The 72,089-nt window shown below is 42.0% G+C and overlaps 2 protein-coding genes across 2 annotated transcripts; one reads left to right on the top strand and one right to left on the bottom strand.

Moving 5' to 3' along the window:
• Positions 1 to 32,963: 32,963 nt before the first annotated feature.
• Positions 32,964 to 71,379, bottom strand: nectin1b (nectin cell adhesion molecule 1b; the record flags this gene model as incomplete). Its single annotated transcript, XM_083773263.1, has 6 exons — positions 32,964 to 33,104; positions 39,642 to 39,743; positions 49,452 to 49,542; positions 61,022 to 61,117; positions 65,902 to 66,052; positions 71,337 to 71,379. The coding sequence occupies 6 exons, from the start codon at positions 71,377 to 71,379 to the stop codon at positions 32,976 to 32,978; spliced, it is 612 nt and encodes a 203-aa protein (XP_083629389.1). The 3' UTR covers positions 32,964 to 32,975.
• LOC310864124 (catechol O-methyltransferase domain-containing protein 1-like) lies at positions 44,493 to 45,272 on the top strand (the record flags this gene model as incomplete). Its single annotated transcript, XM_083772697.1, has 1 exon — positions 44,493 to 45,272. One exon carries the CDS (start codon positions 44,493 to 44,495, stop codon positions 45,270 to 45,272), a length of 780 nt encoding a protein of 259 aa, XP_083628823.1.
• Positions 71,380 to 72,089: the final 710 nt, after the last annotated feature.

Below are 72,089 nucleotides of genomic sequence, written 5' to 3'. Positions count from 1 at the left end.
GGTCTTCAACCAGCCAAAATTCTCACATGTCTCCCCCCTGCTCCGCTCCCTCCACTGGCTCCCGGTTGCTGCCCACACAGAATACAAAACTCTGATGCTGGCATTCAAAGCAACCAAAGGTTTGGCTCCCCCTTATCTTGCAAGTATGATTGAACCCTACAAACCCTCCCGCGCACTCAGATCAGCCAACGCAGGGAAGCTGGAAGTACCCTCACTAAAAACGCCGGGACAACGCTCCACACGTCCCAAACTCTTCTCCCTTCTGGCTCCAAAACTGTGGAATGCACTTCCCATTGCAGTCAGAACTGCAGCATCACTCCCAATCTTCCGCCGTAGTCTGAAAACCCACCTTTTCAGACTCCATCATGGCCCATAGCACTTATCCTACCCCCTTAGATAGCATTTCTGTAGACTTAGATAGCATTTGATACAGACTTATAGCATGTTATGTAGACAGCACTATAATTGCATTGTATATAGTCATAGCACGCCATAGTACATATGTATAGCATAGTAGTATAGATATATAGTTTATATGTATAGTCTCATAATATAGATATTCCACTGTTACTTTCTTAGCTTACGCATGTTTCATGATAAATGCTTTTTTGTGATGTATTCCCATGCTTTTTGTTCTTGCTTAATGTAAATCGCTCTGGATTAAGAGCGTCTGCTAAATGCCTAAATTGTAAATTGTCTCACTGGCATTGGAATGTCTCGGGATCCTCACTAATGTTGCTCTGGAGAGGGAAGTCTGGAGCTCTCTGGTGGAGCTGTTGCCCCCGTGACCCGACAACGGATAAGCGGTTGCAGATGGATGGATGGTCTGAGAAATATATTTTAAGATACAAATGACAAAAATACAAAAAAAGTATTTAAAATAGCCTAATAATAGGGGCCTACTGCCCATCCAAGATTTGATACAACATGAAGTGACAGATTGTAAGCTTGTACCACCGGGATATTTTACAATTAGATTATTTATTTCTTTTTTCTTTCTTTCTTTCTTTCTTTGGAAAAGTTTACCAGTTTTCTTTCATTATTAAGTTTCCCCCTAATGAATTGAAATCGCAAGGGATTAATTTAGCAAAGTGTCTGAAAATCTTTTCAATTGGTAATTCATGCAGTCTTTTATTAATTTATTTTCTCTTTTTGTTTAGTGAAACCCTTTGTGAGAATGGGAGATAGCAATGCAGGCACAGGGGAATGCCATGATGATCTACAAGAGGATGTGGGTTTAGTGTCCACTAGTGTGACGATGGGCTGGGATTCGTCAATCTGCCCCATGTTTATAATGGGGGGAAGCAAGAGGGCCGCTTTGAGCCAGGGGCTTTGTGACTCCCTGCCTCATTGCTGGGCCAAACAAGGTCAAGTCGTTCCCTGATCCTCAGAGGAACTTTACTGGGCTGCTGATGAGTCCTGCCACAGTAAATAGAGTGGAGACGCTAAACGGTTCCACTTCACCACCTCTCCTCCTTCTCTGGCCCAAGAATCTTATCTTCTGTTCATTATTTAGCCTGTCATAAAAATGGTAGGAAAAATGAAAAATGGTATGAAAAATCTCGAAAATAATAAGAATCCAGTTATCCCTGTCACAAAGAAATTCAGTCACAGTATCAATAACCTTTGCTTGTTATTCAGCAGCATGCATAAATGGTCCTCTTAACAACATACAGTATTGGGGGGGGGGGGACTTGGTACTGTATTAAGGAAATGTAATGATGCCCATAGCAGAAATTGTATAGGTCATGGCTGGTGTGAGGGAGAAGCACCACCCCCTGCAAATGTCACTGGGAATTTATTTCTATTTGTGCAAGGCAGCGAATCAGTCAATTTCATCTCAATGTCCCCCCTCTCGTATGCATCCCAATGAGCTTAACACAATATTCAAATACGGCAGAGAGCTGATGAGGATAAATGAGCATAATGCTCATCCCGACTATAGAGCTGCTTCCACTGTCTGTGCTCTGCAGGGTCCAAAACGGGCACATTCCCATCATGAAAGCTATATGGAAAGTGTCAAGAAATCAAATAAATACCCCACATAAACTTGCCCAGCCATTATGATCTCTCTCTCTCTCTCTCTCTCTCTCTCTCTCTCTCTCTCTCTCTCTCTCTCTCTCTCTCTCTCTCTCTCTCTCTCTCTCTCTCTCTCTCTCTCTCTCTCTCTCTCTCTCTCTCTCTCTCTCTCTCTCTCGCTCCATATCTATATCTGAAAGGTCAAGTGTTTAAAGGAAATTGCTTTGTCCATGTTATTGCGAAACGTTAACGAGAGTGAATTGTTTATGCATCTACGAAGCACGCAATTGATGCGTTCTCCCTGAGCACCCTCCTTCTCATACTAACGGCCAGGGCTGGACAGTATAGTGAAGTAGGCCTACAGTACATTTACTCAAGTACTGTATACTTACGTAACACACGTTTTTCACAACTTAATGCCATTCTCAAAACTGCACACAAAACTGAAAACCTCACACACAAAATGCTAAACCCTGACACCATCAAATATCTTAACTGTTCCCAAAATGGAACTCGTGTTTTCATTTGGTACACACAGCCATATTTTCAGCCCCTGGAGCAGGGCTTCTGCATTCAGGATTTTTGCCACCGTTATCATGTATGAGTGCTTCTCGATGCTTTCTTGTCTTTCTGACTGGGGAAGGATGGAGGTTTATCTGCTGGAGGACAGAGGAACTTGCAGTTGAGCAGGAGTTTCTATACGTTGACTCAAGTAGGGGGGTCCTTTGAGCAGCGCACTTTCTAATTATATTGCTACTATCTGTAACAGAGCAAAGCCTAACTGAATCAGATAAATCCCTTTGCTTTCAAGTTAATATGATTCTGGCCACGTTGCTCGTTTGATCCCTGTATAAGTCATGGATCCTGTTAAAACACAAGCACATTACAGCTCACCTGGAGTGTACTGTAGCTAAACACAAAGTACAAGATTCCACTAAATTGCTTTGTCCCCAAAGAATTGGTTGTTGCTAGACAAATAAAAAGACACAACACACTAACATTCTTACTGCGAAAAAATCAGCATAATCACTACATAATGACTGAATACAGTTAGACAGTTGCTAAGAAGATATAGACATTCTCCCAACCCATCATAACAGGAGAAAGTCATGTGTTTTATGGGAACGTCACGTGTGTGGTGTTCTGCAACACAGATGGAATGATAAAGCAAATGTGGGAAAGATGGAAAAAGAGAAAGTATCATCCAAGTGACACAGAGGATTTGTTCCACAAGGCTTCACACAATCCAATCAAAAGGCTTTTCCAGTTGAGTTCCCAAGCGATTCCTGCTTCTCTCCAAAGCAAGTGCTCAATTTAAGGCCCTTAAAAGATAGGGGTGGTTTTTACTGTGATTAATTTTCCCAGTTTGTGTCTACACATATCCACAGAATTATCCAAAAATTGGGGTGGCATTGGATCAGGTGGAAGAGGGGCCTGTTGGAATCAGAAGGATATGGGTTTGATTTCCGGCTACCCCTGGGTTGGTGTCGAAGTGTCCTTGAGCACGACACCGGCCCCCTGACTGCTCCTGATGATCAAGTTGGTGTCTTGGTTTCCTCCACCGTAGGTGTGTGAATGGCTGAATCTAATCCTGCACATCATCATAAAGCGCTTTGGTGAAAGGCACAGTATAAATACTCCATTTGCTCCATTAGAACTCAACAACGTTGAGTTAATTAGAACTCAACAACGTTGAGTTCTAAATTATGATGATACCTTTATTCAGTTTGAGAGGGATCGAAATCAGTCTCCGTACAGCAGTTCCAATACAGATTCCATGGTTATAGTACAGCAGATAATAGGAACGATCTTTCACTTGGTGATACAAGCATGAAATTTGGCATGAACATGCCTCTGGGTCATCTCTTTAACTTTTTAAACCGAGCCAACAAAAAAATCCAATATGGCGGACATTTTTCAAGATGGCCGCCAAATGAAAAAGGCCTTTTGTGGCGGTACTGGACAACCATGGGTCCGGCCGACTCGAGACCGGGCACTGCACTCCCTGTGGGTGTGTGGAATGTGTGTGTCGAATTTGAAGTCGGTTGGGGCGAACGGTTCTTGAGTTACGTGGATTGCAGATGCAGACACACACAAAATTCGTGCAATTAGCAGATCATTGGAACGGTTGTTCGCTTGGTGATACAAGCGTGACATTTGCCATGAACATTCCTTTGGGTCAACTCTTTAACTTTTTAAACTGAGCCATCTTGAAAAATCACCGCCATATTGGATTTTTGGATGGCTTGGTTTAAAAAGTTAAAGAGTTGAACCAAAGGAATGTTCACGGCATCATACATCTGTAATCCACGTAACTCGAGAACCGTTCGCCCCACCGACTTCAAATTCGACACGCGTTCCACACACCCACAAGGAGTGCAGTGCCTGGTCTCGAGTCGGCCGGACCCATGGTTGTCCAGAACCGCCACAAACCTTTTTCATTTGGCGGCCATCTTGAAAAATTAGATTTTTCGTTGGCTCGGTTTAAAAAGTTAAAGAGTTGACCTAAAGGAATGTTCATGGCAAATGTCACGCTTGTATCACCAAGCGAACATCCGTTCCAATGATCTGCTAATTGCACGAATTTTGTGAAGAAATGTATTGTAGATCAAAAACAGGAGGGGACCTAGTAGAGGTCATCCTTGGGGTACTACAGTCATCCTGGTATTATATATCTGTATATAGCTTGCTAAGTTGCTGCATACTAGTGCATAGCCGAAATGGAAGTTTAAAAATGTAATTCAAACATATTTTAAAATAATATTCTGTGAATGGAATTGACAAACCGATGACTAGCTTCCATTCAGGGGATTACAGACTCTGGTTAGCATTCAGAGATTGCTGAATAATTGTCTGGCTTGTGAGAGACTAAAGCAGTGTTTAAGTGGTTACATAATTTGTCTTTGAACTGAATGGAAATTCAGTGTCAGATGAGACATTTGGCATTGTTGGTTTGTTTGGTCTGTTAGATCACACTCAAACCAGAGGTGTTAAAATGTATTTAGCACTGCAGAAGCCTTGGTCTCCAGTGACTTAGTGAGTGTGAATAATAAAGAATATTCAGAATCAGAATGTTGAAGGATTTTGATCTAATGGTGTAAAGATGAAATGCAGGTAAATGCATTGTGTTATTTATTCCTTTTCCCCACACAAATGTCATCCAACCCTCCTGCTGTGTCCCCTGACAGATGCGTTCCAGTCAGAGAGGCTACGGCAGCACTTCCGTCTGATTGCTTCTTCCACTGATGGAGGACAAGTGGTTTAGCAGTGTCCTTCACTGAGATCTTTAGTCCTTGAACATGGCATATAGAACCCCCCCCCAACCCCCCCCCCCCCAAAAAAAAAACAATCATCCAGCCAGGACACTTCACTCATATGGATATGAAGAATCAACTGACTGAGAGAAAACACGATTGTTGGACCACAAAACGTATATGAAACAATTTTAAGATGAGCCCATGTTATTCTCCATAGATAATTTACTTCCGTGAACCAGGGGAATTGAGGGGACGAGCGAATGACGTCAGGACTTTGGTGCTCTATTGGTGGCCACGTGTCCAGGGTTCCCACTTCTGTCAGACTATTTGGGTGACGTACTGTACTGTACTGTACTGTACTGTACTGTACTGTACTGTACTGTACTGTACTGTACTGTACTGTACTGTACTGTACTGTACTGTAATGCACGTAACTCGAGAACCATTAGCCCCACTAACATCTGTTGTCCAGAACCGCCACAAAAGGCCTGCCCGGGATCTGGACAGGGCCCCCCATGCTCCATATATGGAGTTGGCCTGTTCTGACATCACAACACTCCATATTTGGTCATGCAAGAAGGGACACAGAGAGGCACAGAGACACAGAGAGATGGATACAGAAATCTCCATATATGGGCATAAAAGGGACACAGACAGATGGGTGGAAGGGGTACTCTGATACGGGTATGGCATAGCCGGGTGGGGCATGGATCTCCAACTTCCATCGCTACCGACTCAGTGCTTTACAGCCGGGCACTGGTCTAGTTTGAAAAAAGTGGTTAATTCATAGTATATGTCAAATGTAAGTTTGGGTCAACATCACAAGCTTGCAAAAAAATAAATGCTCCACCAAATGTACTTGAGTAAATTGATTTGAGTTACTATCAGTATCCACCATGCACTGACTATAGCTCACAGTAATAAATAGTTTTCTGTTCTATCCCTATTGCAGTTGCACGGCTGAAGAGTCCCCTGAGAAGAGAGAGTGGTTTTAAACATACGAGAGCATGGCGCTACGGATCTCTCTTGATGACGGGGGCCCTGTGGGAGCTGTACTGTGCAGAGCCCTTTCCATCTCTCTTTCAGCAAGGAAGCCGTATATCCACCGCCTGCCATTGAGATCTCCTCACAGAGGTCGCCACTAGCAGCAAAATACATGTTTTATTGATCAAAAAGCTGTGGCTGCTGGTAGCCTACATCACGACCATCCTTCAGCTTTCACACTACGGTTTCTGAATATTTCTTTTTTTTTTTTAATTAAAAAGAGACATCATTTATGAATGGCATGTCTTCCCTGTGCAACTGCAAATAAAAGGCGTTCAAGCAGTTCGCTAATTTAATTAGCATTTATCTAGCTATCTGGCTTTATTGTTTTGTCACAGACAGAAATGAGCGGTCAAATATAGGCCTACACAGAGACCAATCTCTAAATGTGTATGACTCCTAATGTGCCATATTTCTATTCCAATACGCTGCACATTTTTCAATTATAGTACTCCTGCATTAATTAGACTGGCAACTCAGCCACGTCTGGCTGTGTAAGGCAGATGGTCCAAGTCTATTCTGTGTTTGCGATTCAAATATCTGGTTCTTTTCAGTACAGTCAGTGCTTTCTTCGCACATTACATGAACAAAATAACAGCATTATGAAAAATGCTGTGGGGAATCTGGGGATGTACAGATGTTCTGGGATGTAAAGGTTAAAGGAGCATTCAGTGATTTGGGTAATTTGGAAAACCCCCCGGTCCGCCCCGGTAACAAGTTGTGCACATGCAAGCACTACAGTGGGGTGACACGCGACAGGCCAACATCACACACACCAAGGCTCCATCATCATTAGAGGAAGGCCCCTCTCTATCCCCATTGGATGAAGGCTTTTCCACCTTGCCAAAAACGAAACCTACGGGTTTTTTTTACCCCCACGGGTTAACTGGGGACAGGGAGGAACTCCTTATATGGTCAGCACTCTCTATAGTAGGGAGGATTATCACAACAAAACAAAGAAATAAGTGATATTTAAATTAAGTGAAATCAATGAATATACATTTAAAATATAATGTTGATAGCATATACAGTAGCATATTTAAAGAGATGCACCATGGTATCCCATAGTTTCAATGTGCATTATTTTTATAGAATATTGTTTAGACTGATGATAGGTTCTTTGTTTACCTGTGATGCTAGTTCTCCTGAGGCACTGACTAAATTGGATCTCTGCATTTGATGACATGTGTTGCTCTGGAAAAAAAAGCGCCCTAAATTCCTGACATTGTACAGATTTTCTATGTTTGTGAGACAGACATACTGTATGTTTTACTTTTGTGGGGACATAAAAAACACCCCAGTTTTAGATGGCTCACCTCTTCAGCATCTCTCTAAAATAGGTCCTGCAAAAGTACTCGCCATTTCCAATTCCATTATATCCGAAAATCAACATTTAGGTTTAGGGTATTGGGCGGGAACCCCTTTTGGTGTTAGCATTATGTTATGCTTTAGCTATTGAAAAATAGCAGATCTACAAGCTCATAACACGCCACCGAGTGGTGCGCTACAAGCTTGTAGGTCTGCTATTTTTGAAACGTAGCTTTTTCAGAAAACTGTCAGGATGTAGAAGACAGAATCTGATCTCAGGTCAAAAGTGTTGAATTGAGAACTGCATTTCTTTACTTCACAAATATTATTTATCAGTAGAATGTTCCCGGTCTGGTCTGATCCTTTTCTGACCAGTTGTATGTTTGTCGGGTGGAAACAAATTTCAATTCAATTCAAAGGAGCTTTATTGGCATGAGAAAACAAATGTTTACATTATTGCCAAAGCAATTAAGTGTCACAAATACAATACAATAAAATCAGTTGAAAATGGGGAAAGTATATACAGTTGGAGGGGGTACAGCATTTTGTAAACAGAGCTATGTCACATTGCAAACTTTGTTAACGGGGTATAAAGCTTCCATAGCAGCAATTCTTTGCAGTCACTTTGGGACAAAAATGGCAGCATTTTATTCTCAGGACTATTTAAACAGTATACAGGAAACACTCAGATTTAAGATCTGTTTAAAGGTAGCAGTTCTGTTTACATGCATGTGCAAGGTCCAGCGGTCTACTTGGTACAGATAGTAGTCCTTAGGGTGGTTGTATTCCATTGACTATTTGTCACAACAGTTCAAAAAATGTTGCTGCTGTGTTTGCACATTGTTGTATTTCTCCCAATAGGTATTAAGATTGGGCGATATGCCAATTTTTTTCAATCGCCAATCGTCTGACCAAAAATCGGCGATTGACGATGTATTCGTGTCATAAAAAACAGCTCACTGCAGGTCGCAAAAAAGCCAGATCTACAAGCTCTCAAGGCGCCGCGTCCTGCCTGTTTTTGCAGCTCCGTTCGCTAGGCATTGAGAGCTTGTAGATCAGTCTGTTTCTGCTGCGCAGCCAGGGTAACTTTCTCCCTTGCCTCCCCGCACCTTGTCCGTCGGAGGCTCGGAGCGGAGCAGCGGAGCCCACAAGCTGCTGCGGCCGGGCTGATCCACAGGCTCTCAAGGCATTGCGTCCTGCCTGTTTTTGCAGTGCCGTTCGCTACGCGTTGAGAGCTTGTAGATCTGTCTATTTTGCAGCGCTGGTGTCGGGGTTCGTTCACGTTGTCAATAAAAATAACTTAGATTACAGGCGGAGATGAAGTTCAATCAGTGGGTTGCACCAGTAGGGGCTACACGCTAAGCTAAGCGCTAAGCTAACGAATGATCCCCGAGCCTATACAGTGGAGAAGTCTTGCCTCCCCGCACCGGCGTCGGAGGCTCAGAGGGGCGCCCACATGCTGCTGCTGATCCACAGGCTCTCAAGGCGCAGCGTCCTGCCTGTTTCTGCAGCACCGTTCGCTACACGTTGAGAGCTTGTAGGATGTAGATCTGTCTATTTTTGCAGCGCTGGTGTCGGGGTTCGTTCACGTTGTCAATAAAAAAATAACTTGGATTACAGGTGGAGATGAAGTGTGTTAAATCAGTAGCTACACGCTAAGCTAACGCTAAACTATAAGCCAACACTAGCAGCCTGTTTTTTATTCCCCCCCCCCCGACTTCACGGGTGGCGCATTGGGATTGTGATGAGACACGAGACAGCAGTGTGCATTCTGTTGTGACTGTATATTATTAAACTGCATGGGTCTGGAGTCTGGACTCCGGAGCTCCCAGCCTTTACTCTGGCAGGCGGCTGCCGTAAGTGCCGTTCCCCGATGCTGCTGACTGCTGAGTGCAGGGACTGTGGGAGCATACCGTTATAACGGGAGGAGGGGATTTCCACCCGGCCGCTTGCTGGCCCAAATTGATTCACATGTTGCTCACACTTTACAGGTTAATTGGGCTAAATCGTCCCGAGAAATCGCCTAATAAAAATATTCTGTGATTGGATTCGTATATTCGCGATTGACGATGTATTCGTATCGTCACCCAACCCTAATAGGTAGGCTATAGGAGTTTGTCGTCATTGGTCATAGTTTTAAACTCACGTGTGTGTAATCTGTGGGAAGTACTGTATGTGTCTCTGATGTCTTGGAATAGTGGGCAGGTGGTTAGAAAGTGTAGCTCTGTTTCCGCCACATATTGTGTGCAGTGGGTGCATAGTCTGTCTTCCCTTGGGAGTGGGGTCTGTCTGTGGCGGCTTTTCTCTATTGCAAGGCTGTGTTCACTGAGTCTGTACCTAGTCACACTATTGTACGATGGATATAGGGCATTCATTTAGGAAAATAAATAAATAATAATAAATAAATGAAGTTGATACATATAGATAAGAGGTTTCAGGTTTCAGGACAGCACATATGCCTTTTTACTATGTGAAGGTGTACACACAAAATCTCACTGATAGAGGCTGCTCTGTAATTAAGAAGCAGGGTGCTTGATAAGATTAGTTCATTCCTGGTCTGTTCCGCACCAGTTACTTGTAGCGTTAATCAAGGATCCATAGGCCATTACTCTTGTATGTGCTCTCTAGTTTAGTGCTGCATTATTCATGCCCCGGCGTGGCTATTTACCTGTGTGTGTGTGTGTGTGTGTGTGTGTGTGTGTGTGTGTGTGTGTGTGTGCGTGCGCGTGCGTGCGTGTGTGCGTGCGTGCGTGCGACAAAAAGTCTCTGTGGTGCTGGAGATATGGCGGTTGTCCTAGAAAAACAAGGTCCCTTGTTCGAGTCCACCTTTTGGATCATCTTCACTCATTCAAAGTAATTACTTGTCGCAAGAAGAAGAATGTGCTTATAGCATGGGAGAACTGTCAGTGCTTTGATGATTCGTGTTTCAAATCGAATGATGCTTTCCACGTTTGTATATCTCGCTCTGGGGTCCAAGTTTCACAAGCATAGAGAAGGATTGACATGACAAGTGAACGCAGTAGTCTCACCTTTGATGCCAGACTGATGTTTTTGTCTTTCCATATGGGCTTGAGTTTTGCCAGGGCAGCAGTTGTCCAGTGTCCAGTGCCTGTCCGTTGACTTGGATGACTGATATGCCACTGTTGTTGTTGGTCATCATTTTGGTTTTGTCTGCATGTATTTCCATTCCATAGGCTCGGGAAGTGATGTCAAGCCTTTCCACTAGGCTGGCAAGTTATTTTTCTTCACCATACTAGCCCATCAATGTCGTCCGCAAAACAGAGGTTGGTGATTGGTCTGCCTCCTATGCTGACAGTTCCATCATGGTCTGCCAGGCATCCGTCATGATACGCTCCAGAAAAATATTAAAGAGAATGGGTGAGAGAAGGCATCCTTGGTGCACTCCAATTGTGGTCCTGAACCAGTCTCCGATAGCTCCGTTGTAGATAACTGCGCTGGTAGCTTTGTTGTACAGATGTTGAATGACAGTGACAAGGTTAGGTCTGATGTTATACTTCATCATGGTCGCCCACAGCGCAGCATGCCATACCCGGTAAAGGCTTTATTGAAGTCTATGAACACGTGGTAGAGGTGTTGTTGATGCTGCAGATATCTTTCGCAGATAATCCTCAAGTTGAAGATCTGTTCTGTTCTGTAAATCCAGCCTGTTCTTCAGCTATGATCAGTTCAGCTTGAGGTTTTAACCTATTCAGTATTATTTTCAGAAGGACTTTGCTGGGATGGCTGATGAGACTGATGGTGCGGTAGTTTTCACACAGTTGAAGATTGCCTTTTTTCGGAAGTGTGATGATGAGTGACTGTGTCCATGATGTAGGCCATTCACCACTCTGCCAGATTTTGTTGCACAGGATGGTGATGGTGTCGATCATGGATTCTCCTCCTGCTTGTACAAGCTCTGCTGTGATGTTATCCACTCCGGCTGTTTTTCCTTTTTTCAGTGCTCGGACTGCTGCCTCAACTTCTTCACGGAGGATGGGGAACTTGTCTTCTTCCTCCGTGGATTCAGGACTGTTGGATCTCCAGTTGCCGTGTGGTTGTAGAGGTCAGAGCAGTATTCTGTCCACCTTTCCAAGATGTCCTGTTCTTCCGTTAGACATTCACTGGTCTTGCTCTGGATTGCAGAGACTGGTCTGGTCTGTTTTGGTCTTGTTAGCTCCTTAACAATTCCATACGCCTTCTTGGTGTTGTTGTTGGCATTCAGGCTGTCCTCAATTTCTTGGCACTTTCCCTCAATCCACACCACACGGCACTATACAGCACACCACACCGCTTCAAAATATCTACCGTTTACATTCAAATAAAGTATACCACCCACAGTACCCCAGATCACTCTAAGTATAATACAATATAAAGTATTATAATGTATTACTTAATAATGTAATGCAGTGTTTGCCCCCCGCTTAGCCCAGCTCAGACCCACCCTAGAGATGGTACTTTTTAGGCACTCATTTAATTTAGTACCACTTTGACACTTTAGCCAAATTCCTTGTAGTACTGGAAACAGAGATACGTAGGCGGTGTGTGGTGGAAACCTGGCTTAAGTGTGAACCACGGTGGTAAGGTTCATGGCTCACACACACAACATTACATTAAGCACAGTCTAATGAATTAGGATTCATTTATAAAAATAGGAGATCTACAAGCTTGTGTTGTTATTTCCTAGATCTCTAAATCCTACGGAGCTAAGTATTTAATTGTCACAAATGTCTTTGATGCCTCTGTGGTGCAGGATATGGAACCACTGTTTGTGAACCAAAGTTTTGGAACTTTTTCACTCAGAGTGGAAATGGTTTAAAGTTGGTGTTTTTGTAGTTTTGTAGCTGGTTGAAGACAGCTCAACTTGTATCAGCTATACGTTATAAGGGCATCGCTTTGTATCTCATGTCATTGGCTTCCATTGAAAATGAATAGTAGACTGTAGCTTTGTATCTACCAGTATGAACACAGAATCAGAGTAAAATTCTGATGTTACTGTGTGTGACAACAGGCTAGGAACTCAAGGCGAAGTTAACTGTTTGTGACACGTGCCGTGGGTACAGAATAACAACAAAGTTTAAACGGGTATATGTTTGTGACGTTTAATGTTAAACAGCTTGACATGTTTTGACTTGTTTTTTTCTTTTTCACACATCAGATACATCATTAATATGTACATCAAACATAACCGAGTAAAAAATACATGTTGAAATGCTTCACAGACGCTTTCCCTACTGCAGCAAGTGGCAACACACTGTTGTTCACTGTACTAGATAAACACTTTGTTCTTCCCACAAATATATAATACATCTTCAAAAAAAGAAAAGAATACACTGCATATATTAGAAAAAAGAAGAAAAAAAAAGAAATAAAAGTAAAGGATCAAGGGTAAAATCGATTAGACAAAAATAGACAATAGACAGCAAAATAGTAGGCTACTAATACTGAGGACTTTACCGTGCATGTGAGAGTAGTAAGCAGCAATTATTATCACTGTTACATAATAATAATAATAATAATATAAAAGGAGTGGGATCATTAATAATAAATGTGTCACAAAAGGACAGTTGTGTTCCAGTGCTTTTTGTCTCTTTCTTACAGCAGGTACAGCGATAATAAAACACTTGTTAAGCAGTTCAAACCAGCGACCAGACCACTGGTACGGTAATAACCTACAGTAATACTAGCACACTATACATTATGGAGCCATTAGCCTACAGTAATTACTATCACACATACAGTATGGAGCCATCGCAAGAAAACACACCGAGCACAGGATACAAGTTTCATGCCCTTTTTAAGCCACACCTCATGCTTTGCCGCACGACAAGTGTCACGTGACACCAACCCTACAAGCTCACAAGCTTGGGTGAGCTCATAGAGGTCGGCTGTTTTCACTGACAGAGTATGAATTAGGCTTTTTTTTTTACACAGTAACATCTTCAGTGCTAAAGGAAAACCTTGCAATTATTTTTATCCAAATCCTGGTTGTGATGAGGAGATCGATGAGGTTTTCTAAATATGTCAAACATGCGGTTTCACATTATCATGCATATGCAAACCTGATTATGTGAAACAACGCATTTAATGTCATTATTTCGCAATGTCAACATTATATAGAGAAGTACACTGAATGGGATTTTGGTTTAAAATGGCGAGAGGTTTCCTTTAATTTAACTCTGAGAATGTACAATTGTAACCTACATTTGTACACTCTCAGAGATACAAATGGATGAAGTAACACTGAAGTTGTATACCAATAACCACCATTAAGATTAGACACAACTTCACCAACTTTTTCTTTCACAATAAGCACAAACACAAATGTTTTTTGTTTTTTTTGTAGTTTAGTTATTTTTTCCTGAACACGGAGAGGATATGTGAACTCTCGGTTTATGCTGAGTCGCTGTGTTGTTGGCGGAGTGGTTTGCGTGTCGGTGGCAGTGCTATCCTCAAATTGGCTCGTCAAAACACATTTAGCTTATGTTCGGTTTTACCCATGAACAGTCACAGTGTACAGTTGCTTTTAAAATAAGTGGAGCACTATAACAGTAGGCTATATAATATAACTGACCATTCTCTACAAAAATACATTAACAAGCTATTATCTGCGAAAGTTGTTGGCTTGCCGTTCTTTCGGCTCACAGTACGCATCCATTTTTCAGAGTTAAAATCAACTCAGGATTTTAGCATTGAAGCGCTACACACATCGCTTTGACTCTACAAATCAGACTAAAAAATATTTAAATATGTTAAAGGTACGGGGCTGGCTGTCCCTGAAACGTCTAAAAAGTATACTCTGTAGTTGGCTTCAGAAGACATCAAAGGCATCCTTCTATCTCTTCCTAGAAAAATGCTAGTAAGTGATTGTCATATTTGTGTTGTTACCGTTTAAGTAACGGTAACTCAGTTACACTCAAGTAGGCCTCTGGGGTGGGAGGGTTGAAGTTTCCACATGCGGATATAGAGCAACATATGTAAACGGTATATTTAGCATGTTGCTAATTGCCTATACAGTATGAATTTATAAACAATAATATGGTTGATGAATGAATGAAACCCAGGAAATGAAAATTACCCTCAGGTCTAAATTACCAGTTTAGACCTGATGCTCTACACAGTAAAATCATCAGTGTTCTTTTAAATATGTGTTCCTATATAGTAAGTGATTCTATTGTTTTTTTTCTTTTTTCTTTTTTCCCCGCTAAAATAAGTGTTAAATAATTAGATATTCTGATAGTGATCATTGCTTTCAAATGTTAGTTCAGTCCCTTCTCTCCAACTTTTTGGTACAGTAAAAAAAAACATTTGCAAGTCTACAAATTTGATCCAATGAGGAAAGAGAACGCATACAGGATACAGGATGAACAAGTGATGGAAGTGATGAAAAAAAAAAAAAGAGCAGACACAATTGGAACTGGAACAAAACATGAGACTGATAAATCGTTTCTCTCCGGATTGGATGAAATTGGTGACCCACCTGAAAATATGTTCTGTTTACCAAAGAGCTAGAGAGATGAGGAGACCCCTGTTACTGAACAAACACTCATTGGAATATCACTTACAGGACATAGGCTGTAATACTGAGGGTGTACAAATATAACCAAACAAACCCGTGGGGCCTTTTGGTTACATGTTACAGTCTCAGAGTTACAATACAAACGGATGTATTAACACTGAGGATTAGACATGTACACACTAGTCTAGTTTTTATAGTGTAGAAACCTAGCAGTATACTTCCAAGTTGAGAAGAACTAAAATGTATGCTTTATTTCTTTGGTACTGTAACTCCCAGTTATTAATAGTAATAGTAATGATGACATTAATACTGTACGTATGGTGAAAACGAAGACATTTGGTACCATTGGATTCTTGAGCCCCTTTTTTTCCTTTCCCCCTTCTTCCTTTTCCTGATTTGAATCATCCAAAATGCAATAAAACCCCATTAGTGATTGTGGGATCTAGTGATCCAGTGGAGAGATTTTGAACAGCAATGCCATTAAATTGGTAGGTTGAGACATTATACAATAATAATCATTGAAATCAACATTTCTTTTTTTAAACATTACAAACCTAATAACACATACAGTATACATTACCGTTTTCTCAAAGAGGCAAGCATACGATCGATAAACGTGACACCAACAAAAGAAGCTATTGAAAAAGTCAATATCAACGTGGAAAATGTAAAAAACTAACAAACATGGCAGACGTACAGTAAATGAAACATAACTGTACACAGTTAGACACTTGGCAAAATGAAAAGATACTCAAATAGGTGAAGAAGCACTCGAACAAAACCCAACAGGGGTTGAGGAGCAGAGGCCGGGTGACTATAGCTCTGGTCCATAGCCTTAAGGACTTTTCCTTAAGGCTATGGGACTCTCCATTTCCTGCCGCCACATGACATGCAGAACAGTCTCTCGACTTCTGCAAACATAACAAGAACGATTTCCCTACTCACCAATACATAGACTGTTTTGTGATGAAAAAAAAGCCTACTTTCCCTAGTGGACGGAGCCCCCCACCACACGTATAAAATGCACATTTTGGCCAGAAAATGATTATGTTTTCACCTGAAGGAAAAATCTGGTCAATGTGATTTTATCTCTCTATCTGTAAAGGGTGCAGTGGAGTAACTAAACTAAACGTTTTCTTCCAGTGATTTTTTTTGCTGCCCAAAAAGTGCATTTTATATGTGTGGTGGGGGGCTCAGAGTGTGTCCAGTAGGGAAAGTAGGCTTTTTTCATCGCTAAACCGTCTTTGTATTGGTGAGTAGGGAAATCGTTCTTTTTATGTTTGCAGAAGTCGAGAGGCTGTGCTGCATGTCATGTGACGGCAGGACATGGAGAGTCCCATAGTCCTTAAGGCCAGAGCTAGTGGGTGACTACAGTATTTTAGCAGCACAATGTGGCTCCTACTGATGGCTACCAATGGTGGAAAATAACCAAGTACATTTACTCAAGTATTGTGCTTAAATACAATTATATTATGTGAGTTTTTTTTTTACTTGAGTGTTTACATTTTTCATTACTTTATACTTCTTACTCAGAAATGGTTTTTTTTAATACTCGACTATTTGAAAAAAATGGTAGGGTATAGTTACTACGTAGAAAGTCGTATATTAAGATTATTACAAACATACTGATCAACCAAATAAGGCCTCTATTACAGTTTGTATATTAAAAACGTTTGACAGATGTGGGTACTTAATTGTTTGTATATTTATACTCTTTTACTCAAGTAAAATTCCAATATTGTGGTATTGCTACTTTTACTTGAGTAAAATTTTAAACTGAGTACTTCTTCCACCACTGATATGATGTATAGCTTCAGGCGGTGAGGGGGAGGGGGGTCCTACAGTACAAACGACCTCTGTGGAACAAGCAGTGCACAATAACAGGATTTCAGGTCCACAAGTCTGACATTTTCATCATGGCAGGGGGGGGGGGGGGGTACGCCTAGTCATGTATTATACATAAGCTTATTGAATAATAAACAGAAGCAAAGGTGTAGGCGTGTGGGGAAAAGTTTACGGACGAATGCACATCCTCTAAGAGGAGCTTTTAACTTTTCTAGAAGCATGGTGGCACATGGCCATGTCATGTGGCGCCGATAGGCTAATAGGCTCTCACAGGGATCATGCATATTCACAAGAGATGTGGCCTCTTCTTACTTCCTTAACAGGTGTTACCAATTATACTAATTAAGGCTCCATTTAGTGTACAGCAGTCTTTCCAGTGAGCCAACATACACAATATCAGCACCCTGACACTGTCTGACCAGAATGGAACATAGCCATAATTTGTAATTTGTAATTGTAACACCTGCAAAGGAAGTAAGAAGCGGCAGAATTTCATGCCAATATGGTTGCCGTGTATCGAGCCTACTCAGGCTAAGCCGAACGTCTGTTTCGTACCGACAAAAAAAGGACATAAGGTTTTCGACTGAAAGAAGCGCCGATGCATTTTGCAGTCGCAAAACATGCCGTTTTCTTTGTCATATGACACCCCGTCGGACGAAGTACAGACGAGCCTTTCGAGGCTGACACAACGACACATCACACAGATTGTTCCTTGGGGAACAAAAACGACCCTTGGGGACCGGGCGGAGCGGTGTAGCCGGAGTTGGAGTACACAGGCTCGTTGGGCGGCTGCTGGGCGTAGGACTGTTGAGGCAGGAAAGTAACAGGATGTAGGGCTTGAGCGGATTGAGCGTCATCTGGGCACTGGTCCACGTAGCTCACATATTCAGGCTGGGCGGAATACTCGTCTGGACTTCTCCCACAGTTCTGTGAGGAACAAACAAAGAGCGATGGATAGGAGAGAAGATAAAACGGGCCATTCCACAAATAAATGTTCAGCCCAATACTGATACATACTGAATTAATAACTTCCAACAATAGTGAAAATAGTCGATCGAAAACCAACGCAATTTGTTTTTAATTAACTGTCAATTTTTTTTCTTTTCTGAAATATTGTTTAGATAGATAGATAGATAGATAGATCTATCTATCTATCTCCGGGGGACCTCCGCCAGTGCCTCACGCACCGTGGGTCCTCGAGTACCCACCCTTAAGAACAGTCTTTGCCCCAATCCACTGCTCAATGTCAAAACTGACATATTTTAGCCCTAATGACAAAAACATTGCCATCTAAATCAGTCAGTATCATGGTCAGTATATGTGACCAGATTTGACTGAGAGACTGCCATCGCGCAAATTCCAGCTTTTCACCAGAGGAGGAAAATCATGTCAGTATCATGTCAGTATCATGGTCAGTATCATGTCAGTATCATGGTCAGTATCATGGCAGTATCATGGTCAGTATCATGTCAGTATCATGGTCAGTATCATGGCAGTATCATGGTCAGTATCATGTCAGTAACAACAACACAAATGCTCTCTTGTGGGGTCTCTACAAAAGCTTTTTTTGTTTTAGATGGGGGTGCGTGGCCTAATGCATACCAAACTTGTTGACTACTGTGCTATAGCGGTCCAGAGCTCTAAAATGTTTGAGAAACACTGCAGTCTGATGTCAGCGTAATTGCAGATTGATTGAATGCACATGAAGAAGTGCCTGTTGGAATGCAGTGTAGACTCTTAGCTCAGGCTGAATATATAAACGAGAATAAAACATTTTCTTCCAATACCGATTTTCTTTTCACTTCAGCAGTTATTTTTTTCACAGAAGTACAAAAAAAGAATTCCAATGAATGCAAACTGGTGTTCAAACTAATGATAGGTGTCAGTCAACTCACGGTTCTGACAAATTATGTCGGAATGAGAGATGGAAGACGTGCAATAAATAATTCACTCAATATAAAAAAAGTGGGGGAAAGAAGAAAGAAAATGTGACAGTGAAAATGGAACTAAGGAAGCAAGCATGTTGAGAACCATGTCTGAAGATATTTTAGTGTGTGTGTATAAATAGTAAAAAATACAAACCAAATCTTAATCAAATGGTTGATCAGTCCTTTGATGAAAACAATGATAACAGGAGAGGAAGTTGGCATTGTGTAAATAAATAAATTATATGATTGAGATATTTTGTATTATATGATGAGATATTTTGACATTTCCGCCACCCATATGAAAAAAGTAGTACAGTACTTTTTTTACAATAGTAAAAGTACAATATTTGTTTTTGTAATGTAGTAGAGTGAAAGTTTACTCATGTACTTTGTTACTGCATGTACGTACACACCACTGACAAGTTGACAATAATGTGACCTTTCCAGGTCTTGTTGGTATTAATTTAATCAATTATCCTGCACTGTGGCTATGAGATGTCTTTTTTATACTGACAACACATAGGAAGCTTTGACTTACAGTACATGTTCGGAAGCATTTGGGAGTCGGTAGGCTACAATAATTTTGAAAGTGTACAAAAGGAACCAAATGGACCCGTTAGGGTCCATAACAGGTCCATTTGGTTCCATTTGTACACTCTCAGAGTTACAGACCCATAAAGGTCCATTTGGTACCAAACTATCATTTAGCTGGGGACCCCCTGGAACTCCCTCAAGGACCCCTGGGGGTAAAATAGATTTCCGTTCATTTATTTCCTTCATGTATTTCCTTTTTTAGTGTAACACCAGTAGTTTTTAGCACAGTGCAGTACAGACTACGTTGCAGCACATGCGCAGGTGCATGATGAGAGGCAGTAAATGGTGCAATGGTCCCACTATTCCAATAATTTGACAACCAAGCACCACTCAGTTCAGTCTGATTTGTATTCTGCATTTGAGCCACGGACCACCATTTGATTTAGCCTCTCAGACTCAAAATGTTGTTATCGTTGATCAAAAAACAATTATTCTAGATTCTCTAATTGTGTAGACATCAATGTTAAATTAAGTAATGCAGATGTTTAAGGTTAATGTAACTTGGGGGCACGGCGGCACATTCAGTATAGCGCTTCACAGCTAGAAGGTCCTGGGTTTGATTCCCGCTTGGGACACTGTGGGCGCTGGGGGGGCGTGTTCTCTCCTCTGTCAGTTCACTGCCCCCCCCCCCAGGTTGAAAGAGGAAGTGTAGCACCTAAGATTACATTAGACAATTGACACAAAAAATGGGTTGCAAAATCTTGGGATAATTATTTATTAAAAATGTTTACGGGTCCAATTGGTTTCATTTCACAATTTCAATAGTTAAAGATCTATAAGGGTCAATTTGGAACCCCTTCAAACTGGTCAGGCTCCTACTTGGCCTCACCCCCCGAACCCACCTCACCCCTGCCCACTTTGACAGGCTGGGATGGCTTAGGGTCGACGACAGAGTACAGCATCTTGCAATGGGTCTGGTCCACAAGATTCGATACACCACCAAGATACCCATGTACCTGTCTAAATACTTCCTTAATGTAAACGAAGTCCACACCCACAACACCAGAGGGAGTGCAACAAACCATGTACAACCCAGATTCGGCACAAACAAGGGACTAAATTCTTTTCGCTCCTATGCCACCAAAATGTGGAACGCCCTACCAACAGTCATTAAGACATGTGAATCCCTTGACTCCTTCAAAACCGCTCTCAAAGGGCACCTACGGATGGCTGCAATTCGAAACTGGCCTCTGTAAAATCTGAATCCCCCCCACCCCATTTTCCCTCACTGTATATAGTATCTTTTCCCTTTTTTGCTTCCCATATGATGAATTCCTGTTCTGTTCTTTACATACAGAGAAATGTCTATTTGTATGTCTCTAAATGTTTGTATGTCTTTAAATGTTTTGATGAATTGAACAATGTGGACCCTGTTGTAAACAAGTGTAATGCTTAATTGGGTCGTCCACTCACAGTTGACAGTCTTTGTATTGAGTTTGTGCTTAAAATGTACTGTAAATTCTACAAACTGTTAATAAAGATTTCAATCAATCAATCAAAACCACTGGTTGAAAACCACTGCTATACATCACACAGCTTATCTTTGGATTAAATTGGAGAGCAGACCATGTGTTAACTTGGTGATGTACAAAAAAATATATCTGTAGTGTAAAAATTACAGGTTCATGGAATGTACATTGCTTCTTGTGTCTGGGTAGCTCAAGCGTTTCAAACTGGGTTTGAAAAGCTGGCCATTAGGCCACAGACTCCCATTTCACACCATCCTTTTATCTCTGGGACCCCCAATATAAAATCAGTGTTCATTTAACTGTGCACAAAATGGAACCAAAATGGACTCGGGTCCATTTGATACCATTTATATACTCTCAGTTGTTACAGAACTGTACCGCTCAGTATGTGATAAGAAATAAATAAATAATCATGAAAAATAAACTCAGTGCCTACAGTATAGCACAAGAGAATGAGGTTGAAAGACTATCTGTTAAATCGGCCCTGACAGCACAGTCTCAGCCAATCAATATCTCAATCTGATTTGTTTTCAACCAGAATGATCAAGGACGAACCCACAGTTGAAGTGAAGAGGAAAATGAAAAGTTAGTGAGTAGTTGGCAGAGCCGGGCACGTAATGTACACACACACACACACACACACGCACACACACACGCGCGCGCTGACACACACTGGGAGGGCATGTCATGCTGAACCTCTCATCAGTCTGTGAACATGATTTATACTTATTGGTGGACCTATGTCAGTGACAAATTGGACAATGGATTTCACAGAAGAGAAGCTTGTAGATCTTGCAGCAGATCCAAGAGGTGCTTGGACTCAAGTCATCAATTTGATGACTTTAGACACAAATTGATCAAATCAAAAAAGCCTTGGACTTTAACGCCAATGTCCCGAGACTTGAGTCGACTTGCAAAACAACAACTTTGTGCCACACCTCTGGCAGCTCCCGAATCTTTGTTTTAATTAATTAATATACTTTTGTCCCCCTTTTTAGTTGTTGATGGGCTATTTGCATTTGCACATGGCCTATATGTGAAATTAGTTTCACATGTATCCTTCCTAACTAAGTATGCAGCAGGCCCTAAGTTTAGGTTACATTACATTTTACATTATTAGGAATATATGTAGAAGCAAGTTTGCTAGACTTATACATAAATGCAATTGTACATGGAAAATGGTGCATTTATATAACTCTTTTATCCAAAACGCTTCCCCTTAGATTGTACATTACATTCACCCATTCTCGCACACACACACACACACACACACACACACACACACACACACACACACACACACACACGGTGGAGGAAACCGTGCAATGCACCAACCTGCACATCAGGAGAAATTAGGGGTTCAGAGTCAAGAACACTTTGACACTAACTCTGCATGGGGAGCCCGGCCCCTCTACCAGCCACTCGACCCCTGAGCCACTCTGCCTGATGCTTGATGTACCCTAGCTGTGATGACAGGCCTAAATGTGATTCAACTGATATTTTTGCGTGTGAGTGGTATTATCGTGGTTTTATTTAGTTGACTAGGGGTCCCCCAGCGCTCTATCTGCAGGCTCTCATTTTCTTCCCCTACACAAAATCTCTTCGCCACATTTCAGTACAAGTGACTCCCCCCGTTCACTGAGAAAGTGAGCCTGGTATCTGAGGTTATTTCTAAAGGGGTCCATTGGGACCATGGCATGGAAATAGTTACAGAACAGAATCACCCTTCCATCTTACAGCTCAGAGGGCCAGGGGCTCGCTTAGATATGAATGACTAGCGTGAGGTGGCCTTTGGCTGGGAACTAGAGAGTTGTATTAGCGCTAAGGCAAACAAATAAAAAATAAAGACAAAATGAAATGCTGTCCAAAAACCCACCTCCACAAAGCCACTTCCACTTCAGGCATGATGGAAACATTTATTTAGACTTTCTCAAGTGAAACATTCTACCAACCAAACCAAAACAATAAGTCACTGTGAAATTGGATGACTGTAGCTCTTGAAACAATGTCTCTGTGTGGCTTAGGCAGTCAGTCACTTTCACATGCATTTTCAGGATATTAAAATGGATCTTTTTAAATATTCCTTTGGTATTTATGTTTTGCCTTTCATTTTTGTCAAATATAAGATTTTGGGTTACTGTTAACACTATACAAGCTCAGCAACAATCCACATGTCAAAGGCCACATGGGAATATAACAGAAAGTAGTGTTAAGTTTAAAATAAACTCTTAGTATTGTATTAGGTGCAAGTATAGACTAAAATCCTACACTTTGAGATTAGATTGTTTTGTCTGTAAAAAAGAAGAAAAAACGTGTTTAAGCTTCTACGACTACTTCTGTTGGTCAAAGTCCCCCGGGGGTCTACACTAGCCCCCCTCTTTTATGGCTGAATATAGCTGATCTACAAGCTCACAACGCATCTACAACTGAAGACTAGCTATTTAAGCTGAATGTTCACCCCAGAAAAGGGATGGCAGGGTTCATGTGGTTAATAGTTGAACCCTAGCATCCTTATTTTAGGACGGGAGCATGAGCAGAAAATAGCAGATCTACAAGCGTACACCACGTCACTTTGCAACACGTAGTGAGCTGGTAGATCAGCTACGTTATGTTTGGTGTACAGGGAAAAAGAGCAGACCATGTACAGTAACAGAGTCAAAGGTTTACTAAATATTGAGACTGAGAGCGTAAGTGATTAATTAAATTTATAGTGTGTTGGCAGAGGCATGCACTGTAAATTATTTCCAGTTATATTGTAATGATTGCTTGTAAAAAATTGCAAACTGTTTTGAAAAAATGTATAATCCGCAGCAAAAGCAATTCCAGTATTTCTGGGGTCAGCTGAGAAAAGCTGTCGCCACTGGGCATTCCGGTATAACATAATGTGAAATATGGGGAAATTATGGTTAGATAAATAGGCTGTGAAAATTCAAATGGGATCTTTCAGAAATCCTTGGAGGTGAACATTAACGTCTGTTTTTTGTGGGATAACATATCTCTTTTTTTAAACTATGAATATAAAAGAATGACCTGAGGTCCCTCCTGCTGCATGGAGAACTGTCCCCCTAACAGTAAATCCAGAGAAGAAAGGCCCCAAAGTGGAATACATTTCCAAGCTTAAGCTCAAAAGCCTTTGTTATATTTGTATTAATTTTTTTCTAAGCTGATTTAAGCTCATTCAGGGAAGGACGCATAAGCAGAAATAATAAATAAGATAGATTAATCTATATGAAAAGCTGGCCCACTGTGACGTGCTTTATTGGGACACCTCGACATTACATAAGACGGCAAAATGCTTAGTGAATATCGACCTAAATAAACCTTCATATGACACTGCAAAGGCTCTATCCGCAGTGGTGGAACATACTGTACTTAACCCATGTGTAATTTTACATTTAACCATTGAACCATTCTTTTTTTTCAAAAATAGTGAACATTTGTGCAAATGTTTGAATATATATATTAACACTGCTTAGCTGCAATACATTAATGCATTAATAACTTCATATGATTATGAAATTCTGCATGAGTACTTCTACTTTTGGTGCGGTATCGGCTATAATTTTTGGCAATACTGCACGGCTTATTTTAATTACATTTAAAAAGTACTTTTTTTCCCCATCACTGTCCATCAGAGCATGGCTGAGATTCAAAAATGGCACATTATCTAAGTACAAAACACCAGAGTAATATACAGAGCATTTCTGTCAGAACATGGGCAGTTTGCCAAGTGCTGCAACTTGCCAACTGTCAGTAGTGAGATATTTGGGGAATGAGGAAATCAATGCCTGTCTGCTGTAGTGTATGACTTTAAAATATCACTTGATCGGCTCCAATAATTCAACTTACAAATGTAGTTGACCGCGGTTCCCCAGGGGCTGCTATCCTATCCTATCCGATATCATGACGCATTCAAAACCCGTTTTGAGCTTATAGGCCATTTTGTTTGTCTATATATATTTTTTCTGAATGTTCACATTTAAAAAAATGCCCATGTAGTATAGAGCCTCTTGATTGAAGTTTACAGTGTCAGTTGTAAAATAGTCGTATCATCAGCACAGTAGCATCCTAACAGCCTAACAGGAGCCCTCATACAAGGTTTCTTCTACTATGCATGCACCTCCTGGTACCACAGCACCTCTAAGGCCCTTAAAACAAGGCTCCAGACTTCCCAAAACAAACTGGTAAGGCTACTACTTGGCCTCACTCTCCGAACCCACCTACCCCTGCCCACTTTTACAGGCTGGAATGGCTTAGGGTTGACAGCAGAGTACAGCATCTTGGCTCTTGCAATGGGTCTGGTCCACAAGATTCTCTACAGCACCAGTCTACCCAATTGTACCTGTCTAAATACGTCCTTAATGTCAACGAAGTCCACACCCACAACACCAGTTGAGTTCAACAAACCATGTGCAACCCAGATTCAGCACAAACAAGGGACTAAACTAGATTTTTTTTTTTTTTTGCAGAGTGTGGTTGCCGCAGTGGCTTACATATTCCCCTCCCACTAATATTGCCAGCCAATTACAATTTCAAGTCAAACCTTAGATCATGTGTAAGTAATTCGGAGGGGATTCAACCCCCAAAATGCATGTTTTTGCGTCAAACGGTTACATTTCTCGCATTTGCGGCGCCCCCTATGGAGGAAAATGGAATTGCTTTTTCCCGATTTTTCCGGTCAATTTGACATATGGCTCAAATGCGTACAGTCAAAACTGGGAGGTATAATGCGTCAAACTAAAGACTAATCCAGTGGAAGTTTAATAAAAATAATAAGTGTTACAATTACTAGAGTCTGGTTGCACACTAATCATACGTAAGAAAGTGTCACAGTAACTAGAGTCTGGTTGCCACACTAATTAATTTTGCTCCTATGCCACCAAAATGTGGAATGCCCTACCAACAGTCATTAAGAGATGCAAATCCCTTGACTTCTTCAAAACTGCTCTCAAAGGGCACCTACGGACGGCTGCAATTCGAAACTGTCACGGTCCGTGACACGTTCTGTACTTAGTTAGTGCTTTTCCTTACTGTTTTCCTATGTTTTTGTTATGTGTCTTAATTCCAGTTGGAGTTTCCTTTGCACTTGTGTACTGTTATTTTGTAGTACGTTTTGTCTCTTGGTTTCCTCTGTTGCTTTTGTTGCCTGTGTTGTCTCACCATGATTAGCCTAGTGTTTCCACCTTGTCCTGTTAGTTCCCCAGCCTTTCCAAGTGTTGATTATTTGTTATGTTCACCTGTGCCCTGTTTTCCCTGTGTATTTATACTTTTTTCAGTTCTTTGTCATATCATTATTGTAGTCAGCAGTGTTCTGTATGTTCCTGAGTTTTGGTAATAAACTGGTTGCATTTGAGCTCCTCTGTCTCGACTTGACGGTCTGCGTTTGGGTCCTAACTCTCCTGCCTTGCACTGTGACAGAATGTTCTGAGAGCGAGTGTGTGCAAAGAGTCCAATTATATAGGGAGCAGGTAAATTGGCAAAATGTTCACAGGTGGGCTGATGAGGGAGTTGGAGACAGGTGAGTGAAGGGGACTGCAGTGTGAAGGAATGTGGGAGTGGCCAGGGATGAGACATGGTCTGTGGAGTGACAGACCATGACAGAAGCTGGCCCCCGTAAAATCTGAATCCCCCACCCACCCCTTTTCCCCCTCACTGTATGATTCTTTTCCATTTTTACCTCCTCTATGATGATTTCCTGTTTTGACTATAGTTGTGTATTCGTACGTCTCTAAATGTTTTTGATGAATTGAAAATGGTGGTCCCTATTGTAAACAAGTGTAATGCTTTATGGTGTCGTCCACTCACAGTTAACAGTTTTTTTTGTATTGAGTTGTACTTGAAATGTACTGTAATTCTGCAAACTGTTAATAAATCAATCAATCAATTGCAGAGGCTGTGAGTGAAATAAGCGACCAGGTCTATGAAAACAAGCCCAAAAGAAGCAACCAGTTTCACCACTTGAGCCCTATTACATCCACTATTTTCAAAAAGAATCATGAAAGCAAGTAAAGCCCAAATAAGCAACTACACTTCAGAAATAAAGCAACGGGCAACTACAAATATAATATAAGCAGAACTGGCAACACTGCAAACAGCTTTTTGCAATTTGCATGGGGAAAATAATGTTTCATCGGGCAACTGGTTTTGTGCTGATTCAAAAATGCAATCTGATGCAATCTGACAGTTTTAAGTAGTCTTTGACTAGTCTGAACGAGTTTGCTTGGTGGAGGCACCAGGCCCCACTTTGAGAACCACTGCTCCACTGCTGGGTCAGAAACCATTTGTGGGTCACAGACCAATTTTTATGGATCATGACGAGTAAAAATCCCATTTTCTTTTCCTACATTTAAACTTAAAAACAAAGATATATTATATATATATATATATATATATATATATATATATATATATATATATATATATATATATATACTGTATATATACATTTACATTAAAAGTTTTTGAACAGTATAGAACAGTACACTAACAGTATTTTAGAACAAACAAACAAATAAAACAATAAATAATTAAAATGTAGTGAAAATAGCTCACAAGGCAGCGTGTTGTGTGCTTGTAGATCTGCTTGTAGATCTGCTATTTTCATTAGTTTGAGTCTAATGTCTAATCTCTCTTTTTGGGTCTATACTGTACTCTTCAAAGAAGCTGCTGTTTTATAGGTTCCCTTGGATCCGTTACCTCTCTCTCAATTGGCCGTTTCAATCGGAGCCGGGGACTCTTTGAACATTTAAGGAGTTAAAAGCTACAAGATGTCAGGAATGTGCAATGAAAGGCTGGGATATAAAGATTGGTTGATCGATGACCTCGGCACAGCCCAATGGAGGCATCATTAATTCATGGTATTGATTGACTGATAGTCAGAGGTTCTGGGGTTGGTGTCTCCATGGGACCTGAAACGGACGGATGGTATCAGACTCTAGAGGTGAACAATTTCCTAAACTCTTTCTCCCAGCCAAACAAACGTATTCCTGAAAATCTATTTATTACAGCTTGCAGCATCAGAGTTTCAATCTGCAATTCGAAACTGGCCCCCGTAAAATCTGAATCCCCCCTTCCGACCCTTTTCCCCTCACTGTATATGTTTCTTTTCCCTTTTTGATGAATTCCTGTTCTGTTCTTTGACTATATATATTGTCTATTTGTACGTCTCTAAATGTTTTGATGAATTGAACATGGTGGACCATCTTGTAAACAAGTGTAATGCAACAAAAGAATACGGGGAAGCAGCTTTTTGCTTCTACGGGCCGTCGGCATGGAACAAGCTCCCACTGTACCTTCGTCAGGCAGCCTCTGTAGACATTTTTAAAGGTTTTATGACATTCATTTTCATTTCTTTTTCTTTTTCTTTTTTCCTTTAGGTTTTATGACCTCAATTACACCCAAAAAACCTGAACTTTGAACATTCAGTGGATTTTCTGTGGTCTGAAGTTTTCTTTGGGGTTTGGAGCTACTTTTGAGCTACAATGAAAACAGGCAACACAGTGAAACAGTGACATCTGCTGGCAAATCCCATTGATATATATGGGATTTGCAGTAAGTGATGTGACTTACTGCCGGCAAATCAGAGCACCTATTTGAGCCAGAAAACCCCAGATCACAGAAAATCTACTGAATGTTAAAAGTTCATGTTTTTTGGGTGCAATTGAGATTAGAAAACCAATAAAATAAGAACAATTCCAAAACCTTTTTTTTAATGTCACAATCCCTTTAAAGCTCAGATCAAGACCCACTTCTACAACATTGCTTTTAATTTATCTTTTATTTTTTATTTTTTGTTATTCATGTCCTCACTGTATTGCATTACTGCTTGTTTTTTAATGTCGATGCCTTGCTTTTCTTTTATTCTCCATTGTTCTGTAAAGCACTTTGAGCTGCATTTCATGTCATGAAAGGTGCTATACAAATAAAGTTTTATTATTTATTTATTATTATTATTAATTGGGAAGTCCACTCACAGTTAACAGTCTTTGTATTGATAGAAAAGGAGTCTACCAACGCGCCTCAAGCCTGAAACGGCTGATCCGGTGCTTCACAGGTGCAGGGACATCAAAGTTTCGACCTTGCATCAGAGTCAATGATGACTCTGATGAAGACCGCAAGGTCGAAACGTTAGTCGTTTTTGTATACTGAGCACCTAAATAAAAGGCTCTAAATGTCCGTGCTGCTCCAGTCTCTTCTCCTTATGCAGTCTTTGTATTGAGTTTGTGCTTGAAATGTACTGTAATTCTGAAAACTGTTATTAAATTTCAATCAATCAATCAATAGATTGGGGTCCCAGAGATGCAAATTCTATCAAACAGGGGTCCATGGCCTAATTCATGTCGAACTGGCGGTCTTCAAATGGTTCCAGACTGCTCTTGACCAGTGTAACCCACATGAATAGCAATTCACACAGTGTTGGTATGGACTGCATGCAGCCTGCCAGCCAGTCATTACAGCTCTTAATCAGGGCCATTTTTGCCGCTCTTAATCCTGCTGCTAATGAATCCTGAAAGCCCAAATTAAAGACAGGTGAGGATCATAAAGCGGTAATAATGTGTGTTTTTGGCCACTGTTAAAGCGTGCTCACGGGAAACGCACGCTGCGGTTTGACTTACGATGTGTCACACCCAAGTTACTAAATAATCAGTGTAATCCTACAGTATAAATTAATTTGCATGCTTTATATGCCATGTACGTTGCATCATTTTCCTATATCTGCACAGTAAACCCAGTAAAAATGGTGGTCAATTTTATTTTGCAGCTATTCAAAGATAGCCTATCTGCAAGCTCCCTGCAAGCTCCCAACGTGTCACAAATTCAATGCAACGGATTCTAAGCATTATTGATCTGCTAGTTTTGAATCCTGAAAATAATTCTTCTCTTATGGGACTCCCTGGTACAAAATCCTCAAATAGGGGGGCTGTAGTCAAACGCATATCAATTTGGGGGTCCCTGAGACTAAAATGTTTGAGAACCACTGTGCTGTGTATGGTACTTTATTATTTCCTTAGCCTGGTTACACCTTTCATATCCCGAGAAATAGAACTCTTAATAGCTCATCATATTTTTGAGTGGTGCAACCACTCCTACAACCAGCAATGTCCGTGTACCCGTTTGTATTGTGTACCTGTATGTCCGTGTACCTGTTTGTCTGTATAAATGAGCCTGAGTATGTGACTTATTTATACCAGTAGGGGGCACCAGAGTGGTACAAACAGCAATGTCCGTGTACCTGTATCCTGTTGTCATGAGCATGAGTGGTGTGCGCATGTGTGAAATTATAACTATACAGAGAAGAAATTGGAACGATACAGAGAAGAAATTGGACGATACAAATTGGAATGATACAGAGAACCAATAGACGGGAGTTGCACCACTCGGTTCACACTGGTGTGATTTTTTCATTACTTCTCACTATGACTCAACTTGCCTCAGGAAATGCCAGAGAAAGGCATTCTTAACAACCATGGCAACACGCTGATTTGAGATCATTTGACAGCATCTCCATGCTGACGACTTCACACAGTGCACAGGAGTTTTTTTCATGTCAAAGGAGGAAATAAGACTGAATTCTACGCAGCTGTCCCCACCCACGGTGACGAGAATATGAAATATCATCTTGCGGATGAGAGGTAATTCGCCTGGCAAATCAGTTGAGCTCAAGTGTTGATAATTTAAAAATAAAAATAAAAGACAAACATTTCAGACGCATTTCATGTCACGGTCACAGTTGTAGGCTACAACATTTTACATTACCTGATGATGGTAAGAATTATTACATAATATGATGTCTATTGCTGTGTTTTGTGGAGCAGAACATGGTTGAACAAACCTGCAGATAATGTCAGTCATGCAAAAGGCAATCGTGCAAATGGCAGTCGTGCAAATAAGACTCTCCGGAATTATATAAATTAGTACTAGCCTAATTATTAGGGACGTTGGACGAGACAGCTGGGTAAATGTATATGCTACTCTATGTCAACACCAGTGGTGGAATGTAACAAAGTGCACTTTGTTGCTGTCAGGCAGAAACCACTTATCTCCATTCTATTGTAACATTTTAGTTATTTCGTAAATTAATGCCCTATACTTTGAAAAGTAACAGTAAAAATAACAAGCTCGAAACGTGGCGTGAAGCTGAGCATTTCGAGCTTTCTTGATTTATTCAATTTGAATCCTAGTTTTGGTTTCCACCAGACAGAGATGATTTACTTTACTCAAGTACTGCATATAAGTAAAAAGTTTGGATACTTTATAAGCTTTTTTTTAATGAATGAAATGTATGTATAATAAATTAAATGTAGTTGTATTTTGTCACTCTACTCTTCTAATGACATTTAGATGGTGTCAAAGGTCATGTCTCAGCTAGACACATGGTCAATTTAACCAGAAAACCGGGTTCAAATCCGGGCCGGTGTAGTAGAGTAAAATTACATTGTGCAACTTTAAGCCCTATTCTATACTTTGGCTATTCTAAAATAGCAGAACGTGTCACATTGCAACACATTGTCAGCTTCTAGATGTGCTAGATTGACACTAGTGTCTCGATCACGATTTTTTGCTCCCGATCCGATCATTTGATTTTATACAACACTTATGCCATGTGAGAAATGTATGTCACTCTAGTCTAGTCTGTTGCCTTTCAATTATTCAAATATCATTGTTTATACATCTTTCTTTGAGATTTACATTAGACACAAGCCTATTTAGACACACTATTTTATTGAAATAAAAAAATTAAATCTGATTAGTTTCTCCCGATCCCGATCATTAATGACACGATCGGCTCCGATTTCCGATCACCGGATTCCGATCAGGACATCCCTAATTGACACAATTGGAAAATAATTAAAAATATATACTTTTACTTGGTATAGTTACTGAGGCCATTACTTTTACTCAAGTAAAAATGTTGAATAGGGCCCTTTTACTAACAGAAACAGAATGTTATTTTGTTTTAGTAGTACTTTTACCTAAATAATCGGAGTTCTTCTTCCACCACTGGACAAGACAGAAGACAAAGCTACTGTATGTCTACACACAATTTTACACAACCATGCATACAGAGACTGACAAATGGAGGCTGGAGTTGTACAGATTTTCCACACTCATAAATATTGTTGTTTCTATAGACGTTGATAACCGTCATCAACAATGAACCGAAATGCAAATTTCAATTATGCAAATTAGACTAAATTACCCTGAAATGTCTGTTTGAAAGGACTGTTTACCTAATGCAAAATGACTCATCTGTTCCCGTGTCCTGGGATCAAAGAGTGTTTGTTTAATGCCTTCCTGGCATTTTTTGATGAATAATAATGCCTCAATCCAACTTTCTGCAGAGCAGTAATAGCAATAAATATAATCTGATGAAAAACTAGTAAGGGGGCATGCCCTGGCAGGCTGGAGTGCTTACTCAGGGTGATGATTATTGTAGGATTGAATGTTTTGTTGACCCTCTCACTAATTCTGGAAGCCAATTACACATGGAATATAAGAACCTTGTTTAATGCACATTGTCACTTGACTGCCAAGATCATTAGCATTTGTGGCGTCCCCTCGGGTGTAAGTGGAATCACTTTTGGCTCTGTGCCCCTGTTTTGGACCAAATCTGTAGGAATAGCAGCACAAAGTATATTTTGACAGTGTACACCCTCGGGTTCAAGAGTTATACCTGTAGGTCAACATGTAAAGCGGCCTGGTATAGTGCCACCATGAGGTCAATTTGAAAAATAAAAATAAATTGGGGTGGACGGCCACCCATAGCTAGACTACTGATCAGTCCTGTGGTTTCCGAGATAAGCTGCGCACAGACAGAAACACACTTGAATGAACAAGAGGCACATAGACAAGGGGATCACGCAGAGTGAAACACAAAAGGGGGGTTCGGTGGGGGTGGTGCATGTGAGAGACGGCCTTACAGGGATGGGACGGGACACGGGGTGCATCCGTATGTGTACCTTGAAGGGGGGGAAAGGCCTATGAACAGCATGCGCTAATGTGAGCTAGGCTGGATGGTTGCATACTCGACAAGGTCCACAGAGTTCCGTGGGCTGGGAGACGAGGCCAAGGCCGCAGTGTCCAGCTCCGCATACTGGACATCACAGTCCACGTGGCCAGAGTTCTGGAAGCAAGAGAGGTGAGAGGCGTGTGAAGGGTGAAGCAGCCGCAATGGTACACAAATGAAAAGAAAGATACAGTAATATGAGAGCGGGAGAGACGGATGGTGATGGATATGAAGCCATACAGATGGCTGAATACATTTTGATGAGAGGTCCGATGTAAGGAGGACATTAAAGCCCCCTCCTCTCAAAAAACGTGTTTATTACAGTTAAGCTTATCCCCCCCCTCCCCACAAACCCAATTGACTGACTTATATGTAAACCAAAAATCATTAGCCCCCACTCTGAATAAGGCTGAAGTGGTTGATGTATGTTTTGTAATTATCAAAATCTACAATGTAACTAGTAACTAAAGTTTTACTAAAGTAAATACAAATAAACTTAAATTTGTATTTACCGTAATTACAATATGCTACTTGAGTTATGTACTTACGGTAGTTACGTTCCACGACTGGTGGCACACATACTTACATTGAGGAATGGGTAGAGGTGTGCATTGGCACTGCCCTCGCAATTCAATTTGATTACGATTCACCAGGTAACGATTCAATTCAATGATGCATCGCAGTGCATCACACCTTTCTATATTGCTGCACAACATGGCAATTTAATTTTCTCATCAGTCAACATATTTTATTTAGAATTACATTATATGCAGTATTATAATTATATTATAATATCATTATTTTATCGATTATGTCACGTTGCTGCAACGATGCAGCATTGGGCACGGCCACATTGCATGCATGCATTGCTGAATTGATTATTTTTTACACCACTAGTGAAGCATGGCATATCATGCTGTGCAATGCCAGACCAAAGGCACACAGAAGGACTGAATGCAAATGCAGATATGAAATGGTAAGCAGGCGTATACAGACATGACATTGTTACACAAAATGTCACGGCAAACACAAATGAACATAAGAGACATGACATCAAAGTGACAAGACCCAGTGACAGAAAGGTTGCAGACTACATTTACACACAGCAGGGTAATTAGCCTCATTATGAAATTAATTAATAAAGTGTTGTGTAGTGGGGGTGGGGGTGGGTGGCACATTGCAGTCCTGATTATTCATGTCGTTCAGTGACTCCTGTATAGCGTTTGTGGGAGAAACTGAAAATGTGATCACACACACACCTTATTTGCTTGTACACCAAATAATTTAACCCAAGTTGTTAAGAGTGTATAAACCTGTGATGTGACAATAAACAAGGGTAATGCATCCACTAGTGTAGCAGTGGTTTCCAATCTTTTTACTTCATGTATTCTTCATTTTTAAAATCTGGGCCCACAAAAAAGCGTTCATGGTCCACCCATCTGACAAAAAAAACAAGCATAATTACAGCTGAATCTGAAATCAGATTGCTCGCAAAAATATTGTCAGGAATGGTTCAGCTTGCAGAGACGTTTAATGTATTATAGACAGTTTACTCACCCCATGGTCTGCTTACTTGCCATTATTACAGTTCAACTGCCTAATTCCCCTGACATAGTATACCCATTGAAAGCTCTTTAAATACAACATGGCTCCAGCCCTATATAATGAGTGTGTTGCTCTGTGTTTTGTTAGCCCTGATGAAGATCGGTATAGGTCGAAACATGTTGGTTTAAAGATACTATTTTGTAAGAACTATTTTGTGTGCCCGGATTTTTTCTTTAAATACAATGTTTGATTTGATTAAAATTCAGAGCCCCTTGAAAATTAGCAGATATGAGCCTTGGCCCTGGAGAAGAAGCCATTAGCAACCCACACACTCAATAGCCGTCCTGCTCTTGGTGGGGAGCAGGCTGTGATAACATATTCATGTCAAGAGCAGCCCTGATGATTGATTTTTAGTAAGGAGTTATGTTTTGCAGTGATGGATAAAGTACTCAACCCAAGTACTTGAGTCAAAGCATAGATAGGCTACTCCTGAAAAATGGTACTTGTTGTATTGGGCTGTATTGAATACAGTATAGAATGACACCTATATAGGGGATATAGCTGGCTGCCTGCGGTCATTTCAAATGAACGGTGGTGCTGAAAGTGTTAAAAAAGCATTGCTGTAATTAAAATTTGCCCCAAATCAAACACTTTCCAGAAATGTTCAAAAAGTACCATCATCTGCAAAGACCCGAACGACCTATCTAACTTGAACACCCAGTTGCTTTGAGCATGGAATTAAAGATGATACTTTGATACCCTTGATAACCAACATAGAGAATTGATTATGTGCGGAGTAGAGTGATAGTAATTGAGTTATGCTTCACAGATCAATGAAAAAAAGAGTCATTTAAAAAGCATGACAATCAATCTAAACCAGCATCAGTCGTCTGTAGCGTGCATGATGAACGCCATTTCCAATGTGAAAATAGTGTGTGTGTGTGTGTGTGTGTGTGTGTGTGTGTGTGTGTGTGTGTGTGTGTGTGTGTGTGTGCGCGTGTGCGTGCGTGCGTGCGTGTGTGCGTGTTATGGCTTTCAAAAGCAATCAGAAAGTTCCTACCAGTACGGCATTAAAGTGTGGCATTAAAAAAAGAGGCTAAAGTTGAACTCTACACCTGTGGTTCTCAAACGTTTCATGTCAAGGACCGCCAAAGAAACACATCTCAAATATAGTTTCACCTCAATAGCAGTGAATAGCACCATTTTGAGGTATTAGTACTAGTATTAGTATTAGTACTTCACTTGAGAATTTCAAAATTGGTCTTTAGATCCCGCCTATACGATCAAGTTGAAGTGATGCCACTCTGTTAACCATCCCAAAAAATAAACATAACGACGGTAGGTGGCGGAGATTTCTCCTATCAGGCCCCTCTTGTTGCTTCTATGTACAGTCCTTTGGGACATGTTTTGGAATATCGGGCTATAAATCAAATCTCACTTGGCTTAAACATTTATATTTCATAGGGCCGTGTTGCTCGTATTATTATGAATATAATTATTGTGGCTGCTGATATAGGCAAACAGATTATTGTTATTGGTCTTTTTTTCCTCTCCTCTGATTGGACGACGATTACACCCCCCTGCCTATAACTCCACAGGATGCACGTTTCTTTTTTGCCCTCATATGATTGGACAATATACGGTGACATCACAATTAAATATAGAAGATAGAGTATGTTTTGCAATCTGTCCGTCCGCCTGTTATAGCAACACCATCAGGATGATTTATGCAAAACACATTTCTTTATAATATATTACATTACTCGCACATATCTTTTCCATACATCACGGAAATCAGTATATACTATCTCTATAGTCACGTGTTTAAAACAGATTTGTTAGACTTTTCGTATATTACTCCTACACCTTTTGTCCAAACATCACAAATGCTATTATCCTGGTGGAGACCTGTGCCCCGAGGGGCACTTTTTCTACTTATTGTTGTTATTGGTCCACTACGAGCGGAGGGATTGGTCTCCTGGCAGAGGTGTTGGTTTCTGCGGCAGGGGACACACATTCGACACTCAGAGTTTAATGAACCCTGAGGATTATACAATGTAGATTGGGGTCCCAGAGGTGGAACAAATACATAATGTGAGGTGCATTGTTATTATAATAGGTGAGACATTCACGTGCACAACTCAGCGGTTATTATTGCTTTTGTATTTCTGTTTGACCGGGAAGGAGGAGGAGACAGGCACGATACAAGTGCAAATAAGTACAAGTACGCATGCAAACGCACGCACGCACGCACGCACGCACGCGCACACACACACACACACACACACACACACGATTGCCAAGGATACTAGCACTGACAGATGTTCCTAACTGAGCAAGAAGCTTGCACATAGAACTCCATGCACCGTAAGCAACTATAATGGAAAAAAATTGATTGATTCTGCAATCTGCTGTTATCTTTCATTCTCTGATTGTTGTTGTTTTGTTGTTTATTACACTTCTACAATGTCTGAGGAAACTCAGACACAATATACTCGTACACAAGATTATCATAACTATATACACTGTTAAGCAAATAAACATTAGTTTAAGCATTATTAAAGATTATGTATTAATCAGGAATAAAACGTTTATAACTGTGTTTACTAATAACGCTATACAAATGATGCATTCACTAAAGCTTAACTAATGTGTATTGTTAAAAACGTGTGTTTACTAATGCTTCAAGGTCTCGACCATCATCCCCGTCCCCAAGAAGGCCAAGGTGTCGGGTGATATGCTCTGCGGAGAGGGTGATTGGCCACCCACTGCCCTCCCTCAAGTCCCTGCACGACTCCAGGGCATTGAAGAGAGCGAGAAAGATCATGGCCGACCCCTCCCACCCTGGCCACGGCCTCCTCACTCTGCTCCCCTCTCGGAGACGGTTGCGGCTGCCGAAGGCTACAAAAGTCCGCCACAGACTGAGCTTTTTCCCCTCAGCCGCCAGGCTGCTAAATGACCACCACTGCCCCCTAGGGAGTGTCACCGGACATGTTTGCACTATGTTCCATAAACTCTGCACTTTACATTTATACTTCCTGCACGGTGTTGTATTTGTGTTGTTGTTATTGTTGTTATATGTGAAAAAAGGAATAAGGAATGCACACACGCAATGTCAAAACAAATTCCTATGTGTTTTACACAATGTCAAATAAAGGTAGCTGAATCTGAATTAGTAATCCAGGCACCTGGGCTCCAATGCATCCTGACTTTGAATTTGCTGCGTGTAAAGCCCCCAAAATATATTTAAAAGTAATATATGAATATATGAATAATGCTTTACAAATGATGAATTCAGTATTTGCTAATGCTTAACTAATGCTTAACCAACGCTAAACAAATGCCCAATAGTGTTATTATAAAGTGCTACTGCTACCAAAAATTTGCACTAAATACTAATAATAATAATAAAACCTTAAACCTGGCATAAAAGGTGAAAATAGACTAGTCAGTTTTCTGTAACCGGGGGCTCTATGATAGACTGGAAGCAGCTAACTAGCAGTTACAGTCCTAAATGTAGGAGGTGAACACTTCATATTTGGTAATTCAGAGGTGAGTCAGGCAGAAACCTTGTCTGTATGTGGATTTCATAAATATTTAACCTATGAAAACTATATCAGCTTGTTACTAAATAAGAACATATAGCCTACACTGGATCCATTTGATCACAGGTTCTAATTTCAATTTAGAGTAACAGCTTTAGACAAGGTTTAAGCCGGACAGCGACAATATGCAGGAGTCACCTGCAATTCATCTGCACATGGTCATGGTAAAATGCAAACACAGTTACAGAGGATTACAGGGCGCTCTCAGGACAGACGAGGTAAAGGACAGAGTGTGTGGTGACGTGACTAAAGGTCAGAGCATGGAGAGAATACACGAACACACTCACAGTCATACGCACACCGACACACAAACACCCAGGCAGACAGGACTTAGTCTGGGTCAGGTTTAGATGGGAGGTGAGTGGTGCAGATGCAAATGACGAGATAAGGAGCTTAGCAGGAGAGCCTGACAGATTTACCGGTTGGCCTTTCACGTCTATCACATACATTGTGATTGAATTAACCACGATAAAAAAAAAAACACTCCAAAAGCAAGGCTCCAAAATGCGTTTATACATTAACCTGCAGTGCCCACTGTACTATAAAGTAAAATAAATAAGATAACAAACGGCCTAAGTCTCGGCTTGTTTTATATTTTTATCTCATTAATCTTCATGCTACAACTCGGAGTACAAGGAATTTGGTTGCTATAGTACAAAGAATGAATTTTAACTTGACAGGAAAATTGCTTTTAAATTGATAGATCCTCCTTAAGCCCTATTCATACTTTGTAGTGCAATGGTGTGGCACGCAGATCTACACGATAACAAGATCTACACAGAAACAACGCTTCGCATCCACAGCAAGTTGTGACCTTGTAGATCAGCTTTTCCTGGCCCACAACACTAGTGTGTGATGAACCGCTTATCCAAGGCAGGCTTTACTTGGACCCTCTCTTTCACTCCCATCATGAAACATTACTGAGCACAAAAGCATTGCTCCACGTAACCGCTAATTCCAGTGGCCGAAGGCTAGCTATAGAGCACCGAAGTCCAGACGTAACTCGCTCATCCCGACGATTCCCCTGGTTCGCGGAAGTAATTTCTCTATGGAGAATAACATGGGGTGATCTTAATATCGTCTATAAGCTGTCTCTGCGTTATTGTCGGGAAGGTGTCTCTGTATCGTTTGCAACAGTCAGTCACTCATGTATGATACAGTCTGCTTCTAGCGAAAATCTAACTAATTCAGCAGCAGTAACATTAGCGTTTTCTCTCAGTCAGTTGATTCTTCATATCCATATGAGTGAAGCGGCCGGGGTGACATGTTTATTTTTCAAACACAGTTGTTATATGAGGCGATCTCAAATCGCCTCAATGGGGATTTCAATGCAACTAAACAATTACATGAACCTGGGGACTGACGCCCTCTACTGAAAGTGACGTCAGACTTCGGTGCTCTATAGCCTATACTGTATGTGAGCTCAGAGTGACCCTGAATGATGCCGAGAGAGAGTCGGGCCTCTGCCTTTTTTATATGGCTGGAGGTGCTTTGCTATACTCACCAGCTTATCAGTGTACGGGGTCGGCTCGGAGGGCGCCATGTCGTAATAAGGAGGCTGCAGAGGAAGGGTCGCAATCTCCTCCTCCTTGTCCAGATGAACCACCTGTGAGAAACACCACAGATCAGAAGGGATGTAGCGCTCAGTGACAAGATCCCCACATACCCAACTCACCCGCATATACAGTACAAGCAGAGCCAGTGTTGAACCACAAATGGAAATAACCAGTCAAACAATTGGAGTGGAACTGGAATAGGTAAAACTGTTACTTTTCGGGAAATGGAAGAAAGAAAATCCAATAGATCCAACACGTCTATTATTATAGTCACAAGCTTGTGTTAATTATATTTTCATTGGTTAAATATTTATATAACCCACAGCTGGCACACTGGTTTTGGGTGAAGGTTTTCCAAAATATAAAACATGTTTTATTTGTAATTTTTGCATGACACTGTCATATGGCAAATTATTAAACAGAACTCTGATTTATATATAAAATTAAATTAAAATACATAAAAATACGAAATATGAGGATACAAGATTTTGGCCCAACAGCGACAATATACTTGCCAAGGTTAATTTAGTAATCTTTGTTGCACACAGTAAAAAGAAAGAAAGAAACATTATCTCACTGGCTGCCGTTTAACTCGTCAAAAGGAATTAATTTGCACACATCTGTTCCCAGTGGCAGTACATATGAATCAGGCAGGGAAAGCAACTTGTCTTCATTTGACAGCTGCATGATTTAACTTTTTCTTGTGGCAGCTGCCACACAGAAAATCCATGTAGGCGTCAAAGCACGTTTCCTCAAATTAATTACTGCAGTTGGCGTGTGGAGATGCAGTGCAAAGTTTTGCAATGCATGCAGACTTTGTTTTAAAGCTACAAAGAAAGGATTGTGTTGCATGTGCATTACACAGAAGACGGATTACAAAATGTGTTTTGCCAATTACACCACAGTTTACTGTGTCTTCTTGTCTTCTCGATTCAATTATCTCATTATTTCCCCCTTTCCGTTGAACTATGTTGCTTTTATTAAAAAGAAGAAAGAAGAAAACATTGAATCCATGAACTTCCTGCCTGAGCAGGAAGGGCCTATATGAGCTTGGCAGTTTCTTTCAGAGATAATCCCCCAGCAAAGGGGCTTTTGAATAGAGATTTGCAACAATCATCCCTTTGGCTTTCATCCTTCATGAGAGCATCATCTCTCCGCCGTTGATGGATTTGTGACTGGACTGCAGACACAGTAGTTTCAATTTGAGAGACCAAATTAGGTGTTTTCATTTGTCACAGGGTTTGAACAGCCACAGGTACTGTAGGTACATCTCATTCTCTCAACGTTTGAAAACCTTTCAGACGCTGCGAGAAACAACAGCATTTTCAAAACACAGACACCCTTTCACTGCAAACGGATTACGCGAGAATGAAAGATTGTAATGAAAGAATGGAAACGCAGCGAGTGGCACTTGAAGGCGACAATATTAACACAATGTGCCAACCAGTCAGGCTCTCTTGAGAGATGCCGGTTCTTTCCAAAGGAACTGTCGGCACTCGTGCATACGTGGCTTTCTGAAACAACTTTTAAATGTCCTCAAGGTGAACCAGCACTCTCATGTTTCATGGTTAAGAGGTATTTATGAACTCAATTGTGTAAATGTCTATAGACACAAACTGGAACACGTATGACAAAGTGAAGACACTCGTCACCAAACATTATTAGGAATGAATGAGGCATTCAGGTTCGGACAGAGAGCAGGACGCATTGTGAAAAAGAATGGCGTCTCATTTTAACTGGATAAACAGTTACAGTATTTTTGACCTGGAAAAATCACAAGCATGCCTGAGAGCACCTTATGCTAAATTGCAGTGAACTCGTTAGCTCGTTACCTTAGAAACCTGTGGCTGCTAGCTGTCAGGCCTCATTCACACGTACCAAACACCAATCAAGCAAATATTTGGTCGTTTTTTTTGGGCCACCACAATGCTTTTCCAATGGGAGTCACATGGTTTGATCAAACATTTGTGTTTTATTGCTGATTGCTGGTGGCGTTCTGCCCCTCCCCCCTCATCAAACTAAAATGTTATTGGCTTAGGAATGCAACAACAACAAAAACAAAAACAAAATCTCCATGAATACAAGTCTTCCTAAATGGTGTAATTGATAGAAAGTTTCGTTGAACTAGTCCTTCAAGTGGTTAATTAATTTACTCTTTCCCTTCCTAGAAATGTAGTGGAGTACAATATATGTGAAATAGTGGATTAAAGTCGACAAAGTATCCAAAAATACAAATACTCAAGTAAAGTCCAGGTACTCATTTAAGTACAGTACTCAAGCAAAAGTACTTTAATGTTACTGTCCACCACGGACAGTAGCTATACATTATCCTTACTTGTTCATGATCTATGCCTTCAAACAGTGCAGATTTACATGCAATCAGATGAGAACACAAAGCATAATGCTTTTAATGCTACAGGTGATCCACACTATGCACTGCTAATTGAGCTGTCCAAAGTCTGTCAGAGAGTTCATGAGATATTTCATGTCACAGCGATGAAAAAACGAATTCATGAACATATGTTTATACTGTACAAGCTGAAAACAGCTAGCAGGGCATTACCGGGGATGTATTGTTCTGACAACGTCGACTAGCATGTTCAGGTTTTGGTACAGCCAGCATTGGCCGGGTTATTGCATGGGTGAAATAGGCTGGTTTGTTTGGTTGGTTCTCAACATTGGGTCTTAGGGGTCAAACTGAACACTGATATGGGTCTGTAACTCTGAGAGTGTATAAATGGAACCAAATGGGTGCATTTGGTTCCATATGTACAGGTATACTGTACATTTGGTTCCACGTGTATACTACTGTAGCTCTTAGAGTTAAATTAACACTGATAATTTTACAGTGTACTGTATATTGCGGTCCCAATGATTACAAATAATTCCATCAACACTCTCAGAGTTACAGGGTCCATTTTGACGTAAAACTTTGCCCAACAATAGCCCTATACAGATTTGTGCTGAAGGCAGCGATTGTAGTTTTTTTTTGTGGTGTTGTGGTACAGTATGTGTGTGTGTGTGTGTGTGTGTGTGTGTGTGTGTGTGTGTGTGTGTGTGTGTGTGTGTGTGTGTGTGTGTGTGTGTGTGTGTGTACCAATACATCAGAGACACATACTTCCCACAGATTACAACAACCGGAGATTTTGAAAACATGACCAATGACAAAAAACTCCCATATCTGCTGGGCGAAGTACAACAATGTGCACAGCAGCAAGATTTGTGAGTTGCTGTGATAGGAGAAGGATATCAAATGGAACACAACCACCCTAAAGACTAATCATTGTGTATATTCCTGCACTATACCTGCATCGAGTGATCTTGGTACGCGTGAAAACCTTATGCCCATACCTAACACCATGCCAAAAATCTAAAACTTGTCACCAAGTGCACGACTGCACGATCTTGTTGATTTCGGACGAATTGAGACCCAGCTAGTGTAAAACTGAACTGGTGAGAGACTAATTGCTCTGTGCTGCCGGTCACATTGGAACCATGGCAATTTGCATATCGTCAGAACCGATCCACTGACGATGCAGCAGCGCTACACTCTGTACTCACCCACCTGGACAAAGGGGGAAGAACAGATGTGTCCGATTGCTCTTTGTGGATTGGCCACATGGCCTGCACCCGGCCATGTGCAGCTGAATACTGAACTTTTTATCAGATCACCGTCAGGTGATGAGAATGGGAAACATCACATCGGACCCCATGACTCTCAACACAGGAGCACCCCAGGGCTGTGTGCTGATCCCTCTCCTCTATTCCCTGTACATGACTGTACAGCCACACACAGCTCTAACGTCATCATATACGTATGTAGACGATACTACAGTGATCTCATAGAAAATTATGACTAGACGGCCTACAGAGCTGAGGTTGGCACATTGACACAGTGGTGTCAGAAAACAACCTCGCTCTCAACGTCAGGAAGACCAAAGAGCTGATCGTGGACTTTAGGACGCAGGAGAGAGAGCACGCACCCATCTTCATGGACGGCGTTGCAGTGGAACAGGTCTGTGACTTTAAATACTTGGGGATACACATCTCCAAGGACCTGAAGTGCATGGGCAACACACACCAAAAAGTGGTGAAAAAAGCCCAACAGAGACTTTATTGCCTCCGCCGCCTGAAGAAGTTCAGAGTGCATGCACGCATCCTCAGAGTGTTCTACAGCAGCACCATAGAGAGCGTTCTGACAAGCGACACCACCGCGTGGTTTGGAAACAGCACCGCTGCGGAACGCATATCACTGCAGAGAGTGGTGCGTACAGCGCAGCGCATCGTAGGAGGGGAGCTTAACTTCCTATAAACTTTTATTTATTATGCACTCACAATTCATGTCATGTTATGTTTTTCACCCACCTTACTTGTGATGTGACAATAAAGATGGTCACATTTGATTCTGATTCTGAATGGGGGCACAATACAAATACCAAACCAAGATATAAATCTAGGGCGGTAAGGTAGGGCATGTCCATATTTGGACTGATAATGAGACATGAACCTTTGACGGGGTTATTGCCTCGACAGCGCATCACAAATGTCGAGTCCATATATGGGCAAATTTGAGCACCCGCAACAGGTGTGCCCACAGACACAACACACGCACAGCTTTATATATAGTAGATAACGAGCTCAGCTTAGCCAGACCACTATCAGGCTTAAAAGCACTTATCAACTTAAGTCCTATACTCTGTTTGACCGTGGTCCACCAGGGCTGTACACTAGGTCTCTGATTTGCAAACTCAAGCTGCAGCACAGGTACTGTGTCAAAAGAGCCACGGGTAGTTGTCAAAATGTCTTTTCAGGATACTTCCAAAGTGGCACTGATTGGATCCGCCACACTAGGAGCTATATTTGCAGCTGGTTATTACATTGGGAAAAATACATCGACATATTCCAGCATGGATATATTCAAGAGTCATGATGGGGCAAAGGACAATCTACTCGTGCAGTATGTCCTTAATCATTCAATGAGAGAACATCCAGCCCTGACAAAGCTCCGGCTGAGGACAATGGAGGATTCCTCAAATTCCATTATGGTCGCCTGTGAGCAGTCACAGTTCATGGCTAATCTGGCAAAACTAGTAAAAGCCAAGAAAGCAATAGAGATTGGCGTTTATACCGGTTACAATGCTCTGAACGTGGCACTGGCTCTGCCAGAGGATGGAGTTCTGGTGGCCTGTGATGTCAATGAAGACTACGCCAACATTGGCAAACCATTCTGGCAGGAGGCGGGAGTCGACCATAAAATCCACCTGCACGTACAACCAGCATTGCAAACTCTGGACGACCTCATAGCGTCTGGGGAGTCCGGAACGTTTGACTTTGTCTTCATCGATGCAGACAAAGTCAACTACGATAACTACTACGAAAAGTCTCTGCAGCTGGTGAGGAATGGAGGCATCATTGCCATTGATAATGTGCTGTGGAGTGGGAAGGTAGTGAACCCAGCGCATCATGACTTGGACGCACAGGCCATAGACAAGCTCAACAAAAAGCTGCACCACGATGTCCGAATCAACCTCAACATGCTTACCGTGGCAGATGGCCTTACGCTAGCGTTCAAGCTGTAGATCAGTTCACGTACCTCCAAATAAAATGTATATACAGCGGACCCCCTTCTGAAACTATTTTGTGCCAGGGAAGATGTCTGTTAAACATGTTCAGCATTATTCCAAATTGTTCAAAGATTTTCAAGATTTGTCAAAAAAAGAAGAAAAAACTGACACTTGGTGGTGAACAGACGCTATGGCGCTATTTTCGTGCTTTGACAGACCGACACACATAGCTGTCTATAGGAGTGGTTGCACCACTCAAAAGAAAAGGTATGTACAGGCTCACTACGCGTTGCATAACGTCATGTTATGAGCTTGAGGATATGCTATCTTTCAATAGCCAAAGTGTAAAATAGGGTTAAAGTGGTTCAACTGATTGTGACGCTAAAGACATTTCCCTGGGGACCCCCTGGAACACCTTCAAGGACCCCTGAGTGTCCCCGGACCGCACTTTGAGAACCACTGCTGTAGATAAAGTAAATAACAAAAGTGTATACTTGAGCATTTTGCTTCATGGTAAAGCTCAGGTCATTATGCTACCATCTTTCTGCCAATTATATTGTGCATGTATAGACCTACTGGTGAATAGGCTTTGATTTTGACCCTATAGCTTCAAACTAGGGATGTCCCGATTTTTTAGTTGCCTAACGATTTGAGATAGGGGTGCATTTGTTGTCGTCATTAATGTCATTGGCTGCACCATGTTCAGAGGTTTGATAAGGGGCATGAGCCTTTCCTTTTCATTGTGATTTCTCGACGTTTAAAAGGAACCCTGGGCGATAAGAATTATATGGCTTAAAACATTATACTTGCCCTCTATAACAAAAAAATAAAAATCTTTCTTCACTTTAAAAATTGTTAATATTTTAATCCTAAGGAGGGTGCCATTTTACAGTGTCTGGCGCAGGTATGACGTCACACATACTTGTGTAGTCAATCTATATGGATACTGAAATGCATCAAAAAGCATGTGCTACTTACCGAAGTAATTAAAACATGTATTAACAGTTTGCAGAAGTACAGTACATTTCAACCACAACTCAATACAAAGACTGTTAACTGTGAGTGGACAACCCAATAAAGCATTACATTTGTTTACAAGAGGGTCCACCATGTTCAATTCATCAAAAACAGACACTATCGCTATGCTATTTGTTGACGACAAGTCAACGAGACGAGTGACGTCATACATGCGCCAGACACTGCAAAATGACGCCCCCCTTAGGATTTTAAATATATCCTAACTATTTTTAAAATGAAGATGTTGCATGTGTTTTACATTTTAAATTTTAGTTATAGAGGGCAAGTATAATATGTTTATTCTACTAAACCGTTTTAATAGAGCAATGCAGTGACATTAAAAAATAATCTAATTCATACATTTGAATACTTGAGTATAACTATGACTTTAACTGAATAAAGAGTTAGATTTCTGCAATGTTTTTGTAATGTCCATTCATTATGCCAGCAGTTATTGCTGGAGGCCAGTTCATACATTTACACTCATTTTCATTCTCGTCCTCTGTACATGACATTGCACAGACGCCAGGGGCTGAGTGGTCATATATGTTGATTAGAGGGCCCCGAATTCATATGCAGAACCAACCAACTAGAGCAAGCATATGCTCGGGTTGGGGGAAAAGAAGATGGCCTCCTGGATTTTTGTCATCGATTTGGCCATCACCCTATCCCCACAACTCCACAAACGCCCAGAGTGGAGGCAAAAAAACAAGGGCATGCCACCACGGGCAGATGCTCGTGCAAGACTGCTTCGCCAACACCGGAGGGGACAGCCATCATCACACAGTGTTCTGTTAGATCGTCATCCAAACCGTTGGCAGCCTGGTTCACTCCATAATTGGCCACCAATACCCATCATTTCGTTTTCAGAACAATTTGGCGAGTGTAAGTGCCATCCAACCGTTTCTCTAATTTCTTTGAAAGTGTCCATGTCTCAGAGCCATAGTCTCAACGGCCGTCCTAACTATTTTTACTTTGAACATCTTACTAAGCTGGGATGACCAGATCTTATGCATGTCATTGCTGGGCAGGCTGATCAGGCCATACCCTTCCTAGTTTGAAAGTCCTTTTGGGAAGAAGATATGAACCCAAATACTTGTAGTCATCAACCTGTTTCTATTTTACCTTATGATGATGTACGATAAGAGCGCCCCTCACTTCACACGGGTGTGATTTTTGAGGGGCACAGCTTTTGTCCTCACGTCTCAATATTTGCCATTGACAATGAAAGGGGAATTCAGGTCAAATGTCCGCTAAATATTCTCCCCACACGTCTCAATATTTGCCATTGACAATGAAAGGAGAAATTAGGTCACTTTTCCGCCAAATATAATATAATATAACGCCATTGACAATGAAGGGAAAATTTACATCATATGTAGACGAGCAAATCGGCTAACCAATCAGATGTCGGTGGGAACGCTTGGCCAATAAGGGACCACCATTCTTGATGATGATGTACGATGATGTACGATGATGATGTGCGCCCCTCAGAATCACACGGGTGTGATTCTTTGGATACTGTACGGCTGTGAAGGACAGGCAGGGTGGAGGATTATATGTTCAAAGTCAAATTCAGAGTTAATTTGATCCGAGTTCAGGATATACGCGATGCCTGTCCTCTAATTAGTAGCAGTACTTGATACTCGATACAATGACAACTACAATGACTCCATTAGGACCAACATGTAATGTTATATAGAGAGAAGTGATGGCATAAGCTTCCAAATAGGTTGGAGATGGAGATAATACCCCCACGAATCAACAATGCATGCAGAGTCCAGATTTTGGACCCAATCAGGTTCCATGTGTTCCGGGTTAGTGTCGTTAACTGATTGCAGAATGAAGATGACGTCATTTTTTTGTTACGCTGATTGGCTTGAGAGGTTGTTTGTCAACACTGTACTCCCTCAACCAACCATGCATTAGCAGGGTCCAGACTCCACACAAATTAATGGAAATGCGATTTCAATGGGGAGTGGTTAACCAGGCTACAGAAATCTTTGATGTTGCTTTTTTGAGTGGATAGAGCAGATCATATAATGAATGAATTGGGAGATCTAAAGGTCAGAGGTCCTTTGACCTCCTTTGAATGACTGTGACCTTCAGTTCTTGAGCGATTCTCACAACCCTCTACCATATTGCCGAATTTAGTAGAAAACGAAAGCACAGAACTGCCAAAACTGCAAGTACGAAAACAAGGGGTCTTCGCTTTTAAGGATGCATATTTTGACAGCTCCAAACAGCATGACAAACGAATATTTGAATAATAATAGTTTCGCAATGTACTTAGCATGGTCAAGGATCATCCTGTTGATGTTGACGTCCGTGTGAAACACTAATTTATATTCGGCATCCAACATGCTGCCTCTCCTGTAGAAGTGAGTGCTAATGAACATTTCAGCGACTGTGTCACTGTTTGAGTACCTGCATGTAACCTCCCCCCCACCTTTTTTTGAGGGACGCTCGCCCCTCCTATATTTAGCTATTAGTGTAGCTTTTCGTCTTACACAAACATTAAATTCCCATTGACAATGAATGGAGAATTTACGTCATATGTGGACGAGCAAATCAGCAATTTTTGTCCTACACAAAGATTAAATTCCCATGGCCTGGGCCGTGGCTCAGCGGTCCAGGCACCTTGGCCGGTTGTCCGAGTCCGGCAGTGTGCCGCGGGTTCGACTCCCGATCGCGACGGCCTTTACTGCATGTCACTCCCCCATCTCTCTCCTGCATTTCCTGTCAGCCTACTGTCTGTCCCTCTATAAAATAAAATATATATAAAATAAAGGCGAAAGCTGCAAAAAAAGACTAAAAACAATAATAAAAAAAAATCAATTCCCATTGACAATGAATAGTGAAGTTACGTTTGTTACGTCCTATGTGGACGAGCAAATAGGTATGTTTTTGTCCTACACAAATGAAATCAACACAAAATCAACATGTTATGTAATTTCAAACGGGTGTGATTTCTTTTTACAGAAACATTTACATAACTTTTTGGCTAAGTACTTGGACTATACAACGTTTCATTCGAAGAGGAAAAAAATGATAAGGCGAGACAGAAGCCTTCCAAATGGCAGGCAGAGGTGTGTGTGTGTGTGTGTGTGTGTGTGTGTGTGTGTGTGTGTGTGTGTGTGTGTGTGTGTGTGTCTGTCTGTGAGATCTGGACCTTACCTGTATGTCATCAGATGTCAGGTGGCCCTTGTCATTGCTCTTCTTTTTGGGAGGGGGAGGGGCCGGCTTGTGGGCAGGTGGGAGGTCGGTCCTGTTATAGGGAGAGCAGAGGACAGACAACATGACACACGGCATGGCGGCACAGTGACAGATCTCTGCTTCTTAAGTTCCCTCACCTCCTACAGCACTCTATAATGAGAAGACCTGCCTGCACTTGCCTTTTTCACTCCCTTTTTCCTTGGGTTTTGATAGACCTGGCGTTTCGGGGGGCTTTTGATGCGGTGGCAGCCATCGGCCCCCCCATGCCCTTTCAACGGCTCTCGCTGGAGAGAGGGAGAGAACTGTGCTAATGAGGGCCCGACTGTAATTGGACACTGAGGTGAGGGGAGGGGATAGGAGGGGGGTCAGGGTGGTTGGGTGAGGGTTGAGGGCTTGGCGACAGGGAGAAGGGCAGTGTGTGATTAAGTGAAGTAAAGTCCTCGGCGAACAGCGCTTCCCGCAGTGCCACAGGAAGTATACACACTGGCCGCTGCGGGTGCCACGGATTGAAAGTTTGTCACGTATGATATGTCTTCAGCCGTGAGTCAAGCCTCCACACCCCGCGGTCACAGGCAGGCGCCCACCCACGCACGCACCCATGCTGATCTCTGGATGTCCAGCATAGGCGCCGGAGGAGGGGTCGGAAGGGCCTGAATGTCCCTCCACTATTATTGTGGAGTGGGGACTCAATTGCGATTGACTGGTCTATTAATACATTTTCCTCGACCGGCCAGAGGTCTAGCACCCCACCGCTCCCATTGTATTGTGCTGTGCTGCGTTTATTGCCTGCATTCTCTGCTTGCCTCTCCAGCAATGACCATGCTGTTGCTGGCTATAGTGGCTACGTAACTCGATCAACAAGGTGCCAGACAAGCTGTGTATGGCTGTGGATGTGAAATAAGCTTGGGCTGCTATGAAGTGCTGCTATGATGGACTGATAGGGGTCTATCATTTTGTCTATGGGACCCGGCAACTACCGGTGATAGCAGGCAAACAGGCGATGGTCGAAAAGTGTGCGGAGGAACGTCGCCCCAAAAAGATAAAAATTATTCATCTTTTCGGGCGATAACGGGTGATTGGGCGATGTGTCGGTCGACGCTCGCCCGCTGTTAAAACGCACTGTAAGGCTCTGGTCTCAGCCACTGCAGTGTATTTTTTGACATTCCGTTTATCTCCAAAGTTGAATATTGCCTCTACTGTTGGAGCAGCCATAAACTACACAGGTTCAGCACTGTAGACACCTGGACAGGCTTGGTCCAATATTCAACCTTATGGAGGATCGGGATCATTCTGTGACATTTGGTAAATATCCTTTATATAAACACAGTTTATATATGATCAACAAAAATGTACATCACAAAATAATTACAGTGTTTAAATGTATTATATACAGTGTACATAAATCATAACATTTAGAATAACTTCAATGTATCTTCTTTTTTCTTGCGTGAAAAATAAAGAAATCCGCGATCCCCACATTGTACACACACCCACACCCCCAACCATAATATCGCTGTAACAGGCTCAAAATGTTGGATAGATGAGGTGACAGCCAAAGATTTGAAACCACAAACTGTTTGCCTTTTAATAGATAGCCACAAGGAAATAAACAAGATAAAACAGATACATGTAATGACAGACGATATCTCTCCTCAGAATGTTTTTTGGGGATGACTGATGTATCCTTTGTGCGTCAAAACAGGTGTGTAGTCACACCCAGGCTCACATCTGGGTGTGACCACCAAATTATTTTGACTCAGGCCAGGTGTGACTGCTTACAGTAAATCAGCTCATCCCCACACTTGTACACATAGACATATAAAGGCTTGATGGCTCAAGGTGCAGTAGTCCTACAGTATACAGTACGTTATGTGGTAGCTGGTTTATTACAAACGTTATCAACATGGCTATGATTCAGGATGCTTATCTTCTTAATGTTATTTTTTATATGAATGTCATATAGGCTAAAAGCATACAAACCATTCTGACCGGGCACCCATTTTGTTGTTAGCATCATGTTATGCTTTATCTATTGAAAAATAGCAGATCTACAAGCTCATATCGCGCCACCGAGTGGCGCGATACGAGCTTGTAGGTCTGCCATTTTTGAAAAATCGAAGAACGACTGACATTTTTAGAATCTGATCTCGGGTCAGAATGGGTTCATCAGACCAGTGTGTGTCCAGTGGAAAACCTCGTATGAATCTGATCTCAGGTCAGAATGGGTTAAAAAATACATGCCCAATGGACACAATGTTATGAGTGAGCGAGCTGGACTGCAGCAAGATGGCCGCCACATAGCGACGTGGCTCTCCATTGGCCAGCAGCGTGGGTGAGCCATCTATATATCTATGGTTGTACATCCCTTCAATTTTGAATCTCACTACAGGCCTTACACAGAGAACAACAAAGCTTACTGTACATGTCAATATAACAAACAAAGTTGCTGAAGCACTATAATTCCTCATATTCCATCAAATCAAAAACAAAATGTCCACTTTATGGCCAGTGTCAGTGACACGGTGATGCATGCAGTGGGAGGAAGCCGATAATGAAAAGGCAAATCTGTCTCTTGTGTGTGTGTGTGTGTGTGTGTGTGGCTCTCCATTGGCCAGCAGCGTGGGTGAGCCATCTATATATCTATGGTTGTACATCCCTTCAATTTTGAATCTCACTACAGGCCTTACACAGAGAACAACAAAGCTTACTGTACATGTCAATATAACAAACAAAGTTGCTGAAGCACTATAATTCCTCATATTCCATCAAATCAAAAACAAAATGTCCACTTTATGGCCAGTGTCAGTGACACGGTGATGCATGCAGTGGGAGGAAGCCGATAATGAAAAGGCAAATCTGTCTCTTGTGTGTGTGTGTGTGTGTGTGTGTGGCTCTCCATTGGCCAGCAGCGTGGGTGAGCCATCTATATATCTATGGTTGTACATCCCTTCAATTTTGAATCTCACTACAGGCCTTACACAGAGAACAACAAAGCTTACTGTACATGTCAATATAACAAACAAAGTTGCTGAAGCACTATAATTCCTCATATTCCATCAAATCAAAAACAAAATGTCCACTTTATGGCCAGTGTCAGTGACACGGTGATGCATGCAGTGGGAGGAAGCCGATAATGAAAAGGCAAATCTGTCTCTTGTGTGTGTGTGTGTGTGTGTGTGTGTGTGTGTGTGTGTGTGTGTGTGTGTGTGTGTGCGCACGCGTGCGGTGCGTGTGTGTGTGGTAATCAAAGGCTCATTGCAGAAATTGTTTGAAGAGCAAGCAGATAATTATTTCAGACAGGGAGGTAGAAGGGTCGTTGCTGAGTAAATTCTTAATGGGGAAAAAAGAAAGCAAATCCCCAGATACGCTGACAGTCAGATGTCATCTGGCAAACGATGACAGCAAATCAGGACCGATCAAAGATAATGAGTCGTTATCCGAGCTTGTGTACTGTATTATTATCACACCGCTTCACGTCGTTAGGGAACAACATGACCTTTCCCCAAAGATAAAGATCTTTATGCACACCGGGTGCGTGACGAACAAACCAATAAAAAAACAAAACAAAAAAGATGTATTTTGGCTGCGGAAGCGCACATCATATGACAAGAAGTGTGTAAATAAAAATAATACGATTTCAAATGTGTTTTCTTCGAAAATAGCATATCTAGAGCAGCTATTTTCAGAATATCCAAAGTATAAAATAGGGTTAAATTGGTTAAACTTTAATGCTACATTAACTCATTTAGCTGGGGACCCCCTGGAATCCCCTCAAGGGCCCCATTTCGATCTTCCAGAATCGTATGCCTACAAATCATACAATGTAAAATATGGTTGCCTCATTCATACAGGTTGGTGCTTTAATTAGCGTTCGATGTGGATGTTGTATACTCGAGTCGTGACACAAACGGAAGCTTGAACAAATATATCTTTGGGGGAATTAATCACACAGCACAAATGTAAGCACCTTATAAGACAGATTTCGTTTATCTTTTTTCTTGTCTATGTACAGAAAAGTCTTTTTTTCATGGCTATCGTTTCCGCAGGGACACACAGGGCCACCACACCGAGGACACACGTTCGGGTGGCAACTTTCTTCAACGTGTCACACTGATACTTGCAGTCCATTGTAGCTTAACTCCTCTGTGTCTACCGAAGCCCTGCCCTTCCCAGGGAAGCAGCCACCGTCTCCTTGGAGACAAATGCAGTCATCATTTGCGATGGTGATATTGTGATAGGCCTACTGTATAAGTGCTCACAAAGTGTCACGTACGTGTTGTGAGCTTAGTAGGGGAGAGCACTGAGGGACCTTGGCCAACAAAGTACAGTATAGCTTTCACGTGGTTAAGCCCTACACTTTCTCAAATGTGCTGATCAATTAAAAAGAAAAAGCAGCATATCGGTGCAATGTGTTGTGAGCTTGATATTAGCCTGATTATCAGAATGAAGCAGCGCGGGCAGTCCACTCAGAGAGTGGGCGCCACTGGGCAGGGTCTATAGGCTTGATCCAGGCTTGTCACTATATGGCAGTCCACTCAGAGAGTGGGCGCCACTGGGCGGGGTCTATAGGCTGGATCCAGGCTTGTCACTATATTGCTATTGATGTTTTTTGGTCAAAACATTTTGTGATAATAAAATGTGTCCATATAAAAGATAGAACTGCAACCTGATAACCAAAAACCATGTATTCACTAAAACACCAAATTAGTACTAAGACAGTAATTAAACAAACGTTGGCACTTTGCACAATTTATTGTGTGCTGCCTGAAATAAAACACTGTGAAATGCAGGTTAGCACATGCCTCCTCAGTCATGCACCAAACCAAAAGATAAACTCGCTCTGCCAAACAGATCCTATTTAATACTCTATCTGCTGTATGTTCAAACTTCTCAGCTGGAAGTCTATATACTACAGGGCTTGTGGTGATTCATTATTCATGCAGGATTACAATTCTACGCTGCTTACAGTAATACAATGTAACACAGTAAACATCTGTATTATCTCCATTTCCTTTTTTTCTTTTTTACTTCGATGGGGGTGGTCTCACGTGGGTGTGAGACTGGCTGGATTTCACTGTATAGCTACATGTTCTATAGCACCGATAAACGTTTTAGCTCGAGACCCAAAATAGAGATGTGATGTCTCCCCAGATCCTAACGGATCGCAGAGCTTGTAGATCGACTTCTTCAAAGTTATGGAAATAAGCGAATTAGCAGGTAGACAAAACAGGAAAGGGCGCACACCAGTGTTGGTGAGGTGCTGGCCTAAGGCAGTAAATAAGTAAAAAAGAGGAAAAAGGCTGCACACTCGTAGCCACGATGCTGAATTTTTGATCAATGCAATTCAATTAAATTCATTGAGGGCTTATGGTAGGGGAAATATAGCCAATAATGCGCTTTTGCACAAAATAAAACCTAGACCTTTGGTGGGGACGTAACAACTACAAATAAAGGAAGAATGGAATTCTCCTTTAATGTTCCTCAAAATATCACAAAAAAGCAGATCTAAGCTCACAGCGCATCACGTCATGTTTGGTTATTTCTGACTAGCTGAATAATAAAATGGCGTTAAAAGGGCAAAATTGTTCTTCATTGAAGGCTACTGGGGTACCTCAAGTACCTCTGGGACCCCACATCGAGAACCACCGCTATACAGAACCACTGCTATAGCGTGATTGTGTCCCATAATTTCGGGCTGTGTTGAGTGAACCCAGCGAACATTTCTATTGACGTTCTGCATAAGCAGAGCCCCCCCTCTGGAGACACAGAGAGCAGGGATGTGTCAGAAACGCTTTGATACAGTATGGAGGAAAGAATGCACAGGGGCATCGAGCACGAGAGCTTCACTGATGTTTCATGAAGCAGTGTGTATTCCACGGAGCACACAACACAACATACTGTAGCCTACAGCAGTGCATACTAATACACACGCGTAGCCCTCTATACCAGTGTGCCTAAATCATTCTCTTGACAAAGACCCCCAAATTGATATGCATTATATGCTACGGACCCCCCATTTGAAACAAATCAGTGCCTGGCTGGGACCTCCAGACCATAATATGAGAATAGTTTTGTTGTTAATTAGATTAAGTACAGAATTCTACAACCTCATATAACTGTGGGTGCCGAGAGACTACAGTATGATCTGAACAGTCATTCTTATACAGTACAGTACATTTTCTCATTGGACGATATTATATACCTGGTGAAATTATGGTGACCTGGTGTCCATATTTTGTGCATGTCAGGCAAAATATTTCAACAATAGCCAAACATTATACAGCTTGGAGATCGGCCAAGTGGTCAAACTGTTTTGCTGGGGACTCCCTGGAACCCACTCAAAGAACCCCAAATCAACAACCACTGTATATATGATACACACAAAGTGTATTTAATGTAGTGGGCTACACACATTTGACATCTATGTAAAACAAGGTACTGTAACAGACCTTGACAGCTTAATTACATATAAGTATGTATAACAGCTTGGGTCTAAGTTCATTTCACATGAGCTGATATTCATAACCACTGCAACAAAAAATAAACTTGGACTCATTTAATCGTACAGTATATATGCTGTCAAGTCTGAAAAGGTTTATGCAGTATAAGCGCACATAACAATTTGAGGGCTGAAGGTTAACTTGTGAGACAGTCTGAGTTATTCCAGTCCCAACAAAGATCCAGAAATGGAGATGTATGCTTCAGCAAGGAAGTCAGGAGGATGAGATCTACAGTGGCAGCTACATAGGAGGCTACAGCCCTTATAGCCTGAGCTAACGTGTTAGGTTTCTGGTCTAGAGGGGCGGGTCGCGGCTGAGATTTGCGCACGCCCTGATTGGATCTCAACGATCTGTCCGTCACCCCCGGCCCCTCCTCTCCCCCCTATGCAGCGCTACGTCACATCATTTGGAGCGACGCCCACCCGGAAGGGTTGACTCCCACTTTTAGACCAGAGCGGCCAATGCGTTCCTCCAGGCTTTCAATTTTTGCACCAACAAAAATGAAAGCCTGGTACCGAGGCTACAGCCCCTATATCTCACTGCCAAGTAATGCAACAGTGAAAACCCGGAAAAATACTTCACATAATTTGCTTCTCTCCCTTTCATCCAAGGCATTGTTTTAAAGCGAAATGAATATTGTCTTTGATCTCAATTTCTTTCCACAGATGCTTTATTCCATACGAAGTTTATTGATAAAGGGATGCTATACATCAGTCTCTCTCTCTCTCTCTCTCTCTCTCTCTCTCTCTCTCTCCACAAACAGCACTCAAATAATATACTGTACAAGAATACAAATGAGTGAATGAGTAACAGTACAACATAACCAACACACAACATAACAACCATATCAACAATAGTAAACCGAGGCAGTATTCTGCAACATTGTATTCCCCCTCCCCAAATACCCCTCCTTATGCTGTGAGTAAAATACACAAAACAAATACAACTACACTGTGTAGGCTACTAAAATGTCTCATTTCAGCCAGTATCCATTGTTTGCTCCGCAACTTCTAACCACAAATGCACGCACACACACGCACACGCGCACACGCGTTCACATGCATGTGCCCACGCACGCGTGCACACACACACACACACACACACACACACAACCCTAGCGTCCCTATTCTGTAGTGAAGAGGTTAGGGTATAGAAAGATGATGGATGAAAGGAGGGGACCAAAGTCACAGACTCCTCGGATCCCTTAGGCAGCTAAGTATATTGAGTTTATAGCGAGAATAAAGCCTAGTTCATATTCCGTATGAGGGTGTAACTTGCTGAAAGGAACAGATTTTCAGCGAGTGACACGTTGTGTGATGGAGTATTAACTCTAATGCTGGGATCACCATTATTAGCCAGACGTGATGATGGGTGTGTAGTAGCCTGCATTGTGATGTGTACCTCTCGTCGTGTGTTTACAGGGGTTAGACCAGGCAGCACACGGCCTGTGGCCACACGGGGAGGACGCTAATGAAAGCCGACAAGCACCAGGAGCCCCGCGGGGCGCACAAAGCATCAGTCAGGGAAGCACAAAGCATCGGTCATGCAGGGAGCTATAATATTAGCTAGACCGGAGCTGCACCGGGCTCCCCTACCCCAGTATATCCACCTTCAAGACCTCTCTTTTCCCCGCTCTGTCGACCACAAAAGGCTCAGGGGAGCTTAACGGGAGATTTAAAGGGGATAGCACGGAGAAAACATAACTAATCCTTAAACTGAGAAGAGTAATCTGTGAGTTCTTTTCTTTTCTTTTTTTAACAGAAAAGAAAATGACTTTTTTGACACGTAGACGAATAGAAAGGGGACCTTTTGAGAGAGATACAGAGAGAGGAATAGAGATAAATATTCAAGGCCATCGATGTCCTTCGTTCGTGTGCAAAATAGATAACCTCCATCTCAGCTTGGCAGTGTACTCCATCCCCAGGTCTGTGGAAATTGAGTCTTATTTAATATACTTACAGTACTTTATAAATAACAGCTTTATATAGCAAGCTTGTAGATCTGCTAAATTCATTCATTTGGTGTAAATTAAACCGAAAATAGCCAATTCTGCCCCAGATTAGGGAAACTATATAAGGGTCCTACCATTTTAACAGCAGATACAAGCTTGCAGATTATCTATTTAAAGAATACATTCTGTATTACTTCTGTATGAATTAGGCATTAGAAAGCAAAGACCTGGTAGGAAAATAACATGAAGTGTCTGAGCTGCTCCTTTGGTTGCTTTCATTGATTCCTGTTGATTGCAATCTTATTTGGCAATTTAAATGCTAATGATACTTTTAATTACAAGATGGGATAAATGTGATCTGATCTTCGGGAGGCAATTACTTTCTTGCTTTGTCTACCTGCAATCTTCTCACAAAGATGGACAACAATTACCTAGAGAGACCTAGCATGGACCCCATCCACCCCCATTGCCGACCAGAAAGCACTATCAAAGAATGAAACAAATGGAGCCCTGTTTTATTTTCTGATAACTTTATAGTTCCGTTTTCCGTTTTGGAGGAATGTTCTGCTTGTTTGTGTTATTTTTTTTATTTAGATCCAGTCAAATTTAGTACATTATTTAATGACTGTCATCCAAGTTATTCCATTGGCTTATGCTTCTAATAGATTAAATACACTGTTATATCGTCCCTGTTGGGCAGAAACTTTGCATCTCATAGTTTTGTTTTGTACGTTGTTGTATGAGCCTGAGCGTGTCACGCAGAAGATAGGCTAGGGGATGGCCAGACTAATATCACTGCATAGATATTCTGGAACTTTGGTGTGGAACATTTATTTCCAAGGGTCGTTTACAAACAGATTCCAACGTCACAGCAAACAAAATCTCACATTGAATAGTGGGCTCTGATTGGTCATCCACAACTTTGTGTGCCAGACCAATTTTGATGTATTTTCCTGTGACAGATTTGCCTGGTTTCCAGGCTACTACAAGCTGATGACCCATTGAAAAACGTGTTTCCGCCCGACACCGAGGATATAGGACATGGAAATAAAGGCATCATTATTAAACAGTTTCTGTACAAATAAATGAAAACATGGTATGCATATATGAACAACATAATAACCACGACCAAGTCCTATACTTACAACACATTAATGGACCATTTGGGTTGACAAGGCTACTTTGGTCACAGCTTAAAGCTTGAAAATGTCCACAAATCGATAACCATATATTACATTTTCACAGGTCTCGACAGAGGAATGGAGTGAGTGTTTTTTTTCTGTTTTTTTTTACATTAGGGGCACATAATACAACTAACACCTCTCGGGATTGTTCACAAATAGCTGGCCTAGTGAAACCCATACTAGCCCTGTCATCCTTCAAGTTGATTTATTAAAGCAAATATTTGTGTCTACTGTACAATTACCCATTTCTTCATGGTCCATCAGTTATGGTAGTTTAAATGTCCTCTAAATTGTGCTGTGTTTCAGTCCTGCAAACTGCCAGAATTCCCATTGAAAGGGGTTTATTTTGTATATGTATAGTCCTGTGGGATGAGGATAAGTCTGTACTAGACTCAGAGTGTGTGAAGCTTTAAAGATACATGCATCATGACATTGACATCAAATACATCCTTCAGAGCTTGTTTGCATGCTGCATGTGATTATCCTCTGATAACATGAATACATGCAGTGGGTCCACTTTAGACTGATTTATGGCACGTGCTGTTTGCAACTCTGTTAATACCAGCCACGTGTCAGAAATGCTATTTGGTGTGCCTAGATCGTCAGGAGCCGTAGTGGTGCCTTTTCAGCATTTAGCATCATACATCATGTTGTGACAAAAGGCAAAAGCGATGAACACATTATACTGAGAACCAGAGGCTTTGACAATGGCCATCCATTTTGATAAGTGCTTGACTGTTTGCGCCAAAGCTGCCCCTTGTGGGCAGATGATTTATTGGGATTGACCAATTTTCAAGTCCTGTCATGTGCCCCTTTGTGAGGACAAAACACAAGCGTGACTGCTGGTGCAGTCAGCCATGTTATCTCAGCCCAGGCTCGATTAACAGCTCATCACCATGCAATAATTAAACAGGCTGGCTAAATGCTAGCCCCTCACCGGCCTCCCATGCAAAATGAAAGAATCTCCTGCTTTGTTATTTTCCTGCATTTCAATCCAGGCACATTGACTTGTTTTCATGCCCAGCGGTTTGCCAGCATTTAGCACAAAAATTGAACATTTCACTTAAATGAAAAAGCAAAACCATTTGTTCATAAGACACTGAACAGCTTTGATTACAACAGCGTTACAATAAATGAACACTCACAATACATAATTAATCTGGACAATATTAGTACAGCATTGAATCTCAGTGTTCACCACATGACGCAATGCATGCCCCAACAGACGAGACAAAAGCCAGGACAGTTTGACCACACCGACAGGACAATTGCGAGGTGTCATGCATGCGTTTGTGCACAGAGGGACAGTGGCGAGAGGCAGAGCGGGAAGGCAACACTGACAGCACACTATCATTCTGATTCAGTGAGTGTGGCAATAATTATTTCTATCAAATCCCCTAAGCCATTGAGCTCATAGCTTTTCCACCCATAACAATATTTGGATAATTGGGTGATTATATTTGCATGTTCCACTTCAATCATTTTGGGCAGGCTTGTTGAGATTCATTTAAATTTGTTTTTGTCCCATGCAAGCTCAACAAACACGGATACTTTGGATATTAAAATGTTTCACATTCCTATTCCTGTCTGTCTGTATGTCTGTTTCAAATCAAAATAGCCATTTCAAAAGAGATATGCTTAAAGAGTAATCTGATATTGTAAATAATGGTTTACACAAAATATTTGAATTTGTCGAACACCATTGAAAGAAAAGACAACACAAGACTCGTGCAAGTGTCTAGTGTGTTGTATATTATGGGGTGAATGTCTGTCCTGCACGCCCTTCGGGGTGTTCACAAGTGCGTGCTGACATACGTCACTTGCAGGCCACCATTACATGCGGGTAAAAGAATAGAGGATTCAGGGGGACAGGACTCGGTGGAGGGGGACACTGACAGACTGGGGACAGGTGCCTCTACTTTCCTTGTGGGGGATTCTGGCTTCTCTGGAGCCTGTGTCACACAACTATCGGTGACAGCGGCGACGGCGACACTGAAGGAAGGGGAGTGGGAGACAGAGAGAAGTTAGTGACAGCATCCGAGTGCACAGAGAGAGAGAGAGATAGAGAGAGAGATTAGAGCAGGGAGGAGGCAAGAGACATGAAGCAACAGGACGAAGTGCTGAAGGCTGTTTTATATTTACAAAGACCAGCTTCTCACCTATACATTTTATTCAGTCGGAAAAACAGCTGTTTCAAGTGAAGCCTCAGCCTGTGTGCGTGCACAAACTGCGCACGCATGTGTGTGTGTGTGTGTGTGTGTGTGTGTGTGTGAGTGTGTGAGTGTGTGTGTGTGTGTGTGTGTGTGTGTGTGTGTGTGTGTGTGACAGTATGTGATATTTTGCTATTCAAAACCATTACTGAGAACCATTGCGGTGAGTCTGGTGGTTTCCTGGTGTCGGACATTGTGTCCTTTCGGACATTGTGACTGGTCGGTTATTGTGACCATTTGACAATAGGATATGCATCAGCCATATTGGAGAAGAATTGGGCCTCTGCCTTATTTCCTTCACAGGTGTTACCAATGAGGTTGTGTTCCATTCTGGTCAAACAGGGTCAGGGTGCTGATATTGTGCAGGTTGGCCAGGGACTTTGATGGTTCCTTCAGGGGGTCCCAAATGGCCCATTGTGAATCCTTTTGGTTCCATTTGTACTCTCCCGAGAGTTATGGGGGTCCTTGAAATGTAAAGTTTGAGAACCACTGTGCTATACTAAATGGAACAGAGTCTTCATTAGAATCATTGGTAACACCTGCGGCTGTGTTATGTCTCGCTCGGCCATCGACTCCACATCTCTGTGCTGTGGTTCGGTGGCCATCAGAGCCACCAGAGAGCTCCAGAGCACCCCACAGCAGACCTCAGCAATTAACCTGTCTCCCAGTTCCAACCTCCCCACCTGAGTGTCGTCTGCAACCAGCTGATGAGGATACAAACGCCAGCCCTGTCTGCAGCTCTTCCCTAGTCTACGTTTGGTAAAGTTAGACAGCCAGACTTAGGTTCTCAGTGTTTAGAGCTAGCTGCATCTTATTCTTGTAACCTGCCACGGTCCCTGTGAAGGTTCCGAATCCCAGCCGGGAGCCCTACCTTACTGCCCCGGCCCCCTATGATGGTACATTCTCCCTCTGCCGGGGGTTTCATGCAATGTGAGTATGTGTTTGATCTCCAGCCCAGCATGTATTCTACTGACCCCGCCCGTATAGCACACATTACCAACCTGCCCGTGGATTTATAATAGTCTTGAGGAGTCCACAGCCTATTATGCAAATTTACAAGGACTTACTGGAGTTTAGGGTTGTTTGATCACGACGTCCAGGTGCATGACGCAGAGACAGCTCTCTCTACGTTCCAGCAGGGCTCTAGCTCAGTAGCAGATAATAGTCTCTGAAGCATGCTGCTATTTCAATTTTGTCCAATTCCCTTTTAGCTGCAATCAATTGTTTCTGTGTTTCTTTATTTTTTTATTTTATTTTCCAGGACTCTTTCTCTATTCCTCTTTTTCTGAGAAGAGTATGCTATTATTTCCCCTCTTATTGTGGCTTTCGCAGCTTCCCACAGTATGGTTGTATGGGTCCCATCTCACACCGAGCCAAGCCTATCACCCTCACTGCCTTGGGAGGTCACGTGGAGAGCATCCGCCACTACATTATTCATTCCCCGGGCACTCGGTTCATCCTGGGCAAACCCTTGTTGGAGCTTCCCACCACATCTGCTGGAGTTCTGGGCGCAATCTCAGCTGGAGCGCCGCCGGCCAGGTCTGTTGCCTTCAGTTCGCCCCGACCACCACCCAGGCTGAATGTCCTCCTGCCCGGGTTCCTCCACGGCTGAGGTATCGCCGACGGCGTCGGGCTCACCCCGACATTCTCTGTCAGTCGCAAGGTGGCGACTCCTGGAGGGGGGGTCCTGTTACGTCTCGTTCCCCATCGACTCCACATCTCTATGCTATGGGTGTTCGGTGCCCATCAGCACCACTAGAGGACTCCAGAGGGCCCCACAGCAGACCTCAGCAACCTGCTTCCCAGTTCCAACCTCCCCATCTGAGCATTGTCTATAATAAGCTGATGAAGCTACAAAAGCCAGCCCTGTCTGCAGCTCGGCGCCAGTTCCTCACCAGTCTACAGTTGGTAAAGTTAGACAGCTAGACTTCTCAGTGTTTAGAGATAGCCAGTTTAACGTCACGCCGTTGCTGTGCATGTTATTCTCGTCTGTGAACCTGCCACCGACTCTGCTTCTCCTCGCCTCAACAGTGCTTCCAGGACTCGAGCTGTGTTCTACAGCCTACGGAGCACTTACCCGCCCTTACCCACCTTGCTGTGAATAAATCATTCTCTGCCTCCTCATTGCTGTTGCTTTTGGGTCACACCACAATGTAATAACAACCTGCCTGTGAAGGAAGTAAGGAAGATGCCCAATTTCTTTCCAATATGGCTGCTGTGCATAGAAATGATTATGGTTGAAATGCGCAGAGACACAGCTGTGTTCAACTCAGGCCGGCTCAACCATCTCTATCGTTGCCATTTATATCGTTAGTAGACATCGTCCGTCACGAGCATCATGGCGAAACTTCAACCTGTTTTGTGCACTTTCTCCATGCACATCAACATCAACGTCTCAAATATAAAGAACTTGTGCCATGCTTATGTTACATAAGTCCTCGGGCGGGTATTAGTACTCGTATCTTCCGTATTGTTCAATAAAAAGCATGTTAATCTGATGGCTGGCCATTTTGTCAGAGTTTAGAGTAAAATACACCTTCCAACTCATATGGTCGCGTAGGTGAAAGCAAAAACTGAGAAAATTTCCACCGATTGGTGCTTTTTATTGAACGATAAGGAATATACGGGTACTTATGCCTGCCCGAGGACTATATTAACATCGGTGGCCATGGGGTAAGCACTTTATATTTAAAATCTGAACCATTATGTAGATATGTGTATGCTGTGTAAATGGAGAAAGTGTGCAAAACAGGTTGAAGTTTCAGGGCTAGAATTATGGTTAGCATATCTGTGGTTAGCATCGGGCACCTTGAAAATCAAATCAATCACATGTCCTGTGGGAGATGAGTGCCTCCTAAAAAAAAGCATTGTAACCTCAGCATGAGTTGATTAAAGGCTTTATATGCATCCTGAGAGGAAGATAGCCAATCCACTGTACACAGCAGTATCATTTCCCTCATGGGGTGTGGGGAGGGGTGCATTAGTTTACACCCGCCACGAACACATAGAAACCATCGGGCTGTCTCGGAAGCCACCAGGTGTTTTTGGCGAGAGCAATTAACGGGATGCCACCTGAGTGACCCCACCCCCGCATGCAGGGCACACACACACACACACGCACGCACGCACACACGCACACACACACACGCACACACGCACACACGCACACACACACACACACACACACACACACACACACAACCTCTTTGCTTTAAACATATCCCACAACTAACTCCTCCTTTTCCAGATGGCGGAGGAGGTATGTTTATCACCCTCATCGCCTCTCTTTCCCTTCAGGCCTACTCCCTGCAGGAACATCAATGTCGATGATAGTGTCTCCTGCAGGGCCATTATTTGCACAAATCGGCATCATAGGGGTGTTATAACAGGCCGTTCTAGAAAACCTGGGGCAGAGGTTCGTCGTTGGCATCCAGAAAGTATGTGTGCACAGTTTAGCATTGACTGAGCCAACGGTGCTGGAGATTAGCTGGACACAGACGGACGGACACACACACATTGACGAACGGACGGACGGAGTGCAAAACATGCTCTTCCTTCAGCCTGGTGGATACAAACAGGAAGGGTTTTGGACATACTACGTTTCCACCCCACCGCAACGGCATATTGAAGTTTCTAATTCTATCAAAAAGTTGTTTGTGTTTATTTGTATTTAATTGTTTCCTCAGAACTCACACTATGACTCTCCCAGAAATGTGTCAGGGGTGGGGGATGTAATCTCCTGTTCCCCTCAGTGTGCCAGCAGCAGCTGCCTGGCAAACTTCTAAATTGTTGTGTTTCTCTTCTTTTCTGCAAGGTGTGTGTAGGGGGATGTTGACGCAGCAGAACAAAATGACCCGACTAGCTCAGGGGAGGCAAGTAAAGTAGGTTAAATAGAGGGTCCCGCCTGGGAGGCTGGGATCAGTCGTTAATAGCCATCTGTCTGCTCCATTGGAATGAATTATGCAGACAGGCCTATTCTGATGTTCTCCTTTTTCATCCCGCTGCACATTCAAATACGGAGTGTTCATTTAACTCTCAGTATGTGTGTGTGCGCGTACTGTACATGCATGCGTGTGCGCACAAGTGCCTGCGTCTGTGTGTGGGAGAGCATAGCCTGTCTGAGTTACATACACTCCCTGGGTTTGACTACTGTACAGTGTACACTGATCCTATTCACTGTAATAAATATGTTTTCTTTTGTAGTGTGTGTCTTATGTGTGCACGTATCAGTGTGTCGACCACGTAAGCATGGATGGCGGGGGTCACAGTTAACGGCCCCACCTGCTCGACAACAATAACCCTCTTCATCCACCATTACACAGTTGATATACAGTGGACTACATTTTCAGGTTTCATGTCATCAAGTTGCAACACACGACCATTTGTTTTATGGAAAGCCATTAGACCACTGTGTCAGAGATTATAATGATTATATACTTTTTTATGGTTGACACTGAGTCAAGCCCACATTGCAATGCATTTGACCACTTCATACAGTCACCACGATGGCAATCTCTCCTAGAGCTAAAAGATGCCTCTGCTGGAGACGCGGTGCATACTACTCACAGGTCATTGTCCGTCTCACTGCGGCCCGTCTTCTGCTGCCTCCGGTGGACCATGACAATGGTGACGGCCACGGCGATGATGAGTCCGACCGCGACCACGCATCCCAGAACCCCGATCACCCCTCCTGGGGGCCCCTGCGCCATGGGCTTCTCTGTGGATGACAGAGAGAGAGAGAGAGAGAGAGAGTTAGAATATCTGCTCCGCTCTCCATACTCCAAATCAGTGGTTTTCAACCTTTTTCATATCAAGGTTCATTATTGATTTAGCCTCTCAGAATCAAAAGTTATTTTGTTGTATTGATGTGGTACCATATAGGATCAGGCACACATCAAAATACAATTTATTTATTAAATAAGTCCGTTGGCGGAGGGTGTGTAGATAAGAGGCCAGGATCACATTAGATGATTGACACAGGGGTGAAAAATGGGTTACAAAATCGTGAGATAAAAAATATATTTAAAAACATAATAACATTTATTATATATCCTCTAATTGTGTAGATTTCTTGTTTTAAATTAAGTAATGCTAAGTGATGTTTAACAATTAAACTCTTGATAGTGTAAAATTACACTCAGGAGTTAAAGAACTAATGACGGTCCATTTGGTTACCAACTCTACATCATTTAGCTGGGGACCACCTGGAACCCCCTTAATGACCACTAATGGTCTCTGTACCACTGGTTGAGAACCACTGCTCTAAGTTAACGCTGCTGGGTTGAGATAAAAAAATAACGAGAGAGAGAGAGAGAGAGAGAGAGAGAGAGAGAGAGAGAGAGAGAGAGAGAGAGAGAAAATGCTCATGAGGCAGCTTTAATGCAGAGATGTGACAGCAAGAAATATATGTTGGGTCTCTAAAATGTCACACACCTGAAGTTATTTTCAACGACAACTACAAACAAAAATCGAAACAATGGCCCTAGGATTCATCATCAGACACAAAGGAAGACGTTAACTACAGCACTATGAAACTAGCCTACATAAAAGGCTTGGAAAATGAAATAAAACCATTTATCAATGAAATACGACAGACTAGGCCGCAAAGGCAAAAAAACCCACAATTGATCTTTATCCTACTTTTATGCTTTCACAAGGCTTGAGTATTATTCCTGCCAGTGTTCGTTTTAACAACAAATGCAAATTTGGACCCAAAAGGGTCCATTTGCATACTCTTGGAGTTACAACAAACACTGCAGAGTGTTGTAGTTTGCACTGCAGTGAATAGAAACCATGCACCACATAATATTTGGATGAGACTGGCACTGCAAGAATAATACCACAGTGTTGTGGTCATTCAGCAGCTGCTGGTGAATTTCTAGCCTGTCAAACTAACTGTCAAAAAAGAAAAAAAGAAAAGCGTTAGTTGGCCCGAATTTGACAATGAACCCAAATTACCTCTTTTAGGTATGACAAAAGTCAGTCTTTGCCAGCAGGGGGTGACGACGAAATAAATATCACCCTCACGTTATACCATGAAAGGAACCAACATGGTGCTTAGAGGTCAGATAATTGTGTGTCTCTAAACAAACAAAGCCTCTGTTTAGTCTGTTACCTACAGACATGATAATCTACTCTATAAAAACATACAAATAAGAGGAATTGTGTCTGAAACATGCATCCGTAATAGAAACATGTTTTTGTCTCCACCAGGCCGAAGGCATGTGGGGAGAGTATGTTTTGCACTCCGTCCGTCCGTGTGTCCGTCCGTGTGTCCGTCCGTCCGTGTGTCCGTGAGCAGCTAATCTCGGCCACCGTTAACCCGGTCGATGCCACATTTTGCACACACACTCCCTGGATGCCAACGATGAACCTCTGCCCCAAACTTTCCAGAACGGCCTGTTATAGCGCCACCAGGATGCCGCTTTGTGCAAAACAAGTTTTTGCACAGTACACGTACAGATTTTGTCCAAACATCACGCAAATTGGTACACAGTCTCTCTAGAGCCATTCAGCCATTCTTTCAGATTTCTCACACTCCATCCTGATTGGTTAAGATTGGCTTCCAAAGTTCACAGGAGTGCTCAGTTTCAAACAAAATGCTGCAAATCATGAACACATCGCGTGATTTCCGTGAAATTGTGCACCCACATTCCCACTAGGCCGAGGACGAAATGCCACATCAACAATTTCAACTCAGACTCAAGGTGGCGAAAAGTGTTTTTACCTCTAACTGCACGGATCTGTGGATAACTTTGTATGCCAACTCCCTAGAGGCCAAGGAAAAACCTTTGCCTGGAATTTTTCACATCTGCTCTTTATAGCGCCACCAGGAGGCCCACATATGTAAAACACATTTTCTATTATTACTCCTTCAGATTTTATCCAAATTTCACGCAAATCGTTATACACTATCTCCATAGTCATGTGATCAACACGGAGCGCCACCATTTCCCATCTTCCATCCTCATTGGCTAAGATTGGCTTCCAAAGCTCACACGATTCGTCCATTTCGAAAAAAGGCCACAAATCACAAACACAGTGTGCAATTTCCGTTACATTATACACGCACATTTTCACTAGGCCGAGGACGACATGCCACAATTTTTTCCTCAAAATCAGCCTCACGGTGGCGCTATAACAGGCCAATTCCTGTTTTTAGCTATAACTGCATCGATCTGTATACAACTTATGTATGCACACATGGGAAAACATTGTACCTGCATCCCTCCAACACGAACCTCCGGCCCAAATCTTCCTCAACAGCCTGTTATAGCGCCACCATGAGGCCACAACCTGACCTGCCCTGGTGGAGACCTGTGCCGATTGGCACTTTGTCTAGTTTGTTTTGTTTTTTGGGGCGCAAAATCTGATTGGCCGGAATGAGATGAATGATGTACGATGATAAGAGCACCCCTCACTTCACATGGGTGTGATTTTATGATATTATAGACATATACACATTACACATATACACATATAGCTAAAGGATGAGATAAGAGTTTAATTGTGTAGTGGTCCGTTATGTATTTAGTTAATGCTCTTCTCAGAAGAAAAAAAATAATCTGATGACGTGCCAATCTGTTAAAGTTAAAATAGATAATGCAGTACTCAAATAAGAATAATGCCGTCTGAAACATATAGTAGTCAAAGTAGTATTATATATATATATATATATATATATATATATATAATTTTAACTCAAATTAAATGGTCTCTCAACATGGACCCTAGCTGGCACGACATCTGATCAGATGGTCGTCCGTGGCCAAATACATGGCCTTGACATGAAAATGTTTGAAAACCACTGAACAGACAGTAGTTATAAGAGCGATATTATGCTCAACTGACATTGGAAGGAAGGTCACAGAAGTCTGATTAAATAAAACGGTACATATCTCTCGTCGTTTGCACTTGGTAAGTTATCATCAATCTTCAATAGGTTCAATCCTCCAGCCTCTCAGTTTGTGATGAAGCCAAGGCTATTATATCTGTAAAAAGTACAGCGACCTGATTTGAACACTAACTTTAATGTAATGAAACCGTAAAAGACACGTTACATAAAGTGCTACACTATGCTATTTATTACCGCCTAGATCTCGCTGACATCAAGTTTTGGAAGAGCCTTTTAAATATCCTTGTGATGATGAATAGTGATGAATATCGTTGGCTTTTTCCTAAAATGCATTCTGGAAAAAAGCAATCAACAGTAGGCGATAAGAATACTGTAGGCCTACTGTAGTGCTGAATATCTTAAACAGACACCAGTGTTAACAAAACATGTTTTGATGTCTCTTCAGCAGATGATTGATTTTGCAGAGTGAATGATTCATAAGGACAGCCAATGACTATGATGACATTTTGATTGCATCCAGATTACATCCATGTTGCATAAACAGTTCTCTTCTAAATACAAATCATCCGTCATCTGTGCAGACTACCATGTCGTCTATGTTGGGTGGAAACCTCATATGTTCGAAACTGTTACTTTACCACATTCAAAAATAGCAAAAGTAGAAGATCGACAACTGCTGTTACAGTATGTACATTATTGTTTAGTGCAGTAATGCAGTACCCGGTGCACCAGAGTACACAGTGCACGTATCTGTTATGAGAGTACTACTTATAATTGTACAACCCATCAGTGTACTTGGGAGGCCAGTATGATGTCTTGTCAACACTATGACAGTGGCACAAATGTCACATGTAGCTCAATGAAACCACATAGCCGTTTGAGAGAAACACGTTGATTGATTGATTGATTGAAATATGTATTAACAGTTTGCAGAATTACTGTACAATTCAAGCACAACTCAATACAAGGACTGTTAACCGTGAGGGGATGACCCAATAAAGCATTACACTTGTTTACAAGACGGTCCACCTTGTTCAATTCCTCAAAACATTTAGAGACGTACAAATATACACTTCTATAAAGCCAAAGAGCAGAACGGGAATTCATCATAAAGGAAGTAAAAAGGGAAAAGAAACATATACAGTGAGGGGAAAAGGGGTGGGTGGGTGGGGGGGGGGGGACGATTCAGATTTTACGGGGGCCAGTTTCAAATTGCAGCCGTCCATAGGTGCCCTTTGAGAGCGGATTTGAAGGAGTCTAGGGATTTGCATGTCTTAATGACTGTTGGTAGGGCGTTCCACATATACGCATGCACAAATTTCTTACACAAATCTCCTCTTCTGGAGGAGATAGTTTTAGCAATGAAAGCTGTGAGAGTGTTTACAGTCCCCTCAATACAAACTGACTGCAAAGATAACCTTAATAATAATAATAGAGAAAATATATCATAAATGAATACTGAAACCAGATATAATCCTTAAGGAAAGTTTATGCATGTACTATGTAAACTCTTCATTTCCATTTCCAGCCATTCAGTTGCAATATATATATTTTTTTTCATATATATATTTTTTTTATATATATATAATAATTTGGGGAGCCCCCAAAATAATTTGGCGACCCCCCGAGGGGTCGCGACCCACGGGTTGAGGACGCCTGCCCTAGAAGAGCATCACACACAGAGACTTGTGAGTGATGTTTTACTCAAATAAAAGTAGCAATACCACAAAGTAAATCCTGTATTCAAAGGTTGACTTGAGTTGTGAGCTTGTAGATCGGCTATAAATAAATGGTAAATGGTGCATTTATAGTGCCTTTATCCAAGGCGCTTTGCATCCATTGTGCATTACATCCGCGCGCGCACACACACACACACACACACACACACACACACACACACACACACACACACACACACACACACACACACACACACACACACACACACACACACACACACACACACACACACACACACACAGTTGTCCAATAAGAGTAAAAAGTTAAGTAAACAGTTGCCTCTGAGTTGCCTCTGAGATGTAGTGGTAAAGTAGAGTAAAAGTACCTCAAAACTGTACCCAAGTACAGTAGGAGTAAAGGTACTTAGTTACTTCACCAGCACTAGGTGGGAGGTAGTGTAGTATACCTCTTCCCACAAAGGAGAAGACTTGCCCTGATGATGTGTCCATTATTATTGGGACCCGCCCTCGTTGCCACTGACAAAGTCATGGCCTCGCTCCCGGGGGTCTTCGACCCAATAGTCCCTGCCTGCTTCACTGATTCACTGCCCACAATGGACACACAGAGGGCCGTTTCACGTAGAGCGTCACAATACAGCCGGCACACTAACCACTCTGTGCTGCCCGACACACGCATTGCAGCCGAGTAAAGTCATTAGGCCTACTCGTCGCTCCCCATCAGATTGCGGTGTCCTGCACGCACAGCCATGGTTGATGTCCTTCTAAATATCTGCTGTGGCATGTAGTTTAAAATAAATTGTGTCATATCATACAGTATCTGGACACTAGATGGGAGAAAATAGGGTTTTGTGCAGGCGTAATGTGAAGGATATATTATATCCTCCCTTAAAAAAATCGCTAGAGGTGGGTGGTGCTCTGCAACTTTTTCTGGAGGCACTTTTGTGGCCCACTCGTGCATTGATGTCGGAGCAGAGCATATAATGATCAATCCATCGATTGTGTTCCAGCTTGCATCATTGGAACCAAAAGAGTGTAGTATGAGTTCTTATTCATTGCATATCCCCTTGAATTTGTCAAGGTTTATTTTTTATCTAATAATTCTACAGAGTGCGTCCTCAACATTTGAGATGTGAAGGGAGGGAATGGCCTTGAATGTGATCTTGTCGTAGCATGGCAACGGATAAGGATGGCTTACATTT

Source organism: Protomyctophum parallelum (genome assembly GCF_964188405.1).
Source record: "Protomyctophum parallelum genome assembly, chromosome: 9".
Classification (NCBI taxonomy): domain Eukaryota; kingdom Metazoa; phylum Chordata; class Actinopteri; order Myctophiformes; family Myctophidae; genus Protomyctophum; species Protomyctophum parallelum.
This window is presented reverse-complemented; position numbering and strand designations above follow the sequence as displayed.